The sequence below is a fragment of the Melozone crissalis genome, unplaced genomic scaffold (assembly GCF_028551555.1).
Source record: "Melozone crissalis strain CALT ecotype California unplaced genomic scaffold, PUWL_Pcris_2 ptg000013l_1, whole genome shotgun sequence".
Taxonomy (NCBI): domain Eukaryota; kingdom Metazoa; phylum Chordata; class Aves; order Passeriformes; family Passerellidae; genus Melozone; species Melozone crissalis.
Window position 1 is genome coordinate 20,692,417 of NW_026535791.1, and position 72,089 is coordinate 20,764,505.

The following is a 72,089-nucleotide window of genomic DNA, read 5'->3' on the forward strand; positions in this document are numbered from 1 at the left end:
CGCTTTATGCATTAATCTACACCATTTGCTTAATCTTCATTTCTCTGCTCTTCTTTGTCATCCTGCCTTTCAATTTTTTTTCCTATCTGACAATGAATTTCCTTATCTCATTTAAGTTCATGAGATAATCTGGAAACAGAAGTGTTTGGGTTTGGCAGCTCAAATATTCAATAATGGTGAATGACATAAGAAAAAAAAGGTAAAAGGCAAAAGTAAATCTACCCAAATTATTAGGAGTTAAAAATCCCACAAGACTTTGAGAATTCTACTTTTTTCTATAAGACTGATATTAAATGATAACAGCTGAAACACAATAATGTTATGCATATGAGACTAAATACATATACATTGATACATTTAAGTTGAAAAAAAGAACAAAACTTGAGAAATATCTAATTCTTATGGTTTATTTCCTTCTTTCAGCATAATGTTAAGACAGAGAGATCTATACTCAGGACCCCAGATTTGTGGTAATAATAACATTGCAGCATGCAACATCAGTAAAAGACAATTTTAAATTTCAGCAAGACTGATATCAAATTAACAGCAAAACCTGTATTAACCATGGCAACAAGAAATTTCCATTTTGTGAACAAGAATCAATTATTATAAGAGAAATCCATACAAGAAATATTATAAAAGGTTCTCCCTGTAGTCTTTTCATCAGACTTCAAAGGGACTTTTCTCAAACATATTAATAATGTACTATAATTCAAAGGTTGCACTTATGTTGCAATATTAGCTGTAAGAAGCAAGAGAACTGAAAGATGCACATTCTAAGAGTAGCCTTTGCTTCTTCTGAAGAGAAATAATAATTTCAGTGACAGAAGTTTCCTATGGGCTTTTAAATTTCAAAAAGGAAAAGAAACATATCCTACATTTTCTGGAACGTTCTGAAATAAGACAAAGAAATCAATACAATCTGAATGAAATAGACATGACTACACCAATGTGATTTTTGCAAAGATTGGAGATTGGATAAAGACAGCACTACTGAGTAATGAGAAGGTACTTCACTATTCATGGGTGTGAATAATAATAGAATGTCATGGCCAGGTCTACTATCTACAGTACAAAAAGAAAAGTGCTTGAAACATAGCACTCAGTTAATGCAAATTAACCAAAAAAAGTTACAGAATACTTTGAAATACATATGCATGGAATATATATATATATATATATATATATTTATAAGAATATATATCTATATAGAAAATGAACAAGTAAAAACAGAAAAGAGTTTAAAGTAGAAGAAAAAAGAAAAATTACCTCTGTGAGGTGATATATCAACAGCAGAAATAAGCAGGTGGGCTACTGACAGACAAGTGTGGATGTTTTTTCTAAAAATATATCTATTTGAATTACAAATGAACAAAGAGAAGCTTCACATTTTTTATTTTTTTGAAATATTTCCTCTGCTGGGTCTTTTTTCCTAATAGACTATACAGTGGTCACAGTTCTAAACAGTAGTCATTGGAAAATTTGAATATTGTTAGAATACTCTCATTTTTTTTTTTTTTTTTTTCTCTGAAGGATGCATGTGAAAAGTCAGGGCTATATAAAATATCACTTATTTGTCTTTATATCGGCTAAGGTACTACAACAATAGCAGCAGTATGGTCTTTCTTTAGAACCTGGTCCTGTGATACAATCTTTTACTAATTTTTGGAATTTCTTTTATACATATGAACATCCCACCACAGACAAAGTTGTCGGTAAATTGGCAATATTTGTTTTGAAGTCTCTCTCAAGCATTCCAACTCTCTAATCTAACAATAAAAACAGTTTGATGTGGGCTTTTCTTTTTGTTTGTTTGGATTTTTGAAGGGATGAGAAAGGATGGGAAGGGAAGGGATGTGTTTCAAAGGTGTATTTAATAAAAAGCTTTCTCAGACTTAAAACACAAATTACTTTATTCTCATCTTCATAGTGAAAAAACCCTAGTGCTGGTCAGGTTTGTGCAAGGCAGAGAGGAGGGGAAATGGAAACAAAAAAGAAAAAGCAGATATCAAGAAACATTTGATTGTGCAGAGACTCATGAACATACAGAATTGCCTATAAATCATAATTGTTGAGTCAAAAAACATTGAAAAAGCTGCAAAAATTAGATGGCATCTTGAGAGATAAGCAATGCTAAAAAAGATTTTGATGGTTGAGTGATCATGGGCCATTTCACCACCAATACCTTCATGTTCTGTGCTGTGGGTTTTTTCTTTCTTTTGGCTGTATAGAACAATATTTTGCTTTCCATTATAAATTATTCAGTGTATTGCAGAATAAATTAAGGATTTACAAGTTCATCTGGAAAATTCAATTACAATGATCTTTTGCCTATTTTTTTTTAAGAAAAGGAAAAAAGTGAGAGAAAAAACTTCCAGCATATTCTGCTTTCCATTATAAATTCATCAGTGTATTGCAGAATGAATTAAGGATTTAAAAATTCATCTAGAAAATTTCATTGCAATGATCTTTTGCCTTTTTTTTTAAGAAAAGGAAAAAAGTGGGAGAAAGAACCTCCAGCAAATCAGAATTTTTAAAAGTTAATTTAAGCAGAAAATTTTATTTTGTTTACTGTGGAAATAAAGTATTTTCTCCTTCTCTGCAGGAAAACAAAATTAAGTTATTTGGAAAAGCAATGGGATTTTATTTCAATACACCCATCAGTACTAATCTGTATGTTGTACAGATATATCAGTGAGAAAAGGAATCACCTTAATTGTCTAACTCATTTATGCCAATCCCAGAGAAGATAATGAGATGATTAATGTAATTAACATCAGTAGAGTTTGGCTTATGTGTTAGAAATATTAGTGGTGCTTGGAATGCTTAATAAGTACTCAATTATAATTAGTATTTCATAATCCTTACTCCTCTGTTGTTGTAAATCTTTAATGCTTTGCTAAAAATATTAGTACCATGTTCTTCTTTCATGAAAAACCTTTGAAAAGTCAAAACTAAATAGACATATTGCAGAAAGTTGAATTCCTAAAATATATTTTATAAAAAATATACTGTTGCTGCTGTATGAAATAGAACTATTTTTCTTTAAAATGATAAAAAAATACAAGGGTTTATTTCTGTTTAAATTCATTTCACATTCTATATAATTTATTCTTTAGTTTTCCTTTCAATTTTAAAGCTTTAATTAATGAAGGAGTAGTTTGCTTTATAGTCAGTGAATGTTAACTATGTTTAGCTGTTCTTTCATTCCAAACCAGATACAAGAATTTAAATTCTTAGTGAAATGCAGAAAAAATGTCAGTTGGTTTTCAGCTTTTGTAATTAGCAGTAAATTATGGGGTTTTTTTCTCACACAAACAGTTACAGTATTTACTCCTAATGACATAAACCATTTTTACTTGTTCTTCTTGTGTTAACAGCCACATCCCTACAACAGGCGACTTTCTCCTAAGCTGTAGTACAGTTCTGTGTCTTTAAAGGTTAATTTTTAGACTAAAAAGGAAATCAATGAACTCCAGCTGGGATGTAAGTCAAGTCATTTATCTTTTCCACAGCTATATTCTATTCTTAAAATTCAAGAGAACAGCAATATGCAGAGTAATTTTCATTTTTTCTGGGCAACTCAGACAGCTTTTATTTTTTTTTTTCCTTTCTAAGAAACCCATTAAAAATTCATCTTGGTGGGGAAAAAAAACCCAAAACTGTTTCAAAATGTATTTTGTGATAGTGTCTCTCTCCTTAATCAACCTGTCCAACATAAAAAGAAAACAAAGATTGCCTAAGCAACAAAAGCCACCTAACAGAATCAAAACTGTCGATGTTTTTTAGGAAGTTCAGTAAAACATGTAAGAAGCTGGGCCTAAGGTGTAGAGTTGCATGGAGGAAAGAGCTTTACTGAAAGTAGAGGAGCAAAGAGGTTTTGAAGAGAACAGGATTGCTTCTTTTGGTGACACTAAACCACTCTGGGGTCTTGATGACACCATCCAACATTAGAAGTGGATCCAAGCAGGAAAAAGAGCGTCAGTGAATGAGGCCAGGCACTGGATGCAGATCTTCCACACTGATTAATTTCATTGAATCATTTCAATTGCTTTCCCAGGAAAACAATGGGCATAGCTTGGAGAACAGTTCCCTTCAATTACAGCTTCCAAAAGGCAACAAAATGCCTTTGCAACAGGATTGACCCCTTCATCTCTGCATAGTCCTCTACCATGAATGCCAGAATGCTCCGTACCCTCGTGAATTCTTGCATATTCTGGAGTCTTGCACTAAGACACACAGCATTTGTCCTCTTCTGTAGAAGTACTGCTTAATGCATACAGTGGAATCATCACATTTCATGAAAATATTTAAAAATAGCAATTATAACTAGGTACCTCTAGTCAGAAGAGTAAGGGGACCTGACAGCGTGTATGAAGAAAAATAAATCTTTTTGTGACAGTAAGAAAGATGATCAACAACATGAACAACCACGGCTAACAAATACAGGATCATAAACGCTGCTAGGGCCCTGGCAGAGGGCCAGGGACACTCAGTATCCTGGTAATCTGGCAACAGCAGCCAAACATGCAAATGCTCTTTAATACACATAAGAGTTGCACTGCCTTCTGACTCCACCAGAGTGATTTGAGAGTATCACACCACATGGATAATGTGGATGGCATCCTGCCCATGCTGCTGCTATCGGTAAAGGGTCAGGATGCCAAGAGGCAGAATGTTGGCGATTTGTCTATGACAATGATCTTGGTCAAAGGACAATGTATCAAGAGCCAGGGTATCAGTACTGCATGAAGTGAGATGAAATCTGGATTAATGACAGAATATTGTGGATTGTGCCTCCAACTGGTTAAAAGACTTGAGTCCTACCTAGTTTAAACTTGAGTTTACCCATGCTACTTATGTCTGGAACCACAGATTAATGCCTGCCTTTGTTTTATTCAGCAATATAAAATACATAGCATAGCCTCAGGTTCAAACTTTGTCTCCATAATCAAAGTATAAACTTCAACCTCAGTCCACATAACCCAGGTACTGCCAAACTCGTCAGATTACAGCTAGGGAGTACCTATGTCTTAGTTTCCCCTTCTAGATATTTTCTATTTTATATTAATAATTAAATAGTAATTGCCTCCAAGCAAAAAATAAAGCTTCATATAGACAAGAAAAGAATTGTAACTGTTATGGGTAGAATCCTGAAAAATTAGTTTTGTCTATGGGCATGACAACTATCTCGTTGTCTTCTTTCACAGGACTCTTTTATTTAATGTAAATGGGAATTAAACTTATGAATCATATAGGTAGCTTATGAAAAAGTGCAACATCAAATGAGCTGCCTGAGCACAATACAGTGATTAACCTTGTGGTAGCTACTTGTATGCTTGAAAGTTATATTGAAAATAACATCAGAAAAAAATAAATGACAAACAGCTCCATTACAAGCTGAAGAGAATCTTTTATTCTTATTTGAACTTTGCTGACAGCGTGAGCTATAAAGAAAATAAGAAGTGTGCTATAGAAAGCATTTTTTATTCTCTTCTCATTTTTCATTAAATAGTTTGGAATAAGTTTCCATCTCACGTAGTTTGACCAAAAAAAATCATCTGGATTTAAGAATCACTTCCTTTCTTTTAGATTAAGCCAGTTCTTTTGAAAATCCATCAGAATATATCAGTCCTACCATCTGCATGAATGTAGCCAGTAATTTTTAAAATATTTTTCTCTACAAGAGGAATGAAAGGTAGCTAAGGACAAAGGCACTGAATGAATTAATTAGCAATCTATCCTAGAGAGTAGGATAGAGGTCTGTACTGGGAAAAGTAGTACATAGTAACTCAGATCTAGCTATTAACTATTAAAAAAATAGCAGAAATTGGTCCAACTGCCTCTTCTCGCTGTGTAGATTAAGGTGCAGATCTCCTTGTCACAAGGCATTATGGTTATTGTAAATTTATGGAGAAAATAATTCCCTTGATGGCCATTAGAAAACAAAACTATAACTTCAGGCTTGTGAATTTGCAGATTGCTGGAGGGTTGCAGAATGGCCTGGGAAAATATCACTGCATGTGGGTCCTATTACTCTCCTGCTTCGCAGTAATCTTCTTTCAGCTTCTGTTTAAGGCAGACTGCTAGACTGATGGGCCTCTGGGCTGACATGCTGCGTAGCTTAGTAGTTTGTATGATTGTTTGTAATTGCCTTTTTTTTTTTTAAATAATAGTAGCTGAGCTGTCTGCAGAAACAAGAAGTTTTCTGAAAACATATGACTATGGATTCTGAAGACATCAGGGCAGAATAAAGCTACATTTTTTTTTCAATTAAAGGATAACAGTTCCTTCCTCTTGAAGATTTTTCAAGTTGTCAGACTAGTCTTCTGCTTGGAAAAACTCTTCTACGTTACATTAATTGCCTACTTTACATTATGGAGGCTTTGCAAATTTTAATCTGAAAAAGGCAGATACATGGTTCATGAAATCATGAAATTCTATCAACAACAACAGCTTGTGTGACAACAGCCCGAGGGTGGCTCTTATTTTAGGGTGTATCAATTGCTGCTGTAAATGTTTCTCCCTGAGTTCATTCGCTCTTCATTCACACTCAAAAGACTGTGGATGTCTCCCCTACTTAGCCAGAGCAATGTGGAGGAAGTGTCTGTACACAGGCCAGCCCAGCATATAGGATAAAACCACACAAGTAGGACAAGAACTTTGATGAGAACAAGGGGCTTGAGGTGGTTTCAAGGCAGCTGTTCCCCTCTGGTGACTGGATCTGCCCAGCTCTGTGAAAGTGAGCACATCAGGAAGATCAGTAATAGCAATCCCATTGTTACAGTGATTGAACTGCATATTGCAATTGCTGTATCTTTTTAAGTGTAACATGTGTTTTGTTGTGTCATTGAATCACTCTCTATCACACATATTATCACACATAAATCAGAAATACTGTATAGTATCAGCGATCTTTAAAATGAGTGAATTTGATATTAAGTAGTACACCCTCCATGGGTGAAGTACTTTGTCAGAGACTATTGGATTCTGACATTGATGCTGAGGTCTGTTATTATTTTTTGCAATGAACAACATTCCTAGAAAATTACTTTTCTGGGACATGGAAATAAGTCCCAGAAAAGCAAAATAAAAGCAAAATCATATGTGTACCTGTGTGGGCTGGTGCATGTGTATGTGTGCACATACATATATACACAACTTTGTATACAATGTGTAGGAGAGAGGGGAAGGGCTAATTCTGACAGGTGTGTAAAAAGACTTTGCGTTTCTGACTTCCTCAGTGTCTCTGGGCAAAAAAAACCCCTCTAATATCTACGCTTGGTGTCTTGTTTACTGTCATTTCTATTCATAACACTTCCCTATCTAATCATGGTGTAGTAAAGAAAAGCCAATGAGTCATTATGAGATAAACAAGTCTGCAAGAGCATCATACAAGTAATAGTATTAACATTAACTTTTAATTTGGTATGTTGACATTAAGAGACTAAGTCTACTTTGTGAAACTGGAAAGCTGGCATGTTAAAATCAGTATTCCCTTGCCAATAAAACAAGGTGACAGTATGTTTCCCACACTTTGTAGAAAGTTTGAGTTTGTTGTCTTTGTTGGTTTTTTTTCTTTTCAGAATAGCAATGTAAACCTTTTTCAGATCACTATGCTCAATGACAATTTCTTTTCATAAAAATTCCCCAGCAATGTTGTTCAATTATTTTTTTATACTTAACTGCTTTTATCATCTGTTGTCTCAATTGCACAAGCAATTTGAAAGTTTTTTAATATAGTTGAATATTTGCTAATATTTACTACAGCTTTAAATTTCACGCTAATTTGAAGGCTACTTTCAGCACCATTATCCAAGGTCCTAATGGGGCATTCTCTGTGAAGGCACATCCTCTGTCCTTGTTCCCCCTGCATGATACTTTGTGGCACATTACAGGGTTGCAAAGCAAAGACTTCCATGGATATAAAGTCAGGACAATTTTGCTTGGGAGAGACACAAGGACATTTGCTAGTCCAATCCTTGCCCGGATCAGGGTCAGCTAGAGCAGGTTGCTCGGGGCTGTGACTCTTTAGATTTTGAGTATTATCAAGGATAAACTCCACAATGCCTGTGAACATTTCCTGAGTTATGACAGTGTCATACTGAAAAAATTTTTTCCTCTTATCTATATCTTACCCTGTTTTATAGAAAAAAAAAGCTCATTTTATGATTTGTTTCTATATATAGGGAAAATTTATGTTCAATTTTATCCTGCTTTTGCTAAAAAGGCTTCTATTTGTGAGGAAAAATACAAACAATACATTAGAGGAGAAATAAAGAGGTGGAATATGAACAATCAAATTAAGTAAAGCCTAAGAATAGAGAAATTTTTAGGTCTTGAACTAAAAGAAAAAATGAATCATAGGCCATGTGGCTGGATTCAAGGAATGATCTTTTGTTAACAGATTAATTCTTTGGTACAAATCATCCTCTAGCATAATTTTGTAATGATCCTTCCTCATACTGCAGTAAATATGATAGTTTATAGTGGATATTAAAAAAAATGCTTACTGGGAAGAATCAGATAGAAGAAAAATAGTAAACTGTTTCCTCAATTCTTTTTGGGTAGTTTTGGGTTGTTTTATATTTTTGGCTGGTTGAGGGCTTTTTGGTTGTTTTTTTGGTTGGTTGGTTGGTTTGGTTTTTGGTTTGGTTTTTTTTTTGGTTTTTTGGGAGGGTTTTTTTGTTTGGTTGGGGTTTTTTTTGCAATATATGCAACAATTGCAAAATTGTTTGTAAAACCTCTTTAGAGGTTTGACAAATAAGCCCAGTAAATTTCAGTAGTCCAAATGCTATGTTTCAAATGCTGTGTTTTGTTTGTTGATGATGCACATAGGCTTCAGAAAACTCAAAACCTAGTAACTTAATGCAGAGGTGATAATATTGTGCTTTTAAAAAAATTAATAATTATCCTCATCCCAAAATTTCAGCAATGAATCAGTGTAGACATGTTTTATACATGTTGTATGACAAATGTTTTTGAACTCGGTTTTAACAGTCATTCATAACTGATATATTTGTTTATAAACAAAAAATTTTGTAAATCATTACAAGTAATTTCTTTTATACGTAATTGTTTTATTTGTTGGAATAAAATAATATGTGTTAACTAATGTAGTTGAAGGAGTAAAGCTCAGACCCTTAGTTTTACCCACACCTTTTAATCCTTTTAAAGATGCAATGTTATGCAAGGGTGGAGACGCCATAAATCCACAGTGTAATCAATGGAAAAGGACAAGTATCTCTCATCCTTTCCCTGGAAGTAACTCACCAATATTTAGGCCAAAATCTAGATAACTAGACATTCTTCTCTGATTACATTGAGACTTTGTATACCTGGTGATTCACTGAAAATGAAATTTAGCCTCAGAATAAAAGATGTAACTCTAAGGGTCTACAAGCTTTGTGTGCATATATAATTAATATGCTAAATATATGGTTGCTCATAATTATAAATTATATATGAATATATAAAAAAACATTTCACCGGGATATCTATGTTTAACATATTGATTATGACAATAAAACTGTACGTTTTGTGCCTAAATAAGTAGTAGAAATAATATGCAGTAAAAGGTTTTGTTCAGCCTATCAGTATAAACCTATCTAGCAGTCTTGATTCCTTTGAGGCAAAAAATAGTATTTTTGCAAGAACAGGTGATGTTTACTTTTTTAATTGAAACATATAAAATGCAGATTTTGTTTCTCTACATCAACATTCTGCCTTATGTAACAACCCTTCAAGGGGTGGACAAAAATGTTGAAATAGCTCATATTGCAGAGGATGTTTAGAGGGATGAAAATTCTGGAATATTCCTGTGATTTCCTTTTGCTTGTACAGATATTAAACTTTCTGTCTACTCTTGAAATGAATAGAAATAATTAAAATTATATTCTTCATCTCTGAACTAAATATGCCATTTCTTTTCCATATGCATAGTACTCCAGTTATAATGACTATGGAAATACTAAAGGTAATAAGGCCTTTCTTTTCTAAGATACCATTAATAAGCTATGCTCATTCAGTTATGTATTTAAAAAGCAATTTAAACATTTTCTGACTGGAGAAAAGCGTGATTATTCACAGGATGAATTCAGACATTCAGATTCAATATTTCTACAGAGACAGAACCTCTCTACAAACAAGCTAGGCAAATCTAATTTCAATAAGTTTTGCAAATCATCTTCTACAGTAAATTCATGGCTCCTTGTACCTATTACCATCCTGATTGCTTTAGCTGATTGAGAATACATGAATATAATAATATATAAATATTTATTTGGAATATATATAAATATTAGTTTATTGGTTTGAGTCTCTGGCCATTTTACCTTTGGTATACTTATGGTTTATGTGCAGAAACTGCCTCTGCATTTTTATTATTTCAGTTCCTCATATCTAATTTTTCTATTTGCCTTTTTTTAACTTTATTTCCAACATACACAAACACCTTTATGATAAGTATTTAAATAATTCTGAGATATATTTCTGTGTGTACTACAGGTTTTAAAGTGAATATGATTATGTTGGAGACGTGACTATAATCCTCAAGTCTAATTCTGTCTCCATGGGAAGCAAAAACTGCAAAACAGAATTCTGTTTTCATATTATGCAGGAAAGACACATGGATCCTTGGTCACCAAGATTTTTGTCATTAAAATGTCGTAAAAGGGGCTTTTTATTTAGTGTGCTGTCTAAATCAGCTTTCCCATCAATTTTGCAGCCATTTGTAGTCAAAAGTAATGAGTGTCTCAGCTCATAAGTTTCAAAGTAATATATTAGAAAATCAAAGTAAGAGTGCACTGAATGGAAACTGCATTGAACTTCAGAAAGCAATATTGATAGTTTTTTTCCTGCTGAGGCAATTATGGTGAACAGCAAAACCTGGTTTTGATGCTATTAGCTGTTGACAATTTAATTATTCCAAGGGTTTTCTTAAGAAGTTTCTTCAAAGTATTAATGCGTTGCCCAACACAATATTAAATTGCTTTCTTTTTTTTTTTAACAAGGATTTAAAAATTGCTACTAGATTGCATTTAAAATGTAATATGTATGAAAGCTTTAAAACTAGAAATATATTTTCTCTGAAGGGAGCTGAAATATAATGCCAATGCAAGAGGCCCAATATTTAAATATGCATACTATATCCAGAAAATAAAGAATAGAAAGAGATAAATAGAAAAGAAAATAAAAGATTATCAGCCTTGATAAAGCTGTTGGAAAATCCTCAGTTTCTTTTTAGACTATGATGCTGGAGATGTATTAATATTCTTTTAAGAAGGATCTCTATTTTATGAATTAATTAATCAATTAATTTTAAAGTGTTACCTTGCCATGATACAGCGGTGATTATTTTCTGTTGCATTTTGGGTTTTCTTCTTTTAGTTATTTTACCTACAGCTGTCAGAAGCAGAAATACTGCATAAATCATTGCCTAGAAAAATAACCTGAACTTGCTCAGAAGTTCATTAATGAAATGAAACAAAAGGTACTGAAAAGATCTTGAGGAAATTATATTATTTGAAATTTTCATTCACGTAAGATCTGAAATACAGAAAAGCTGGAAGAATCTCCAGATAAATATTTATTGATTGCATACACTCCTGTGTTATAGACCTTGCAAAAACTTTCTCCTTAGGTACCTGAGTGTAACTATAGGAATGGTCTCAAAAGCTCACAAAAATTATTAACAGTTCTCTTTAACAGTAAAATATTATTATGTAATTATCTCTGCTGTACTCTGTTGTAAACTGGGAACCTCTATGACTCATGTCACCCCAGAACCAAAAGGTTTAAAAAATTTTATCATCAAAATTTGTCTCCTCTGAAGCTGCTTCCTCTTTTCTCTCAAACCATACCAATTTTTACTGTGCTTTCTCTTTTTTTTTTTTTTTTTTAAGCCTGCTTTTTCTAGACCAATGGCATTTGTTCATGGGATTCCTGCTTTTCAGATGTGTATGTTTATTCCTGATGTGACCTCAAAATTAGCTCAGTTGGTTAGAGTGTGGTTCTAAAGGTGACAGGAACACCAGGGTTGTGGGGTTAATCCCTGCATGAGCCATTTACTTAAGAGCTGGACTTGATGATCATTCTGGGTCCCTTCCAACTCTTAATTATTGTGATTCTAAGACTATCAGCTAAGCTAAATAGTAAATGCTGGAAGGTCATGCTTCTCTGTGCAAAGGTATGACAGCACAGTTCTTTGTGAAATTAGTAGTATCTTCCATCATGGCAAAACAGGAAATCAGTGTTGTCACTATTAAGGAAACCGGCTCAAAAAAAAAAAAAAAATACTGTAACATTATAGAATACCAGCAATCTGTGTCCCAAGTGAGATGTGGTGAAAGTGTTTAATGAAACATATATAAATGCTAGAACTATAAGAGGTATTCTGCTAGGGGTATTTGTAATTCTCCCAATTTCAGGTGCGTTGCTTTATGTAGCAGTTAATATTAAAAAGAAAACAAAAGGGATCAGAGACCTTGAGTCAGCTGTTGCTTAGGTAAAGAAACACAGAAATTCAAAAACACTTACTATGTATGCAGTTTATGCCTGATTCACAAGCCTTAGGAAAAAAAATTCCTCTCTTCACAGAGCATTGGAAACAGACTCATAGGATTCCAGAATCTGTAGATAATAACTCTTTATTCACTAAAAAAAAGAGCACTTACAAATCTAATTTCTTCTCTGATATTTTTTCCTTATGTTTTTCAGTAGTTATTAAAGGAAAGAGAATAATTTGCTTTAATGTGAATTGTTTTCAGATTGTCTGCTTAATTTCCCAAATTGTTCCAGTAAATATAAATAGTAATTTATATGTGTCTTTTGAACTGTAAGTTATAGTAAGTTTTAAATCTAAGGTCTTTTAGCTGGGGGGTTGGTTCATAGTAGCTGAATTTTCTTTTAACTTAAAAACATCACTGCCATAAATATAGACTTTTGCAGAAGGTGAAGAAAATGTGCTAATTAACCTTTCCTTACAATAAAATCTAGATTTATGAAGGCATTAGTGTCGCTATGTTGGAGCAGATCCGCCAGGGAGAGCAAGAGCTAAAATTTTGAAAACTGCAGTGGAACTCAGTATTTCAGTATTAATTTCAGGCCATACTTGCAACTGTGTTAACAGTGGCAGAGAAACGTTAAAGTATATTGGTTCTTTTCCTTAACATTCAAGTTTTTTTGGGTAGTAGTTTTTTAAAAATTCAGCTAAATGAGCCATCTCTTAGTTGAACAGTCTCAGCTATCTGACTTTCCTCACTGGAGGAAATGCTCCAGTCCCTTTATCACCTTCGTGACCCTTTGCAGGGTCATACTATCTCCAGTATGGCCATGTCCATTTCATACTGGAAAGCCCAGAACTGTGCGCAGGACTCCAGGAGTGGCTTCACTGATGCCAAATAGAGAGCAAAGACCATCTCCCTTGACCTGATCTGCCTATTGTAGTCCAGGATACCCACTTTGAAGCAAGGGTACATTGTTGTTTCATGTTCAACTTGGTGACCAGCTGGAAACCCAGGTCCTTTTCTGTCAAGCCGCACTCCCTCTGGATCGTGCACAGCATGCATTGGTGCCTTGGGTTGCTCCTCTCCAGGTTCAGGACTCTGAATTTTCCCTGTTCAACTTCCCCTTGTTGAACTTCCCCCTGTTGAATTTCATTATGTTCCTGTGGGCCACTTCTCCAACTTGTCAAGGTCACTCTGGATGGCAGCACAGCCCTCTGGCATATCAGCCGTTCCACCTTGTATTGTGCCATGAGCAAGTTTGCTGAGGGTGCACTCTGTTCTATCATACAAATCATTAACAAAGATGAATGGGATTGAGCCCTTTATTAATCCCTGGCTAGCTGCTGACTTGCAACTAGATTTTGTGTCACCAAACACCACTAGGCCCAGCCTTTCAGCCACTTTTAAATCCAGCTCAATTCTCATCCATCCCATACATCAACGTCCTGTCTATGACAATCTTATGGGAGACAGTGTCAAAATCCTTACTGATGTCAAGGTAGACAAAATCCACTGTTTTCCCTTCAGCTATCAAGTCTGTTATTTGATCATAGAAAGCTATCAGGCTGCTCAAGCATCTTGCTTTGGTGAATTCATGTTGACTATTCCCGTTACCTGTCTTCTTGTGTGTGGAAATATTTTCTAGGATTAATGGGTCATTCACCTTCCCGGGGATCACGGTAAGGTTGATGAAGTTCTTTGAGAGCTGTTTTTGAGAATAAAAGTGGTATTTGATTTCCTTCAACCTTCAGGCACCTCTCCTAATTGCCAGAACTGTTCAGAGATTGTCAAGAGTGGCCTTGCAATGACATCAGTCTAGTCCATCAGTAGTTGTGGGTGTATTCCATCAGGGATTATGGATTATATGGCCATTTTGCATAAATATTCTGTACCCTGATCTTTTTCAACCAAAGTAAAGTCTTCTAGCATTTGTCCTTGGTGTCAGGCCCCTAGGATTCCTGAAAACTCATCTTGTTAGTGAAGATTGAGGCAGAGGTAGCATTCAGTATCTCAGCCTTTCTAATGTCCTGTGTCACTTTCCATTCAGTGGCAGGCCTACATTGCTTTTAGAGTCTTCCTTTTGTCACCTATGCACTTATAGAAACATTTCTTGCTGCCTCTGACATTGCTGGCCAGATTCAATTACAAGTCTCTGGTCAGGAAAACATGTTCTGACAGTGTCTCTGTACTTTACCCAGGTTACTTGTCCTTCCTTCCATCTTCTGTAAAATTCTGTTTGTATATTTGATTTGTCCCAGGATTTTCTTGTCCAAAAGGCCTGCTGATTTTTTTTTTCCAAATTATTTTCTCTTTTAGAAGTAATAATAGTGTGGTGGTGATTACTTTGGAGTAAGGTGAACATGAATGGCTTTTCTTAGCCCCCTCTCTATTCCAGGGTCTTATCCCATGAGAATCTCTCAAGAAGATTCATGAACAGGAAGTGATCCTGCCTCTTCTGGAGAGATCTTTCATCTTCTGAAGTACAGTTATGGTCTTGATGTTTTTCTCTCACAGGATCCAGAGCTCATTACTGAAACCAATGCTGACCCTCATGCCACCAACAAATCTTTGATTTTAAGAAGCACAAATGTTTCTAGGTACTAACCATGCAGTCATCCCTTCTGTTAATTTACTGATCTACTGATGAAAATAATTATTTTGATTACCTTTGAGAAAGGAAGGGACCAGTTTTGAAATATGCTTTCTACAGACAATATCTAAATTATCAATCGAAATTGTAAACTAAGCATTAACTTTTCTGATTGACATGAGTAAACCTGTAGTTCCAAAAGATTATAGTTGGGGAAAACAGGTACATTTTGCCGCACATTTTTATTAATAATATAACAAAGTGTAACCCTGCGGCTTTATTAGTGGTTACTCTTGCAAGCACAGGCTCATAAAATTGTGTGTTTCCAATATCTATCTGTGACAGCATCAAGCCTGTGAAATTAACGTGCCATGTTAATTTCAGTGGTGTTGTTGAGCTTGCAAATTTCTTGGGAGAGAAGATAATGACATGGCTTCACACTGACTTGTAGAGTATAAGGTTGGAACCTTTGGCTTTGTAAGAGCACAGTTGCCAGTCTCAAACACTCCTCAGGCCACAGAAGGATGTTGCCATGAGATAAGCACAGCAGGGAGTGACAGGATGTTTCTAACCTGGCAGAGGTGAGATCTGGGTAGCAAATCCTGGTTAATGCATCCAGAAAACAATTCCCTCTGTGGAAATCTGTGTAAAGAATCAACTGCAAACACAAATATCACTGGTCAAACAAAGATCACCCCAAGTTATGGGGCAGGTGACATCTAAGACCAACAATGACCAAGGAAGCTCCCCCAAATATGTTTCCCTGGATACTTGAAACTTGGATGGAAGATAAGCTACAACAGCTAGGAACTCAAGATAAGATAAAGGTGATACTGTTGTTGGGGTGTTATCTCAGACCTAGGGGAAGGTTACAACGCTGGAGGAGAAGAATGGATCATTGATAATGGACACAAAGGATGCAGAATTTATCGTCCACAAGGAAATCCAACTCTGCTGAAACCAGCTCTGACTGGGTAAAAGGCAACTCCAGCAGGCAGAGATTCTGAACTTGGACTCATAACCCAGTGAACCAAGCAACCCACTGACTCAGAAGAAGAGAAATACTGAGCATGGGAATAATTAGTAATAGAAGTAAGGAAATCATTTAACCAATAGACTAAGAGAACTGTTGAGCCAATAACCATTAATTTCTTTGCTCTCTAAAATCTATGTGTAGTGAAAACCTTGGGACTCCACACCACTGAGGAGCCCAGGGGTGAAGGAAGATCCACAGGCTGGCACTGATCTCTGGATGCTCTACCTTCTAATTGATCTCTCTGTCTCTCTCAGCTCTTTTCTTTTTAACTCTCTATCTCAAATTTGTTGTTAAATAAAATCTGTATTATTGACTTTGTCAATATTTCTCATTTGCACCTTAATTCTAGCAGAGACATCTCTAAATAATTGGATCTTAACAGACATCTTAATATTTATCTGAATATTTTTCCTTGAAGAATATCACAGTGGGACAAGTCTTCACCCTACATCTGTGTAAAGATATGAAATAGCTGTAGTTTAACAAGAGCCTTTTTGTTTTCATTTAGACAAACCAATGTCCTGTTCTCCTCAGTGGGAATTTGACTGGGAGCAAAATTAGACAAAACTAAAGTTACATTAGTTAATAGATAAGTGAATACATTAGTTAAAGCATTCTAACAGAAACTCTAACAGCAGGGAATCTATAGGATAAAATACAATTGCTACTACCTGGATGGAATGTGATTGTCATGCATGGGGTCTATTCCACAGTGTTTCCCAACACACAGCCTGCACCCTCAAGCGCAAGCTGAGAGGGATGAGATGGGGAGTGGAGTGAAGACACCACAGCCAGGCTCTGTGGCAGGGAGGAGCAGCTGATAGTGCCATGTAGTGGATACAGGAGCACTGTATCCACTGAGTAAACACTCCAGATTTTATTGACTATACCTGAAGAGCAAAGTGAGAGAATTTTACTCCTGTTAGTAAAAAAAGCACGTATAAATAGAGTTATTCAAGCTACAACTAAATGTAAAAAATAGTGTAAAAGTGAGTCAAGAATAGCTAGAAATTAGAGGAGAGTTATAACTTGTGGGATCAGAAGGGCTGAACCTGTACTTCTCTCCCATAGGGACACCTAATAGTAAGAATTTTATGAGCATTAAATTATTATCTTGAGCAGAAAACATGTTTATTTGAGCTTGTTTATTCCTTGTTTATTTGAGCTTGCTTCTATATTGCTTCAAATTTGTTTTTGCAGACAGTTACTATCACCAGCAATTTTCAAACCTTATCTATCATAATTTTATGTTATCAGTGTGCTTGCTAATAAAGTGTCTTGCTCTGTAAACTGTTCGGCATTAGTCCTTCAAGAATGCTAGCAGTTGCAAGCTGTGGATAACATATTCGACAAAAGCAGGGAGATCCAGGTCTCCCTTTCTAAGCTGTAATAAAGGATTTAATTCTGATTCTCTTGGCAGATGTCCGTGAGGAAGTTAGTTGAATCACCTTCCAATACAGTGGAATCCCAATAATGGGACACTGACAGACTGGTCAGGCACAAGGCTCTCGGCTTTCCCAGGGCATTGGTAGACAAAGAAAATATAAAGGGTTCAAGGAACTTCTCCACTTTTATATGAAATTCATCTGTACTTCATGTGATATCCCTAATTCATACAGAAAATAATTTAAATTCAGGTATCAAGAAGATGCTCTATAGAAGCGTCTTCCTTCACGCAGCAATTTTCTTTGAAGTGCTTCTACTTAAAAGGAGCTGTGCTGAATGTGCATTATTTATTTTTTATGTTTACACTAGGGATTTTGGGCATGTATGTAAGTCTGTTTGCTTAAAACCTACCTGTCAAATGTGCCTCATTGTGAAGGATGTCCCTTATTTCAGACTCCAACCTGATGTTATGCTAAATTTATTCCTTTAAATTACTTATATCAGAAATGCTGAATCAGTGTATTGAAGTGATTCAAAATGTTGTGCTGAGCCTGCTTTCCCTGTAGGGACCGTGACAGTGGGCCCTGCTGCTGGGATCACATTCACTGCCAGTACCCTTCCTCATTTAGCAGACAGCATAAGAACTTTCCCACGGAAGATACATGCAGGAAAAAATACATTTCAGAGCCAAGTAACAAGAGTTAACTCCATTGTCTTGGATATTTGACAGTTCAATGAATCCTTTATTTCATTGTCCCTCCTCTCCTATTTGCCTGTGGGACAAAGCTACATAGGTTAATCTTGAAGAAATTCTAAATGCTCCTCTTAAAACAAAATTTTTTTTTTCTTCTCTGAGAAATGAATGTAGGGCTGACCAGATATGCCAACAGCACAAGTATCAGCTATTATATGTTATATTTTTAATGTAAAATTTTCTTTTAAAAGTAATTTAAAGCCCAATTAAAGATGCCAAATGCAGTCCTTTACCATCACATCTCTGTAAATAACCTTGCTGTACTGTAGATGATTTTGCACAAGGTCTCAGTTTGTTTCCATTGCCTATCATCTTTTCAATACTCAGAAACCTAAAAGACAGTAGTAAAGAAAATACTTTGTACAAAGCCCACAACACATCAAGCACAGTATATAGAGGATTAATTAAATACTTTACTGAGTGTGGGGTTTTTGTTTTGTTTAAGATGCAAGTGCAGTATCATTGCAGTATCTGATACCTGTAGCAGCCTGACCATTTTTTATAGCAGCAGCAAGATTAATGTGGTTGTATAATAGCCTAATTAAGTATAAATTTGGTTTCTCAGGTGTCTGAAAAGTCCTTGAGGTTTCTGAAACAGAAAGATTAAAGAAAGGATTATTCTTTCTGAAACAAGAACTGGAAAATATTTTTTTCACAAAGAAGAATTTTCTATTTTTTTCATTTAAGAAAGAATCAAAAATACAAACAAAATGTCTTTAACCAAGAAGCTTTTTTTCCCCTCATTTTTAATGCAGAGTATTTAAGATGTCACTGTGATTCATAGACACACTTCTTTGGAAATTTTTCCACCCTATTGCAACAATAGAATATATAAGGACTAAAGTTTTTAATATTGAATAATCATTAGCATGTGCTTAAAGTAATTTTTCTGGCTAAGCCATCATTCTCTGTGGCAGAGGATGATTTACTGCCCAGAAAATCCAGAGGCATCACTAAATTCTGGAAAAACAAGTAACAAATCATGTACTGAAGTGTAATGATTGGTAAGTAAAGATTCGTTTCATTCTCCAGAGGAAGAAAAATTTGCTAACAAGAAATATTAGTTGCCTTTTAGTTACATACACACAATTAGTTTAAAGCATGAGCTCCTAAGTCATGGAATTTTTTTAACCAAGTAGGATTTTAAAAGAAATGTGTGGGTTTTTATGATCTCATTTTTTTACATTTTGTTTCCTGTTGCTTTGTCTTCTTTTTGAGCCCAGGCTACATATGCTGGGCTAGCCATATGATTGGTTTGAGTATTTTCAGCACTGAAGAAAGAATCTTTTTCTCCCTTTCAACTTCTCTTTAAGAAAAAACACCTCAAACTGATCTTCACTTCAGTGTGATCCACTGCCAAGTAGCCACAAAGGCAGGTTTTAGACCTGTCCATCACATAAGGCAATCTCCTATTGGCTGTGTGCCTGCACATTTTCATCCTGCTTTTCTCTTCCCTACTTTCAGAAAGTTTTTTTTGTGGCTTTTTTTTTTTTTTTTTTTGCTTGTTTATTTGTTTGCTTGGTTGGTTGGTTTTTAGGAGTTTTTTTGGGGTAGGGTAAAGGGGGATGGTAGCAAATCCACAGATTTTTTTGTAGACTTTCTATATTGTGCAGTAGAAACAGCTAAAAATTTAGATTTCTTTCACCTTTTCCCCCATGCCTTCAGTAAATTCTCCATTCTGATTCTGGATTCTTTTTTTTTTTTTTTTTTAATCATTACTACACCAGGAAAACAGATTTTAGAAAACAGGAAATCATGTCCTCAATACAATACTTTTTTGATAACTTTACATTAATAGGGCTTGTTTCTTATTGATTCCATTTTCCCTGTGCCATTATTTCTATTGGCTTTTTGTCCACTATGCATGACTTCTTCCACAGAAATTCTGAAAACTATTCAGAGTCTATCTGCTCATTGTACTACATTTTTGCTCTTGAGTTTTGTTCTCAGAGCATGAAAATTTTCATTCTTCTCCTCCCTGCTTCTCCTTTCGGTGCAAATTTAGTACATGGTTTTAAAATTCATTTCACTTGTAATGACAGTAAATTACTGAAAAAAAAATTCTAACAAATCAAAAACCTTTGGTACTTATTGCTGTTGCTCACAAAAACCAGCTACTGCAATTTGAAACACACTAGCTGTTTAAACTGCACTCCAGAAGCAAGCATTTAAAATTTTCTTTCTTTTGCATGGAAGATATTAATACTTTTCCTGCAAGACCTTTTTTGTTTTTCTATAAATATTAGCAGTGTGGTTTTGAAATGAAAGAGAAACAAAAGCCTTGCAGTTTATCTGCAATGTGAGATTACCTCTGGCCACATCCAGGTTATTAAAAAAATTGTTCCCTCTTTGTCTTCAAAATGATGTACTGCTATCATGATACTTCATTGTTTCAAGGAATGTGAACAACCTGTCAGCAAGCACAATTACATAGGTTAGCTTTCCCTGTGCTTATAAAGTAAAATGTTAAGGAGAATGTTCATTTTTTTCTTGCAGAAGAACCCCTCTCTCAACAAAAAACAAACCAAAATAACACCATATCCCAAAGGAAAGCTAATTTCTTTAAAACTGTTTAGGAAAAATTATTAGAAATAGGAAACATGGAAGCAATCAAGAAGTCCATGAGCAAATAATATTCATATTTTGTATGCCTGGTTTAGGCAGCCCTTTTCTAATTTTCTGGCAGCTGGCTTCTCAAACTCTGCAGTGACATTTTGTTAACAAGCTACTCATTTGCTGTGATGAACAGGCACAATTGTGATATGCTTTTGACTAAAATATGTCTTATCCCAGTACTGGAAAACCTGTCATCTTCCCCTAACTAGATCTATGACTACCACATGGACAGTAGTTTTGCTACTGGAAATTGCCCAGATTGAAATTTTAAAGAAGATATTGCAGAGAATAATGTACAGAACTTTTATCCTCATACAGGTAACAAAAGGTGTTTGCTTTTGCATTCAGGCTTCAATTTAACTATTCCTCAGATAAATCAGCAGAAGTTGTTCTGATGGGATATAGAACAATAAAAAGTATCCAGAAGAATCTTTCCCCAAAGCTACATGTATTACACTACTCTTTTTTTAACTACACAGTAGGAGCTGCATGTGGCTCCTAAAACTGTACATTTAGAACTTAACAAAAGAGGTAAAAAGTAAAAAAGCTTTTGAAGTTTATTACTTTATCTAGACAATTCTTTCAATCAAATAATAGAAATTTAAATCCTGTTTTGTTTTGCTTTTTCATTAAAATTGTTTGTCTTTTGTCAGTTATCATCAAAACCTACATGGTTTTCAATAAGGGAAATTGACCACTCTGCAGTCTGCAGTTTTTACAGAAAAAGAACCCCAAACCCAAAACAAAACCAACAGTCTCAAAATCTTGTCTTCCTCCTAAATGTCATTTAAAAACATTCAAATGAGCATTTTGTGTTAATGGAATATAACCAACTGGGAAAATATTGCTATTTTATAAGATAATGCAAATTACTCATTTTATAACATAAGACATCCTTGACAAGTTTATTCAGAGGAATACAATTAAGATAACTCACTGTAAATAATAAACAATTTATGTGTGTTTGGTCTTTATTATGTAAATTTTGCGGTTTATGTTTCTAGAATCTGTCCCAGCCTCAGATATAGAAAACTGCCAGTTATAGGAAAATCTGAATTATCATGCACTGATTAATGTTTGTTTGTTTGATTGTTTGTTTGGGTTTGTTTTTTTTTTTTTTTGTTTTTGAATGGTTTTAGTTTTTATCTATGTTTGATTCAATTAGTTCACTTTTAAAATTAGATGATGACTGCACATAAAAATGTACCTACGTTTTCAAATATCTTAAATATAGTAATGGTTTCTCTATATTGGATTTAAAACAATAATACTTTGCTCTGTATCTTTCATGCAAAGTCAGGCACCATAAAAATATAAATTGTCAGCATAAATAGCTTTTAATTTTATGATCTTGTACAGGGGTGTATTTTCTATACTGCATTTCCTGATAGCAGTTACAAAAAATTTCTTACAGAGACACAAGCACTGTGATGTGTATATTTTTATACCTCTCCCTTCATAAAGCTATCCCTTTATTCTCAGGTGCCACTGCCTCACTCAGCATCTATGTCATTACATTTTGCCATTACCCAGGGGATTTTACTGCTGCTGCAAAATTGTAAGTTGCATCTTTATCACTACTACACCTGATAAATGTGTATACTGACAAGCCACTTTGCCACACTGCAGACGTAATTCCACTACACTCACTCTGGTAAAGACTATAACCTAAAATAAAGCTTAATCATATCAAATACCCATTAATGGTGAATGTGGGTCAGAAGGGGAACATCAAAGGTACTGACTATAGGACAGATATTTCAAAACACTGAGCAAGAATATGCTTAGATTTAATGCCCACAGTACTTTAGGTGAAGATACAAAGCTTAAGTTTTCCATTTGAAAGCCTCACTCAGAAGACATACAAAAAGATATCGTGAAGAGACTGTCATTTCCAGGTAAAGTTAGTTATGCACTTACTTTCAGTCTTTCAAATAATTGAGCCAAGCTCATGTCTGTGTGTTTGCTTGTTGTGGTTTTATTGTTTAGGGTTTCTTAATCCAGTGGTGAATCTGCCTGGATTTTCAAGTGCCTTTGTGTTAAATAAAAATTACATACAAAGAGTGAGTTAGAGGTCCAGCTCCTTTCTGTGCATGAGTTGATTAAAAACCATATTTCAATTTTCCACTTAAGTGCCCTAACCATTGTGTAAGCTACTAAGTCTATTAGGCTGGTTCCACTGTGCAGAACATAATTCAAGAATCATTGAGTCATACAAAGAAAACATGAAAAGAAGCACAGCTTTGAAGCTTTAGTTGTTACAGACCTTACCAACCTGGGTGGAAGCCTAAACCTAGTGCCAAATCATTGGACAGCTTCTGTGTTTTAACCAGTAGAATTTGTCTGTGAAGCCTATGCTTTTTCTTCTACTTTCATATCAACTGTCCTAATCCCTACATTTCTTCTTTTTTTTCATTTCTTTGTGGATTTTTTTTTTCTGGTGCTTGTGCAGTAGCTGCAGTAGAATAGCTGATAGTAACCTTCAGTATCTTATCATAACATGTATGTCCATGGCAAAACCTCTTCAGGCAGAAAAAACACAAAAACTACTGTTTGCACCATTTTCTGAATTTCTAACTGCTGATTATTTTTAATAATTAGAATAGATCAACTCATCTTTGTATATGTTTACACACACGTATGTATACTTACAATAGCTGTTAACAAAAGTATCTCATACTAATACAAATATACTTCAACCACATCAGGTTATTGACAGGACTGCTGAGCTCTAACCACTTCAGAAAAAGCCTTGTTACATGCAGAAGGACATCTCAAAAAAACAAAGGAAACTTCTAGTTAAAGTATCTCTCAATTCAACTTTTTTTTTTTTGTGCTTCACTGTTGAGTAGCAGTTGAAAAAGACTAACAGATTTATGATTTTGAATATATGCACCTATGTTTATTAGAAAATCTAATAGAAAATCTAAATTTGGTCTAAAAGCTCCAATGTGTCTGAAATTTCTGTGTTTTTTTACAGTTTTGTATTAATCCAAGATTATTATTAGTTTTGAGATGTATACATAAAATATATGTATATGTATATTTGTTATATCTGTTTCCTAATAGCCAATCATGCATGCAAATGATCAATTTTTACAATAGAAACCATTTCAGAATGTACCATATTGACTTGAACAAAAACAAAAGAATTTTGCATTAAAATACATACCCAAAGAGTTTACCTTCCATATAAAATAGTTAGCAGGTGCTATAAAGATTAAACACAAACCCCACAAATCCTTCTAATTGTACATCACTACCTTGTAGGGTTCCTATATGCGACACCACTCCTAAGTTATTAAAATCTACTGGTAGAATTTAAATATATTAGTACCATTACCACAAGCAAACAATTCAAATATGTTTTGTGCATTAAAAGATCATAGCTAGTGCTGTTTATATGAATTGTTTATGGAGCAGAGCAGAGGAATGCATGAGGCATATGCAGCTTTAGAGGAGAAAAGGTCATAAAGGATTTATGAAGGTAGATATGTTTGGTTTGGGTAGGAATTAAACACTGTGGAGTACCATACTGAAAAATGATCCCTGATTGAACAGAGGATTGATGCTCTATGGCAATTTATATAAGGACCTGGAAGACTGGGTTTTGTGATGTTTCCTAATTCATGTCTTACAAGAACTTCTTTAGCAGTAATTCTTAGATGTCTGCATAATAAACTTTTCAAATCCAGAAGTACATTTCTGCAAATTTTCTTACAGTAACAGGTATTTAACATATGTAATAGAACTGGGCCCTGTAGACACCCACTCCACAACAACATACAGGATTGAGAAGGTAGTGTGGTACCACTACAAGTTAAAAAACTTTTGTTGATACCTATCTGTGCCTGGTTTCCCCATGCTGTCAGATGATCCATGCTTTTAGGCAAGTGTTGCAAAAACTCATTCTTAGCATCTACTGTGTTGATGGGGAAATGTCAACTAAGTGATACATAAATTCCACAGAAGTGTAATGTCTAGTATTTCAGCTATGGCAAGTGCAAAATAAGCTGAAAGTGGTTATCAAATAAAATTTAAGAAGTCTAGAAAGTTTACTGAAGCTAATTACATATGGAAATTACAGCTAGATTCCAGAATCTAGACCTAGATTCTTAAATACATGTGTTCAGTGCTGCTTAATTATGGGAATGTATAATTGTGTAATCAATCAGCTTTTGACCTTAAACTTTTGTACACATTTAAAGATGTGTTTTTACAAAATGGCAAATGTTTATGCCTATCCTTAGCATAGGATGCAAAAGTTTTGTCTTTTTTCTGTTAAACTGTGTTTGCTTGTTGTAAAAGAGGCCAGGACATTTTCCTCTGCCCCCACAGGTGTGTGAAAGGCTGATTCACATTTGTGGGCATAGATTTACTTCCATCTCAGAGCCGGGTGGCCTTGATCATGTTATTTACAGCAAGTTTGTAGTTTCCCAGACCATGTCTGATCTCTTTGGTGAGCATGATAGCTGGTGTGGGAAAACCACTCTGAAAAGGATGCAGGCAGTCAGACAGGAGTGTGCCAGTGTTCAAGGCCATGACTTGGCGTTTAGGTTTACTGGAATAGATGCAGTCTGAGAAGAACAATCCTGTAAGTCTCCTATTCTCAAAGAATAATTTTTAATACTCTTTGGGACCTTATTGCCTACAAAATACTGTTGTTTAAGGAAAACAGTTTGGAGTCTCTTTGGAGAGAGTAGTTTAACAGTCACCCAAAAGTCAGAATATTCATCCAAATATCTGAATACAGAGCCTGAGTTTTCTTATCAGCACCTCTTTTTGTATCAATTTTACATGAAACAGCCTTTGCATGAGTTAGGGTCTGGGACTTATTCTTCTTGGACCAGCATTTCACTTTCCTGAAAAGTTACAAATCTCCATAGATTCAGGGTGTTAGTTTCACCTGCATTTTTTTTGATCCCTGTACAATAATTCTGCTTGATAAGGCCATTCTTAGGCAGATTTTTATTTTTTGAAAATTTTCCATGAAAATAAGATTGGCTTTATAGACAAAAAGTGAAATACTAATAAAAATATTTGGATAAAAATTTGAACATGTATTTAACAAAACATGTATTTCCCCAAAATCCAGACAACAATAGTTAAAAGGTATTTTTGAGATCATTGAAAATTGAATAAAAATTTGGTATCAAAAAATTATTATTTCTGATTTTCCCCTTTCTTTTATGGGTGATAAGCCTGAAGAATATTTAAAAAAAAAAAAAGCAATTCAAGCAAGACTCAGAAAGCTTTAGAATGAAGCATTTCAACTTCTTGCAATACTTTGCATTTATTATTCAATCATGGTCATGAAGTTGAAAAACATTCAGGTTAAGTTCCATGTTTATGGATCTGCTACTGCCATGGATCTACTACGGATCTACTACTGAAGTGAATGTTAATCCTCAGAAAACCAAGTTCTATTATGAGTTACAATACTTATTGGAAATTGCTTTCTTAAAATCTGCAGAGTCGTAGACAAATCTTTAGTGACACTTTATGCTGCAGAAAATTCAGGACTATGGCAACCGCCAGGACTTGCATGAATACCATCATCCCTGGTGTTTCACCAGATATTTCTTGAGAACCTCCTGAATTTCTAAGAGTTCATTAGTGCCACACCCGGATCCTTTCTTTTTTGACCTATGTTGTCATGCAGATATGCTTTTAAGGACACTTTTGAAGGAGAGGTTTTGTTTTCCTTCTCTTCATCCTCCTATAAATTAAGTGATCTATTGAAAAAGTACACCTGAAAATGTCTATTCTTTCCATGTATCTTATGGTCATGTATCTTCAGTCTCTTTTCATTGACTCTGAAATGGAATTAATCAACATAGTTTGTCTTGGACTACATATCAAATTTAAAGACAGCAAATGTTTGCCAAGATAAATCTCATTCTGAGTCAATGATAAATGGAGCACCTTAGCCATCATATTTCTTAGTAAAAAGTGTGAACATTGATTTAATATGTGCCCATAGCCTGTAGAAAGTTATATAGTTTTTATTCATAAATAATTTTTCATGTGAAATACAGCACATCCTATAGTGGAGTAAAAGGGGGAAAATAATTGGTATAATTGCAATTTTTTCTGCTTCTTATTAGGATTTGGAATATTACAAAGGATACAATTTAGATCTAAAAGAATTACCTATACTTACACTTGAATTATTCAAAGAAGTCAGAGAAAAGAGTCATCATAAATCTTGATTAATAACAAAAATTCAAACATCAAAAATCTCCAAAATTACAGTATTTTCTAATAGATTAAAAAATCCTCACTTGAAGATAAAATTACATATTTCAGTATATGTGTATTTCTTATATATATAAAGATTCTTTAAAGAGTTATATTATAGATGTACCAATACATCTATACTGTAACTCTCAAAGAACATAGTGGAACTGAGTATTTGTATTTATCAAAGACTTTTGATAACAATAATTTGACAATTTTGGTCAAAATTAATTAGCTTTTTAAATGTTGAGAATATATATTCTGTTCACCTAGTCATTTATTTAATTGTTCATTTTCAAAACTCTTGACTCCACTGTATTGTCATAGGAATTTTAATTGCTCTATTTTCTTGATACAGAGTGAAAAAGAAAAGAATTAATTTTTAGAAATCTGAAAGATATGACCAGTTTTCACAACCCCTTTGCTATTTTTCTGAGTAAAAAACCCAACCCCACATTTTAGTGGGTTTCACTAAAATTCAGCATGATCATTTGCTGTCTTACTTCCATTGTACAGTCATTGTATACCCCTATGTGTATTGCAAAAGTTCACAATACTTAGTGCAATATAGCACCACTCCTGCTAATTAAATATTGTAAATTTGCAGGAAAGCAAATGCTTAGTGAAGCCCTTTAGCTTTGCAATAAATGGGGGGGGGGAACCGATTCTCTGATTGATTCAGGTAATATGAATAAATTATTAATCCTTATGGCAGCAAAGAAAATTAATCTTTTGAGCACAATAAAATTAAAAGGTTTTGGCTTGCCTGATCTCAACAAAGTAAGATGAATTTTTAATACAGTAAATTAATTAGGCACATAATGAGGAATAGAACGCATAATAACTTTAATTCTGATAAATAGCAAAATAGTTCAGATCCTCAAAGAAATAAATACCATCCATCACAAACACACCTTAAATTCTGTTTGTTAGGGAATATTAATGGTAAAAGAGCTTGCACAGAGGAGTTAGATAAATTCTATTTGCTGATTTTGTTCAGCGCAATTACATTATGTGCTGACCCTCATCAGTAACTTTTTGTGAAAATGATTTTAGGACATTATTCATTTCTGAAGGTGGTAATGTAGCATAAAGGATTTGTATTATCATTAAACATACTGTCTACGCCAGGTGTTGCATGTTATTTGCTTCTGCCCTGAAGATCATTTAACAGCTTATAAATCTTTATGGCTCCATGATGTTTTGCTACAATAATTTGCACCTTTAAATAGCTTCTGAATTATGCATTCTAAAAATAAGTAAAAACCAACATTTTTGTTATTAAAGAACATATATCTTCTTTTTACAATAGTCTTAGTTACAAATGTCAAGCAATACTAGTATGGGAAAAAATAAAGTTGATTAGGAATGCAAAACCAATTTTTTCCTAACTTATGACAGTATAAAGGTATTTCAAGGCAGATTAAGTAGTTAATCAGTTTAAGACATGTTCTTTTATGAGGACTCTCCAGGAACTTTAAATAATTATATAACTGCATAACTCTATTTCAGTAGAACGTCATGGATGCTATCTATATAAGTGTGCTTTGAAATCTAGGAACTAAATATTTATAAATAAATTCTAATATAATATGCCTTCTATAGCATAAAATGGATTTTGAATTTAAAGAGTAACTGATTTGATAAATTTGTCATGACTTCTTGTTGCTCTGTGTATCTTTATTTTAATGGATAGGTTTATGCACCAGAGGAGGCCACTGGAAAGTCAGGGGCTTGTCTTTTTTAGTGTACACAGTCTGAACCACCACAGGAGAGGGAAACTTTGGAAAAAACTGGGCTCGTGTTTTCAAAGAGCATTTCAAACTGGAATGCTTACAGAACAGCAGAAACAACAGGGATTTTATTTCAGGAAGGAAGCTTCCTCAGGGAAGCATGGAGAGAACAGGTAATCATCAGAATTCAGAAAAAAGATTCCCTATGAATGAGGAACAGAATTTTACTTTGCTACTTCTTCCTCAGCACTGGTCAGCTTGTACCTCCTTTTTATTACTTGCAATGTCTTATGTTTCTGATGTTGCTGTCTTGGTGGTCACTTGGTGGTCTGGGTGATTCATGTGCCTTCTTTGAACTGTCTTTTCAGCTCCAGCTGAAATTCATGGGAGAGTCCCCACTGACTTAATTTTGTACATCTGAGCCCTCCCTTTTCAACAGAAGGTAATGTCAAAATCTATCATGTTTCAGTTGCAATTTTTGAAATTTCTTACAGATACAGTGTTAGTATGCCTATGCAGATTATGCCCATATATTGTATATGATGGCTAATAGATATTTATTAGTAAAATAATTTGAAAATAGATGGTGAAACATAGATTGACTTTTAGCTTAGTTAATATAAGGTAATTATCATAAACTCCACTGTAAAACTTACATTATTTTCTCCTGCTCTTATTCACTAAGTCATTGTTTTATCTATATTGTCAGTGTTATCTATTTTCTTTACAAAAAATATTCTATACACTCACAGTAGTAATATTGATTCTCTCATCTGTAATTTAAAGTTTGTATTTTTTTAGATTAAGCTTTCACAATATTCTGACAGGCTAATTCTTTATCTTTCTTTAAAAATTAGAGACTATATACTGCATAGAAATTATTTTCTTTAATAATTAAAAAAAGCAACAAAGGCAAAAAGTCTGTGCCCTCAGTACCTTTAGAATAACTTATTTATATAATAAAATATGTATGTATTCTAAATAGGAGATATATATTCTACATAGGAGATGGTCAAAGATGATGATATTAACGTAGGTCTAAAATTCCTGAAAAATAATTTAGATGGTGTTTAAGAAATTTAAGAATTACCAACTTGATCTTCATAACAAATGTGATACATATCACTCCAGACTATGTGCAGAATGGAGTTTATTAGAAAATAAATTTATCTATATTTAAAACTATGAAGGTAGGGCTGCAGATACATTTTATAAGAGATAACAGAGGCTATTCCTTGTATAGTGTTCTGCATAGTGCTTTATAGGAAGTGAATATAAGCTGTTGGTCATCGTTCATTATTGACAAAAAACTCCTAAGGAAACAGTATTAAAAATATTTAATGTTAAAATAATGAAACAAAAAAAGCCTATTGAAAGTCTTATCATGTAGTGTTTAATCCTGTTAGTCTTAGTAATAAAAAATGCACAAAACAGAAAAATAACTTCAAGCCATTAGAAAAGATCTGTTCTGTAAATCCTGTTCTGTAAATAAATTCTCTGACAACAACCTACTACAGAAGTGGTTTATATCTTTCATATGCCATCTCTCTCATATGGTATCTGTCTATCTGTTCATATTCTAATTATAGTAAAGGGTAAATCTAGTACACACAAAAAAAGTTTTTGCTCGATTTTCTCTTTTTGAACTAAAAACTAATACAGAACTCTAATTTTTTAACAATTATACTCTAAATTAGATATAATTTGTGATTATACATTTCCATAGATCTGAAGTCAAGCATTTAGTACTGACAGCTATCTTGTTTAGTTTTATCCTTAGAGTCTGGGCGATCAGGCCTGAGAACTCATCAGCCAGAAAGTTGTAACTAAGGTGTGACTTTTCCTTGCTTGCTCTCGCCTGATGGTTTTATGCTGTTGCACTCTTCTCTGTTACATATTGAATAGATGTGATCAGGCCCTAAGCCAAGACAGGTGATTTCCAATAAACAGCAACAAAGTTGGTGAAAGATCTAGAGAATAAATATTGTGAGGAAATGATGAGAAAACTGGGATTCTGTAGCCTGCAGAAAAGGAGAATCATGGAAACTCTTATTGCTGTGAAACACCTACCTCAGGTTGTGGAAGGTGAGTGTTGGTCTCTTTTCCAAAGTGACAAGCAATAGGATGAGAGGAAATGGCCTCAAGTTGTGTCAGGAAAGGCTTAGCTTGAATGTTAGGAAAAAATTTTGTCACTAAAATGGTGGTCAAGCACTGGACAAGGCTCTCCAGGGAGTGATGGAAACACCGTTCATGGTGTGATGAATCCAATGACTGGTGTGAGGGTATCTATGCCTACAGGCTGTTCAGAAGGTGCAGACAAGGAAGGAAGGGCAGAGACATGCTGTCTACATCAAGACATGGATAGGGTAATGTGGGATCTCAGTCTCTCAGAACTGGGGTGCAGGGTGAACAAGACCCCCCCTGGGGGGCTCGGGAGTCCTGGAATGCTGCCAGAAATGTCTGGTGGCTGGACTTTGATCCCACATGGGAGATGACATCAGTATGAGGACGGGAGGATTTCACTGGGGTGAATGGTGAAGGGACAAGTTAATTGGAGTGTGAGATACAGGGTTTAAGATCCCTCTACAGGGGGGTCTAGAGAGGCAAGATGGAGGGATTGGGGCGTGCCCTTCTCCTTCTTCTTCTTCCTCTAAGCCTCCATCTTCTGTGGTGATGTTGGCACTCCGGGATTGGACCTTACTAGGGGAACACTGGTTAATAAGGGTAGAGGGTATTGGAGAAAAATGATAAATATTGTATACGTAACTCCGGGTATAAAGATAGGTGACCGCCCCAGGGGCTTTCAGTGTGTGCCCATGGCTGACTGCTGAGCAGAACTCTGTCAGGCCAAGAGAAAATCTTTTAGATAAGCAATTAATAAACACCGAGACCGAGAACAAATCTGAAGCTTCCTCTCGTCCTTTCGAACCCGGGGGCCCAAGGCCATCTTTGGGCTTTTCCCCAGACCATCTAAACTGCCGGGAAATCCAAGAGGGTAAAGGGCTCTCTGAAAAACAGCCATAAGCAGGTTGAGAGCTTGTGGGTGAGAATCAGAGACTTGGGCAGCAAAGGGAGCCTTGTGACTGGTGTCCACTACAAGCTGCCTGTTGCTGAAGCCTCCTTTCTCCAGCTCCAGGAGGTAACATGCTTGCAGATACTTGTCCTGCTGGGGGACTTCAATCAGCCTGGCACCTGCTGAAAATGTAGCATAGCTAATCTTGGAATGCATGGAGGGTAACATCCTACACCAGCTTACAGACAGCCCTACAGGAAGGGATGTGATACCATACCTGATGATGCCCCACACAACTGAGCTAATTGGTGATGACAGCACTGGAGGCAGCCTGGGCTGACCATAACCCACACTGGTGGAGTTTACAGTCCTGAGGAATGTGGGTCAGGCATAGGACAAACTCAGGACCTTGAATTTCAGGAGAGAAAACTTCCACATGTTCTATTTTCTAGACTGTTTCTCAGACAAATACGGGCAGCTATTGGGACAGATTTTTATATTAGTTGTACATACTCTTTGGAGCTATTTGAACAAATAGAATTAGATGCTATAATAAAAATGCTCCCTTTTCCTTGACAATCTGAATTACGCTGGTAATTCATTACCAATTGCACTGCCTGCAATCAGAAAACAACACAAAATAACTCTGTCTAGTGATTAGTGTCTAAAAGTCTCATGCAGGATGCAAATTAAAATGACTAGATGAATTACCTCTGGGATTACAAAACAGACTTGACAAAGCTACCAATTTGGATTTTCCGTGGTACTTCTGCTTTCATAATTTCATTTAATCTTTTTTGTCCATTTTTATTTCCGTGTTGATGAGGTCTTAAGGATCATTCAGCCGCATAGTTAGCTTTTCCTGGAGAGAAAAAGGGCTAAAATGTCTTCACTCTCTCTTTTCTAACAAGTTACCTCTTCAGCCTTGCTTATTAAACTCAACAGATTAAATCTTGCATACCTCTAGGCTGTACTGTCTGACTACATCAGGATACCGATCCTCCCTTTCAACACATACTTGCCTCTCCACTTGCTGCAGCTGCCTATATCAACAACCCACTTCTAAAGACTTAGTCACTGCAAATCCACAGGACTCGTGAAAAAGGGTTGTAAACCATGGCACCTCTACTGCAGCAGGACTAGAGAGTGCTCCTACATCCTTCTCAGGCATTGACCTTTCCCACTTAATAAGTAAAACCATATGTGTGGTGGAATAGATCCCTCACATTTTCTTAAGCATTTCAATACATATTTTAGGACTTGATTAACATATTTTTCAATTTAGTGAAACTCCAGAAATCTGAAGAAAACACCACCTAAATAAGGGACTGAAATCGGACACATAGTTTCTCATTAATAGTTGTTTCCTATGTCTGACTTTGGCTTTTTTTCCCTGAGTTAAAAATCCTAAAGTTATCCATATACTCTAATGAAGGAACATTCTCTACTGGATCTTCAGTGTTTCAGGTTGGAAATGGTGGGGATGATCTATAAGTTTTAAAATTTAGTCAGTCTGAATAGCAACTCAGTCAATAAAATGCACTGCTATTATCCATGTAAGTTTAAATTCGTAATGTGTTACGAAGTATTAAAGACCACTTGTCTTTATGCACAATAAGAAAAAAAAATCTTCTATGTTAGGAATAATGTTTTTTCTTAAGTATTATCAGGAAGATTCTAACTATCATGAAAATAAATTTGCTTCCTAGGAAGCTGAAGGCCTATTTTACCACACAGAAGTCATTTAATGCTAAAGAGAATTCACACTCAAAGTTCTACTGATTTTCTGCACAATTTTCTTTGCTAGTGTTGCCTTTGCAATTAAAAATAATGATGGACTGATACAAAATATATGCAAAAGTAACAAGAAAATGAGGTATCAAATTACTATTGCTGCAATGGGAGAATAAACTAAGTTGGTAAAGCTCTATTTGAAAATTATTCAAAATTATTCAGTAATCAACAGTCTTTTACACTGAGCACAAGTTGCCAGTGACTGAAAATGATAAATGATATTTATTTCTGTTATTCAGTTAATGATAATGTGCTATTCACATATGAATAACTTTATCTAACCATTATATCTTCCAAGTTCTTTGTATTTTTTGTATTGTTTAACTATCATTTAGTAATGGACAGTTCCTGAATAGCATGCAAGAGTCTGAATTTAATTTTTCTCCCAAATTCAAAAAATGCAGAAGGTCTTTCACTTTTTTTTTTTTTTGTTCAAAGAGTGATATATAATTTAAGACATTATATCCATATATTTCAGTTTAAATCCTCTAGTGAAAATATTACAGATATACAGTAAAGCATTCTCCTTTTTTATGCCCTTTAAGGTATACATATTTTAGCTGCTGCTAGATGACAATGAAACATATCTTGAAGGACAAAAGTATGCTGTGTGACCCAAACTTCTACAGATGTAAGTCAGAGGAATCCTCAGAATTCAAATTATCTGTGTACAGGACCATTTAATCTACAGATGTGACATATCATTTTTACAATAAGTAATTGATACAGCTACAGTTTTGCTTGACCTGTATGATATTTGAAATATTTACATGCAATTTAATAATAAATCTGAATAAGCTTTTTATCTACCCGCAATTCTACTTCCTGTTTATTTAATTATATCACTTCCTCTAATCTTAGCTATCTAGCAATCCTTTGACTTCATAAAGAATCTCAATTTATTTTCTATGTAAATTCCAGACCCTCACTGAAACCAATGGTTACAATATTTTAATATTTTAATGTTCAAACATTGTCTTTCTAAAGATAATTTCTCTCTGATTTTCAATCATATGGACTCACATATACATTTTTTATTTTCTTTCTAAATGCTATTCATTCTTTGTGTGTATCTAAGAATGATGACTCCTTCCTTCTCCATTTTCAATTTTGAAATATTTGTCTTTTCCTCTGAAATTTTACCATTGTGTATATTTTCTTTCCTTCATCCCCCTCCAGTTCACCTCCAGCACACACACACACTGAGAAATAAAACATATTAGCAGTTTTTAGGCTTTTTTTCTAATTTATAAACTCTGACAAAACAAATTTTTATTTGTGGAGAAAGTAGAAAGCCTATGAAGTTTATAGGTTGCCTATGATCTTTCAGAAAAATACCTAGATTTTATTTGCTTAGCACCTCCTCTTTTATTTTTTTCCTCTTAGGGCCACAATATGAAGTAGAACAAAGACCTCAAAAAGGCTAATCAGATATTATAAAATAACAGTTTTATATGTCTTCACTCAATTTAATTTTAACCACCTAAAAATTAAGCCTGTAAGAATTTGTCTGTACTACCAAATTAAAGATGATCTGCTAATCCCCAGACCTAAAATCAAAAGTCAAATGTTTGGAATCCATGATACTTAAAGCCAGTATTCCTTGTGTCAGATTTGCATGAAGATGGAAAAATGGAACAATCAAAACCAGAGTCAGGAAATTGCTAAAGAGTTAACAATATGAAAAAGAGGTAAAAATAGGAAAAATAAGTGTTTAGTATTGGAATGTACTCCCTGTCCTGCTTTTGTTCCGCAGCTTGAATGTACCTTCTGTCTACATCTATTACCTAAATGCCTTCTGCTACTTAGGTAGAGATACATATTTCTGTTGGCTTTTGAGTTTTGGCAGGGTTGTATTTGAAATAAAAAAGAAAACCTAGGCTTGATTTGAAGACTCGGGAGATACCACCCTTCCTGGCTGGCTGGAGGAGAGTCTGCTGTGGTTCTCAGACATGTGTCCTGCCAGCAGTGAGGCTGAGTGTGCATTCCCAAAAAGCCTGCCCCAACAAATTCACACATTATGGAGCCAGAAGCACACAAGAAAAGGTGGACAGAACATTTACAGGCATACACACAAACATACACAGCATACAAATAAACATGAGTAACAGAAATTGAGATAACCCTATTTCTCCTTAGGGCTATCCACTAGTAAGTTTGCATATCGGAATGTATGCATGCCACCATCACATCACATGCCCAGCCACATTCACTCATCTTTTCATCCTTCAAACACTGACTTTCAGATCATCCAGTTTCCATGCCCAGAGCTTGGGTGTTTCACCTGGTCTCCAGCTTACAGGCTATATCTTTCCAGATGCTGGCCTCCGTCATCTTTCCTGTTAATCCTGAAGTTTAATAGTGAACCACTTACTGTGCCCCCAACACAAACAGAATAGAAAGCAGTTAGGAATAGAGTCTGATAAGAGGATAGGATGGATTGTGACAATTGTTACACTAGAATATTCATTAAATCATCTTCAGTAAAAAACTTTGTTAAGTGTAAGTATTTAACTGACATACTATTCTGTGTCTTTGCAATGGTGACCAGTGTTCATTTGCAATTTCTTGTTTTACACAGTGATTGTACAGTTTTAAGATATCCACTGACTTAATATTTGGTATGGGAATAGTAATGAAGTCCTTGATTCTCTCTAATTAAGATTAATTTCTGTATGACAAAAAGAAAAATCATTGTAAGAATAACCTTCAATTTTCTATGTGTGAGTGATTACACTGCAAATACTCTTACGTAGCTGACTTTTCCCTTCTGATTAAATGAGGTTCACTGCCTTATGGATAAGGTGCAGTGCTCATCTGAATCTCAGGGACTTTTAAACATTACTTCTAATATGGATGAACTTAGTCTTGCAAAACTGAATGATGTTATATACAGCTTGACAACATTCACACTTTGAGTGGGTTGACCCTGCCTGGATGTCAGGCACCAAAGTCACTCTCCCATTTGCCTTCACAACTAGACAGGGAAGAGAAAATATAAAGAGTTCATGGGTTGAGATAATGTCCCAAAAACATATCACTCACCAAATACCACTGTGGACAAAACAAGCTTGAATTGGGAATATTAATTGAGTTTATTACTAATAAAATCAGAGCAGGACATTGCTTCAGCTTCTCCCAGCTGTTGCAAATGAGTGTTTTGAGATCACTGAAAGAATCACCAGGAAAGGTATCAGTAAAAGCAGATTTAGTATGAGTGACAGCACCACTGACTGCTGTGGGCCAGAAGAGCTCAAAGGTTTTTGAGACTGCTGGAGAGACATTTGGGACTGCTGTTCATAGACCATAGTAGGGTGGGCTTTGGTCATAATCATGTATCTTCTTGGCCACACTTTGGATCAACAACTCTTTTGAAAAGTGTGAGCACAACAATGTTATTCTATTCAGGCAAACAAAAAGAAAAAAAAAAAAAGAAAAAAAATAGAAGAGGTTCCAAGGCTGTTCATATTAAAAAAAAAAAAAAAAAAAAAAAAAAAAAGTAAAAAAAGCAGGAGCTCATTAGACAGCACCAGCTCCTGGGTGCAGCTGTTGTTTCAAATAAACTCAAGAGGAGCTCAGCCCAGATGCTGTTCATCAAGTGCCAAGGTCTAATGAGCAGTTCTCAGATCATAGTGTGAAAGGCCTGAAAAAGGGGAGTGGGGGGAGGATACACCACCACACCTCCTTCCTAGCTCTGTCTTCTTTCCCCAGAGGTGCAGGGAGACATGCAACAGGGGCTACAGCTGCTGCACTACACAGAGTTTCTCTGCTGCTCAGCGAGAAGAGTTCTTCCCCTGCTACAGGATAGATTCCCCATGGGGTCATAAATTCTGACAGAAAAGCTGCTCCAGCGTGAGCTACTCTCACCACAGGTCTGCAGATCCCTGCCAGAAATCTGCTGTGACATGTGTCTCCTATGAGTTCACAGCCTCCTCTCCTGTTCTAGTGCTGGTCCCTCCATGGGCTGCAGGTGGATCTCTGCATCCCCATGTTCCTCCATGGGCTGCAGGGGCACAGCTGCCTCACCATGGGCTGCACCACAGCCTGCAGGGCAATCTCAGCTCCAGCACCCGGAGCACCTCTTTCCCCCACCCCTTCACTGCCCATGGTGTCTGCAGAGTTGTTCCTTTCACACATTCTCACTCCACTTTTCTCTGAGAGCAATTACTTGTGCACAATAAATTCTTTTTCTTCTTCTTAAATATTTTATCATAGAGGTGTTTTCATAATTTCTGATTGTCTCCAGCTTTGGCCAGCAGCACATCCACGTTGGAGCTGGCTAGCATTGGTTCTGCTGGACATGGAGGAAAGTATTAGCACCTTCTGTAGAGCAAAACCTGGCCATGCAAACCCGATGCATACTCCATGTCTGTCACTAGTTAACATATCTTAAAACGTAAAGAGGCACAGGAGACAGATGCTTTTACCTACCCGTTCTGTCAGTTAATTCTAAATAATATTATCAAGGTTGCTTTCGAGACCATGTGCCAAATTTCTCTAAATGCCTGCTTCAAAGGGCAACTCATGTCCTTTAAAAATCAAGGAATGGAAAGCTTTGCAACTTGTAACTCTAAGGTAAGCTAAATGATACAAAAGACAACACCTGGATTAAACACAAACATGACAATCTTTAGATACATTGAATAGAAATAGAATCAAGGGGAAAAATAGCCTGGTGGTTAAAGTCCTTTTCTGTTGATCATTATAAATGTAACTCTCAGAAAATAGGCACTATTTAAATGTTGAAGCTCACCTGTAAAATCAATATCAAAAATAACAGCAACAACAGAAGATCAACACTTTTAAAAAATGCTATGATTCTTTCTTAAGTATTAGTTGAGGAGCTTTCTGTTTGTATGTGTACATAAATATTAAAAAAATCCCATCTCTTCCAGGAGAGATAATGAAAGTGGTCCACTAACAATGACTGACATCTTATCACACTGAATAATTTAATGTGTTTTCTAAGAAATCTTTTCTCTTGCATTTCATTATTTTAGATACAGCTCATTCTGGATTTCCTGTGCTGTTGGTGGTTGTCATTTTTGCAGACTTACTTTAAGTTCCCTATAAGTGCTTCTCAAATACTCTTTCTTCATCAGACAATACTTCACCTCACCCACTATGAAATCTTATGATTCAGTCATGCTGAAATATAATAAAATCTCTCTTCATTCCCTTCCTACTCTCTATTTTATCATAACAAGCCCAACTGGCTTCAACATATGTAAGCCTTTTCACTCCAGGATATGGTGTCAGTGACTGACAAAAAGGCTTCAAAGAGTAAAAGAACAGTTTCTCACTTCAACTTAAATAGCAACAACTGAAACGAAAAAAATACTGCGTGAAATGATAAAAAAAATCCACTTATGCACATAGCCTCTGGATACTTGCCTTTTACATTTTTTTTCCTCATCTGAGTTAATCACATTTCTGTTTGGAAAAGAAAAAAACAACCCACACTGTTTTTCTGTGACAGTGTCTCATCGACTCTGTCTTTTCTCTCTGTCACATATAGACTTAATTAATTCACATTTATATACATATTAGTTTCTGTACTTCATCTTTCCTAATTCAGAAATGCTGAGGTTCTGCAGTTTCCTTTGAAACTAGTTTTAGTCTTTAGAAAAAAATCCTGTTTTCCAGATTAAACAGAGAGGTATATTCAAATTAGCCATTTTTCCATGGATCTATCAAAGACTTTTAATAAGATATCCTTGCTTATGTCGGTTGCTGTTTCATTTTGTGTTAATCTTGACCTAACAGGTTCTGTTTGATTTAATTCTATGCAGTCAGAATAATATTATTACTTTTAAAAAAGACATATAAAATATAAATCTTCTCATTTCTTTTATGAAGGAAAATATTTTGTGCATTTTTCCCCCTTTTAACTGGTTTACTACACTGGAAGGAAGGAAAATTTAGCTTGCACTTACTACTTTGAATACTATTTTCTCCCACTTTTGGAGGTATACTTTCTGGTCAAACTGTTATTTCCATATCCTTCTTACCTACTTACTCATTATATTTATTTGAAGCTGAAAGTTAACCTGTCCTGATCTGAACTGAAATATAAAATGTATTGTGATATTTGATTTTTTTCTGAATTTTATATCCAAATTTTGTTAATTTCATCCATTTTTGTGCCTTACAGATGCAGAATTAGTCACTTAGTTAATATTACTTCACCATGGTTACATAATTATACTTTGCAAAGGGTACTTATAATGGTATTGTACATACAATTTTGTCAGGAAAGCTCCTAATTTTTTTGGCCAGGAATAAAGTCTTGAATTTTCCTTAAGACATATTTAAAATAATCTTAAAATTACCTTCTATCTTTTATTTGTCATTTCTTAAAGGGAAAATAATTCTTATTTATAACTTATTCTGTAGAAAACCAAGGTACATTCCTTACACTTTCATCTGACAGAAAGAAACTTCCATTGCCAAGGTCAAACTGTAGTAAATTGAAAATATGTTATGAACCTTGAAAACCAGAATATTATTAAAATTCAAGTAACCTTCCAAAATGCAGGGGTATTATCACTCATCTCTATTATAAAACATTTTTGATTAACAGGTTAAAGCAAGATGAAATGAGAAGTTCAGAGGTGTAATCATGTAATTACACTATGGTAGATGAGGTTCTGAAAGATTATGACTTTGTTTCACACATTTAGGTAGCTTATGTGTTGCAGAATGCTTCACACTGCTGCAATTTGTGGTCCATATTAAAGATCTTTGTGGGCTATTTCAGAGAGAAACAGCATAAAGCATAATTTGTCCAAACTCAGAATTCTGGACTACTTAATTAAAGATGCTGAGTGCAGAGAAATTTTGTTCACTTAATTATTCCTTTTTCTTAGCTACATATTCAGAAATTAGATATGCCCCAAATTAGTTATTTTAGGCTCCAAAATTTTGATCAATGTTCAGACTTCTACATTTAATACTTTAACCCACTAGCCTTTAGATTTTGTTTAGCAAAGTATGTGGCTGACACAGTAATGAGATACTTCCTTATATCACTTTATTCTGTTCACCTACACTCAGATGAACAAAAGAAGGAAAATACCTAATGTTTTTCTAATTATTTTTCTCCTTCATATAGGTGCTAAAAATAATAATTTAAAATTTTAAAACTTTAAAAATGTTGTTAAGGGTAACAAAATAAAGGAAAAGTCAAAGCCTTGTTTTAACTTGTGAAAGTACATATACATACTCCAAGAATTACTAATTATACTAATTCAATACTGGATCACAGGATCACGGGGCTATGACAATGCACATGTCAACACACCAGTAGTCAAGGAAGAACTGGTCTCTGGCTCTTGCAAGAACTCAACTCACATAAATTTGTGTCCCTTAACAGAATTCCCCCTAGGATTTAAGACAAGTGACTGATATTGTTGCAAGGTCTCTGCCTATAATATTTGAAACATCCTGCAGATGGAGGGACGTTCTCATAACTGAAAAAGAACAAATGTCATCTACAATAAGAGCCCAAAAGAAGATCTGGGAAGCTACAGCCCATTAGTTTTACTTGATTCTCTGAAAAAGTATTGTAAGGAGCCTTCCTGAAAACTATTCCAAATCAAATTATTCAGGTGATAATGAAAAGGGAAGACTGTTTAACTGAAGGAGAATTATCTCTAATTAGCCTGATTTGTCAGGAGAGTATGCATGTTGTTTACCTGGACTTCAGCAAAATGTTCAACACTGCTTCCCACAGCCATGTCCTGGACAAATTGGCAAGGTACACATTGGATGACTGGACAGTGATGTGGGTGATAGATTGCCAAAGTACAAGGTTCTGCAGCTGGGAGGTCATAACCAAGGAGCCCAATGCAGGCTGGATCTGTGTGCCTGGGGAGCAGCCTTGCTGAGAGAGACCTGGGGCTCCTGGTGAACCAGGTGAACACGAGTCAGCAAGTGTGATGCTGCAGCAACAAAAGGCAAGTCAGATCATGGGCTGTACCTACAAGGGTATTACTGGCAGAGGGAGAGAGACTCAGTGCTTGTCTGCCCACACCTAAATTACCATCTCCAGTTCTGGTGCCCCCAGTTCAAGAAAGATGGAGACAGCCTTCAGAGGGTCCAAAGGAGGGCTGAGAAGATTAACAAAAGGCTGGAGAACACTCTGGCAAGGAACGACTGAAGGAACTACAGCATTTCACCTCAAAGAAGAGAAACTTCAAGGGGAACCAGTACTCAAAGCTTTCCCATGAAGAGGATGGAGGCTCTCTTTTCACAAAGAGACACACAGAGAGGACAATGGGTGAAGGGTATAAGTTGCACTTGGAGAGGTTTCAGATTGATAAGAAGCTTATAGTAAGAAGACAATAATTCACTTGGCCTTCCAAGAGATATGTCAGAGTGTCCATCACTCTAAGTTTTCAAAATGCAACTGGATAGGGAGCTAGATGATCTCATGTTGGCTCCTTCTCCAGCAAAATATTGTACAGACGGTTTCTTGAGGTCCCTTTCAGCCTGAACTGTTCTATGATTCTGTGATTCAATGAGGTAGAAACCAAAGGAACCCAGAGATTCTAGAAGACAAATTGTTTCACTTAAGTGCTTATTTCTTACAATTAATCACATTGAAGACACCTAGAGCCACTCCTCAGTTTGAGGGGTTTGGGGCTTTGTTGTGTTTTTTTTTGTTTGGGTTTTTTTTTTTTGGTTTTTTTTTTTTTTGGTTTTTTTTTTAGTTTTTTTGTTTTGGTTTGGTTTTTGTTGCTATTTTGGTTGGGGTTTTTTGTTTTTGGTTTGTTTTTGTTGTTGTTGTTGTTGTTGTTGTTTTGGGGTTTTTTTTTGTTTTTTTTTGTTTAATTTCAGGAGATATCTACTCTTGTGGTATTAAACTCCTTTACACTTTTTATTTAGTGGACAAATAGGATAATCCTAAAGGAACTTCTTAAGCTGACCACGTGTTTCCTTTTGAAAGGCCAGATTGCTGTCAAGGTTTCATTAACATATGTCATCTGGAAACCCACGCCAAGACATCTAATGTCATTGAAAGGCCTCAGCCTCACCCAGCTGCTGCTTTGAGGAGTATCGTCCTACCACATGTCCCGTGTCTCTGGGCCGCTCTTGTGCCTGTGTCTGATGCCTTAGGGCTCCCCAGGTTTACTTGGGGAAAAAAGTAAAAGGTGTGCTGCTTTTTTGTGGGCAGATGGAGTCAGCCTGTGCTCTCCTTCAGGAGAAACCGTAGGCATGTGTGTTTGCTCACTTCTCAGGCTGACTATCACCCACACGAATCTATGCCCCAAACAACCTGAGGTTTATTAAGTCATTTATTTATGTATGTATTTTTTCCTATCTCTAGGCTTTTGACTGGTAAAATTTCCATAGCCTTGTTTCAATTTTACATGAATAAAAATAGATATGCAAATTTAATATATAGTATATGTTGTATGAGTAGTACCTGAAGCTCATCATTACTAAGGAATACTTATTAATTACTTCCATTCATATCTTTAGCCTAAAAACCAATAAATATGCTATGGTGATAGTGATGGCTTATATAATTACTTGAAGAAGATAATATAATATTGAATAGAATAAGAAAGATGATTAAGTTTCTTTAAAAATGCTCTTTTTTTTTTCTTCTGGGTTTACTCTATTTTATATTTTCTTCTTTTTTTTCATGATGAAACAAAGGAAAAATCTGAGATGGTGTATTGAGCAGGTGCTGTGAAAAATGAAATCAAAATATATAATGTTATTTAATAAATATGAAACCGTGTTACTTTGAGATTTGCCAGATGTTCCTGATATATTTAATTTAACAAATTCTATTATACTGATTGCCTGTGGTATTAAGCTTTGGAGAATCACAATATTTACCATAGTCCAGTCCCTTAGGTGAATGTTTAAAGGAGAATCAAAGGGGAAGAGAAAATATTAGATCCAATATGACATACAGAACAATAATAAAAAAATAATCAGCAGTAAGATCAAGAAGATGAAGGAAAAAAGATCATAGAATAAGGTAATGAGTGAACAGAAGTTTCAAGGATGTCTTTGGTGACAGTAGAAAAGGTATATTGCTTAAAAACTATCTAATGGGAGCCATGCATCTGTGCATCTGTGCACAAGCACATGCTTGCTGGGGCAAGAATAATATCCCATAGTTCTGATTTTCATCCTTTTTATGACTTTGAATACAATTTAAAGATTACTGGTACAATGAATACATTATTGCCTTAATCATTTTGTCCTTTGTATTGATGCAATATTGCTAATGTCTGAAATTTTAAATATGCCTGAAATTACAGTATGAAATTTAATTGAATGCATCTTGCAATAGTACTGTTATTTACTGTTACAATAGCTAATTGCACACTAAATACTGTATCAAGGTACTCGAAAAAAGGCACAATATTTTTTTTTCCCAAAGTATTTATGCAAAGAGTTTCAAGTATAATAGGGAACTATCGAGTTATGAATGCAGATAACAATAAGGGCTTTCGCAACAGACCTAGGTCAAACCACTTTCATGCAAGTTTTATCAAGTCAATAGCTAACAAGCAACCAGAAATAAGTTTCATTCAAAATCTATTGCAATTTGTGTTACATCAGTGTTAGTAATGTTCATTCTCTCCATCTAATCAGGTATTTAGCAACAATTCCAGGCATCTCCCTTTTGTAATGACAGGTAGGACCTATGACAGACTGTGCTGCGCATATACAGCTTATCTCCTGAACTGTTCCTTTAAAACATCTTACATGTATTAGTCCTACTTTTTGTCTTATTCTTCAATTTAATACTAATTTAAACCACACTTGGAAATGTTCGGTGACATTTACATTATTGCTCTCAGTTTCTTGAAACAGAAAGTTACCTTTCAATAGGATTCATAGAGCAATGATCCAGAATCAAATATTCACATTAAAGTTTAAAGGAGTTAAGAGCAAATTATATGTTCTTTTTGGTACTTTATTTTAAAGGAAAAAATCTTCTGCTGATCAGAAATGACATAAAATGCAGTACGCCAATAATTTTTAGGATATATATTTAGCATGGAAGAAATAAATACAGAAGAAGAATTTTAAAAACCCAAACAGACACCTTCATAAAACTAATCTATTTATCTTACTTTGATGACACTTTAGAAGTGTCTTGTGTTCATGTTTTTAACTGTTTTTGTTGCATAAATAGTTGTAATAAATACCTTCCAAAATCCTGCATCTGCTTACATCTTAGTAAAATTAAAAAATGTTATTTAAACATATATTAGGTAAAGTATTTTTGTATACATTAACATTGTACTCTTGCTAAAAAATGCATTCTTTCTCCAGAAATAAAGTGGACAGAACAGTCTAAAGGCAATTAGTGAAAGGTTAAAAATGCTACAATGTGACTATTTATTTGGTTATTTATTCTGCATAGCTCAAAATTCAGGTCAGAAGCAGCTGAACACAAGCTCCTGGTGTGGAAAATCAAGTCAGGTCTGAATGCAATTAGTAATTCAATTGAATGCATTGGACTTTTTTCATTTCAACTACCCTCTTATTCCTGATGGAAAGTTCTTTTCTTGACACAGATGAATTTTCCTTCAAATATCTTTGAAATATAGGACTATTATGTAAATCCAAAGCAATAAAGAATGACAGAAGATGCTAGGAAAACATTTAGCGCAAAGCCAGCTATGGAAATATATGTGAAAATGTATAGATGAGTGATTTATGTTTTAATTGGGAGAGGAAAAAAAGAACTTCTAGGAAAATCTTAGATATTCATCACTTCATGTAATATTTCTAATATCAGCTGGCAAGAGTGATATTGATTTCTGCCACTAAAATCACAACTGCAACTGCAAATCACTGCATAAGTAATAAGACAAATGTATTTTGGTGTACATTTTGAAAGTCTTGCAAAGTATAAAAAAATGTTGTGATAAAAAAAGAAAGCAGTCAACTGAACTTTTTTCCTCAAATACATCACTGTGTGCATCTTTCAATAATACACAAGGGAAATCTCCAGAGGGCAGGTGATGAAAGTTTGTCTTGATTAGTTTCTTTTAATGCATATGTAACAACTTCAGAAAACCAATAAAGGTTAAATATATGTATATTGCTAGAACTTTGAAGAAATTCAGTCAGATGTTTTTCAGCATTTCTTCATGAAGAGACAGCGAGAAAATATTTAATTTTCAAATTTTTGTTTTTCTCCTTGAAATTTGAAAGAAAACAATAAAACTATTCAAACAAGTAAATTCCAATTATTTTCTGAATATACAGGAGACAGTTTTGAGAATGCAGTATTAGCTTACATTCTTATTTCTCCCATCACAGACAATTATTGTAATGCTTATAAAAGATCTGAGGATAGAAAGTGCTCTGGAATACATTTACTCCTTATTTAAAAAGTTAAAACTGTAAAACCTAAAGAAAAAACTGTTCATCAATAAACGTTTTCAAAATGCTTCTATTATTTGGATTCTTTTTCTGAAATGCTGCCTTCTTGCATATATTTTTTGTTTTCAATGTCTGTTTCTTTTATCTTATATTTTACTTCAGCTTTTACTTCTAAATTCAAGAGAACTTGTTTGACACTAACTATGAAGCAGCAATGTTATTCAGATGTGGTCAGTTCATCAAGGAAGAGGCATTCCAAGGCAGAACAAGAACTCCTCTGAAGGGACAGTGACCCATGAATAATACCTTGCTTGAGCTGGTACACCTCTGAAATTCCTGCAGCCTGTGGAGAACCAATCCTGGAGAACAGGAATAATGTGAAAAGGAAGAAGATGAAAAAAGAAATTATGTCCTGACCCCAACCCACTGTGCTTCAGATACTGAGAGAGTTGTTTGCTGTGAAGCAGAACCTGGGAATGAAGCTAAGCCTGGAAAAGTGGCAAATAATTGTGTTTTATTGTTTGTCTTCTTTGTTTCCCAATACTCAAATCACTAATTATTTACAGTAATTGTCAATAAATTAAATTATTTTTCTCTTTTGCCCATAACAGCAATGCGTTCTAAGTGCTAAATGTTCTCTCTGTTTTATGTCCAGACATGCTTTTTCATGTCAGTCTCCTGTTGAGGAGGACAAGCAGGAGAATGGCTGAATTCAGTGGAAATTTGTGCCTGCTATGAGTGAGACTGAACTGATGAGGGAAGTAAGGTAAAGTTAAAATCTGTTCCCCAAAAACCCACATAAACGTCATCAGGAAAAAGACTAAAAGTCAAAGAAAACGCAAATCGGGATTTCACTGTGTAAAAGCAAGAAGGATGTGGCTTACAAAAATTAATAAGAGCATAAGAACACAAGACCTTTGGATATGGAGCACAAAAAAAAAAAAAAAAAGATACTGAGATACAGAGGTGAAAAAACAGGACAGGGTAGGATCATTCTCTGAATCTTTTCTTTTAGTGGGATTATTCATGTTTTCCATATCAGTGACCTTTAATAAGCATTAAGTTATGTTTGTATTTTACAGAAGGTAAAGATGAGGAGCAGGCTCCAGCCCAGTACATATCACTTTATTGTTACTGATAAGAGGCCAGAGACATTACACTGGCTGACACCACAAGGTCTCAGGATTTGCCTGAGCTTGTAGTGGACTGAGCTGGTTCCAGCCTGTAGCAGTTCTCATGTACTGTACGTGGTATGATGGTATGGATGTGGCTGTGTATTTTTTGTATCATATTCTGTCTCTGGTTAATAACAGTGCATCGACAGCCCAAGGCTGATTCTGGAGGAGACTATTTTGTGCCTTTAGATGGATCCCATGGGAAGGAAGATTATTGTTGCAGGAATCATTTAAAAAGAAAAGCAAGCTGACTATAGGACTAGGAAAGAAATTCTACTACTGTGGGCATAAAATTCCTCCCAGCAAGGAAATGGCAGTGCTGCTCACTCAGAAATTCCTGCATCTATCTCACTTCTTGAGGAGGACCAAAAGTGCTGACTTTAGGACTAAAACAGACTGGGAGATTAAAGGTATTACTCAAGAAAAGAGGAAGATACTGAGGAAGTTCTAACAGTAATTTTTGCCTTTTCTTATTAGGCATTTTCTATACTAATAAGACAAATGTCGACAATTAGAGAATTCTAGAGCATTAAAACATTAATTTGACCATCCAATTAAACGTTTGTGTAGTGAATACCCTTTTACCCATAATCTTTTTTCAAGATTCTTAAAGTAACAAAATCCACCAGTAGATTGTTTAGGGTATATAAAATCTCTGTCAAACCAAGAAACATACAAACCAACCCTCTAGAAGTAGGGTTATTTTACTAGGAGATCATACCAAGTTTTCTATAAACCATTACATGTGTGTATGTATATATATATGTATATATATATACGTATATATATATATATGTGTGTGTGTGTGTGTGTGTGTGTGTAAAACCTGGATTGTTTCCTCTAAGGGAAAAAAATTAACTCTTCCATATTGTTGTTATGACTAGTTCACATTGTAAACACAGAAAAGCTGCTAAAAGTGTCTTTATTTTATTAATTTTTGAAATGTAAAATTGATTATTATTAATCCTATTGATTATGTGCACATATTTACAGCTCTATTTTATGAACTGAACTGCATTAAAGTTACATAAAATAGTTTTCTAGTAATGGTTTTGTCAGTAATTGAATGTCTGGAGCTGTCCATTGGAAATTATTGCTGATTATTGAAAGCAGACTGTTGAATTTTACTCTCCCAGTGGATTTCTGAGCCTGTGAAATTTGTTTCTCTTTCATGAAAAAATCAAGATTATTTGGAAATTCCAAAATCTGTTTTTATTTCTTAATGGCTAGGACATTTGGGTTTTAAATATACGGTCTGTGTAAAATATTTCATCCTTCTGCAAAGAATCTGTTCATTGAGATGAAACTAAAGGTTTGGTAAAAATTTTGAGACTGAATTTTCTGAAGCTGTCATAGCCAAATTATTATATAATTATGCTTGATCTTGTATTTATGTATGAAGTGTGTAATTCAAGATGCAAAATTTTTTTCAAGTGCAAGAATCACAAAACTTTTTTTCCTCTTCTTATCACATTTTTTTTCTTTATTCTGGCTTATTTCTGAAATATTTAGATAGGGGACTTAAATCATATAATATCCTTTAGGCTTAATTAGGTTATCTGAGAGTCAGATTGTTAAATGTTTTGCTATCTGAAAATAAATGAGCTAACAGTCACAACTATAGGCAACTGTTCAACAAAAAACAGAAGACCTGGTTATGATCTGGAAGATTTGAAAGAGGATGGGGGATAAATGGCCTCATAAAGTTTACCATATGCATTGAGCAGCTGTTGAAATCGTTAAGAACATTTCAAGCGTACTCAAACTAAAAAAGACACATTTTTAAAGGAAGTAGCTTTCCTATCAAGTTCTAGTTTAAACATTAATATTTTTAAACTTTGTTATTAATAATATCTCCTCTGAAAAGAAAAGGGAAAAAGGTTTCGGAGACTTTTTGGCTATGTTCAAGATCTTGCTCCACACTCATGAATTCAGTGAGATTTTCAACATATGAAGGCATTCCTGTTCTTCACTGGTGTTTTTCTAGCATCAGTGACTATATATTTTATCTCTGTTCTTTTCCCATGTATTTTATTTAGATTATACCATTTAGCATCTGCTGTGCCTGGTACATACTGCATTAGTCAGTTTCTTGACTACAGTTAGATGACTGTGTCGATATATGACTCGTAGCTGATATTTCAAATTTGGATAATTTTAATTCTTCATAATTTTAAATTATAGTTTATGACATCCAAGACCCCATTTTAAATGCTGGTGTTACAAGTATTTTCCATAGAGTGTTCTTGCCTCATTCCATTTCCTTCTTTCTCTTTCAGTGACAATGTCACAGGTTTTCTCCTTCAAATTTAATCTCTTTTGTCTTTTGGGCAAAGATAAAACAATCTTTATTGGTGATCAATTACTAATCACAGAATAAAATCTAAAGGGTTGACTTTACAATAGGAACGCTGCCAGCTTTTATTGCTTGTGTCTAAAGCAAACCTAAGGAAACAAGGAATAAAAGGCACATTCTGTTACAAGTCCAAAAGAGCAAGCACATAATGAATAGATCGATAGAATGATCAATAGACTCAGAAAAGGATGAAGTAGAGGGTAAGTTAGTCTCATGATTAGTAAGCAGATGACAGCTCATAACAGCATCTCTAAACTAAACACGGTCAGTTTTCAGTATAGTTTTAAAGGAACAAATCTGACAGCTGAATGAACATAAATACGAAAAGAACAAAAGTAATGGCTTAAGTGGCAGAGGACATGGGATGAAAATATTTAAAGTTGACTAAACCCACAGATGATACTTTGGATTATAATAATCTTTTATATGGTTGAGGAGAAGTACAGTGGAGAATATTTAATCTGAATTTATCATGTTAAAAATTGTAGGCTTATTTGTAGTGCGATAAAACTGGTCATTCTAGAAAACTAAGCATACTCAGCAGATCAAATATGAAAAAGTAGCTCCACAAATTCAATAGAATTCCAGCTAATTTTGGGGGGAAAACCTGCCACTTTTAAACACTTATTTTCCTTATGCATATCTTGCACATCATTATAGATTGAATTCCTGACATCTATTGTTTTGGTTTGGTTTTTATTAATATACATTTAATACTAAATGTACTTGTTCATACATCATGCAAGTATTTTCAGAGTGATTTGGCCATTATTGATAGGATTTTAAACTCATGCTGAACTGTATTCCTTCATTTAAAAAATATTTTTTTCTTTTGTGTTATCATAGATCTCTAACTCTTGGAGAATCTCTTTATTCCTAATCATAAAAGGGAAAAGAATTCGTTTTACATACAGTGAAACTAATACAGCAGAAAAAAATTTATATGATGTTTTTCTCTTAATATTTTACATGGATCATGGTGGAATAGCACCACACAGCCTATATTCAATGCAGCAGTTTTTTAATGAAAGAGCATAATACATCAGAAAGAAATATTTCTCTCAACTGTACAGCTGCTTTCTTTCTATTCCAAAGAGAACTTTCATTTGTATTGCTTGTCCCCCAAACATAGTGCTCTCATGGCTCACATCTCTGTACACAATGTGTTAATTCTGCAGATGTGGGACTCTCATAAACCAGTACTCTCCCTGTTGTGTCCAGCTGTATGAATTTGCCTTCTCTCTGGCTTCTTTGCTCTGCCATCATTCTGCTTCTATTGTTTGCTCTCTGTTTTTCTGGCCTTTGCTCTTTCTTATTTGCCTGAAGAGAAAGGTTGGTCAACACTGCAGGTAATTTTAGATTCATTTTTTGAAACCTCAGACCCCATATTCCCAAACTGGCATTACAATTATCTCAAGTCAGCAGTATGTGGCAGAATGTGTAGCTTGCAATATACCTTTTTCAGTGCCTATAGGCAGACAAATTTCCAGTGCTTGGTGTGTGCCCCTGTCAATAACTGCAGGCAGGCAGAGTCAGAATGTATGTGCTGATTTTGGCTGGGGGAGAGTTAATTTTCTTCACAGTGTCTGGTATAGCGCTGTGTTTTGGATTTGTGCTGAACACAAGGTTGATAATACAGACATATATTTGTTATTGCTGAGCAGGGCTTACACAGAGCCAAGGCCTTTTCAGCTTTCCCTGCTGCCACACCTGCAAAGGGTGGGCTGGGGGTGCATGGGATGTTGGGAGAAGACACAGCTAGGACAGGTGATCCCAGATGACCAAAGGGATAATCCAGACCATGTGACATCTTTTTCAATATATAAAATGGGGAAAGAAGGAAGCAGGACAGAAGTTTGGAGTTATGATATTTGTCTTGCCAAGTCACCATAACCTATGATGGGTCTCTGCTTTCCTGGAGGTGGCTGAACAGCTTCCTGCCCATGGGAAATGGTGAATTAATTCCTTGCTTTGCTTTGCTTGTGTGCTGCTTTTGCTTTTCCTACTAAACTGTCTTTATCTCAACCAATGAGTTTTCTGACTTTTACCCTTCAGGTTCTCTCCCCAGTCCCCTCCCACTACTGTGAGAGTGAGCAAGTGGCTGCATGGAGCTTGGTTGATGGCTGGGGTTAAACCATGATAATATGTTATATTTTTTCTTTGTGTATTCATGTTGATCTTTAAACTTTATATTTAACTTAGGGTTTAGTTAGCTGTGGTTCTGCCAAATGTTGTGTTTCTCTTTTTGAACAAGACTGTCAGAAATTTGCATATTTTCGATGGGACCAAACAGTAAGAAACATTGCTCTCTAAGGCGTGTCATGGTATTTGAATTCTCTCAGAAAACAATAAAAAAAAATACACAATAAAAATCAACTCTCTACAGCCTCCAAATTTAGGGAGAGATTCCCAGTAAAACTGAATATAGTATGGAATGGAGACAAGTTATGTTGAAGTAGTAGATTATTGTTGGAGTAGTGTAGAACGGAGACAAGCAATGTAAATGTTTCCAATCTGTTTTGAGACCTGCAGATGTACCAAAGAAAACCAAACCGAGAACATGAGCAAAACCAGGGAAATACAGGATAAGCTTTCCACAACAAAATAGAGAAATGTTGTGAGGGATAATTTCTATTTCTTGACTGGAACTGTGTGAAGGTTTTGAAGACAAAATTTCTGCACATGCTGATTCTTATCAGACATCGTTTGTTCTGCTGCTTTTACCAATGGAAGTGGTCACACAAAAGAATGTGCAGAACTCACCACGGCTCCCTTCCAGCTGTTTCTAGTCACGACCATGTTCCATACTGTTCCACAGTGATGCCTTGCTCTATGCTGTCATGGCAGCTCGTACTTCATAAGAGGTTTATTTCTTCAACACCAACTTCATTAAAAAAGAACCTGTGAAACAATTTTAACTATAGGAGAGCTTAAACTCACTTTCACCATATGTTATTACACTGTCTAACTATGTACCTATGAAAAGGCCACAGTATCTTGAGCAAATATTTGGTTTTAAAAGGATATGCTTTTAGTAAGTTTCATTGGAAACATTTTGTGACTCAGTTTTCCTATTTTAGGTTTCAGTATGCTGTGATTTGACAGTCATGTACATATAAATAGTGAATGCAGTACCTACCACAAGTAGATAAATCTTCCTGTTGAGGCTCTTAACTCATCCTGCCCTGTCAACCCACCTGTATGCAAAAATAAGGTGCCTAATTTAGGAATTTCTGTTCATTACACAGCTGAAATCAAGTTGCAAACTAGAAACCTAAATTAAGCAAAGTAGACCCTTTAGCAGAATTCACAATCCAATACCCCAATTAATGTTCTCAAGTTATGCTTTTTTCTTTAGGAATCTCCTAAAGATTAAATTACTGATCTGTCTGAACATGAACCAGCAGTGGGTCCAGGTGGCCAAGAAGGCCAGTGGCATTTGTATCAGCGCTGGTGTGGCCAGCAGGATTAAGGCAGTGATTGTCGCCCTGCATTCAGCATTGGCGAGGCCACACCTCGAGTCCTGTGTCCATTTCTGGGCCTTTCGCTTCAAGAAAGCCATTGAGGGGCTGGAGCATCCTGAGAAGAAGGGCACTGGAGCTGCTTAAAGGTCTAGAGAGTGGGTCCTATGAGGAGCAGCTGAAGGAGCTGGGGGTGTTTAGCCTGGAGGAGACACAGGGGAGACCTTTTTTCTCTCTACAGCTCCCTAAAGGAAGGAAGGATGTAGTGAGGCGGGGATTGACCTCTTCTCCCAGGCAACCAGCAACAGGGTGAGAGGGACAGGCCGCAAGCTGCACCGGGGGAAATTCAGGTTGGACACCAGGAAGAATATATTCACTGAAAGGGGATTCTCAGGGAAGTGGTGAAGCCTCCATTCCTGGAAATGTTCTAGAAACAATGGGATATGGGACTTAGCTCTGTGGTTTAATTGACATGGCGGTGTTCAGATAAAGGCTGGGCGTTATGATCTTGGAGGCTTTTTTCAACTTTAATGGTTCTATGATTCTATGTCTTTACAATTTTGGCTAGCCACACAGATTAAAATTATAGATTAACCTTTTCAGTTTATTGACACATTTTTAGTTTTTTTCAAAGAGAGTTAAAATACATTCAAAATTTCATGACATGTTGAAACTATTACAGTGTGTAATTTTGCATCTGAGCAGCTAGATTCAATGTAAAAATCACCTCTTTCCTCCAATCACTTAGTTACTGTTTTTAAATCTACAGAGAGATAACTTTAAATGAAAGCATTAAAAGTGTTGTTTTTCTATTTTGAAAGAATCTAGCTTAGATCTAGTTCAGGCAATATAGGCAATATCTTAAATAATCTGATATTTTTTTATATTCCAATGTTGAATATTACTTTGTACATATGCAAAATCAGTAGCCTATGCTTGAACATACATATATAACTGTATCAATGTGAGTGAGCATATATTTATGTTTATATTTACATTGATATGGTAGAAATTATAGTACTTCCAGAAGCTTTAAAGTCTGTTTCCACCACCTGCCCTTTTCAAAAATGTGCCTGCTCCTTGTAGTAGAATAAACCCAGCATTAGCAACAGCAATATTCACACTTGCCTTCATTGCTAAACTAGCTTTTTAATCAGGTCTTAAATGTATACAGACCTTTAGTTTTTCATGGGATGCCTATAAAGTGATTTCCTCTGATTATATCATATCCTTGTAGCAGTTTGGCAGGATGGCATTGAATTTGTATGTGATTGTTAAATTGCTTAAGCAGCCATTGTTCTTATTTTTCTTCCATTATAGTTTTTCATGCATTTTTCCTAAAAAAGTTTATTTTTTCAAGCAAGGAAATACTGTAGTCCTTCAAGAAACTACTGATTTAGTACAGATAGGCATTTCATGCAGGACAATGTGTCAACAACATGATCTAACTATATAATTTAATACAAGGTACCTAGTATAAAGATACCAGTGTTTTAAAAGTCTCCCAGAGAAAAAAAAGAACACCAAAAAACCAGACAAGAACAAACCCAGCATATTTAATTTATGGATATAGAAATAGTACTTTCTAAATTTTCCTGGAAATAATGCAGTTGATTCCTTTGATTCATTTTAGCTTTCATGACAAATTTATTAATATTATGCACAGATCAGAATTAATCATAGCCTTGAAATATTTGTTTGTATAAATATATACAAAATTGGAGTTTCAGAACTACTGGATATCACTAACTAGAAAAACACCAAATTATGGATATTCTGGTAAAATTGCAAATAGTTTTGACAACACAATTTTTACACATGAAGTATGAATGTGTTTGTCTAAATGATCAATTTTTTTTCCAGATACAGCTATCACAGATGCAGCACAGTAGCTTTTGCTTGCTACATATCATCTTAACATTTGAAAGTCCCACTACCCCTTGCTCTCAGAAAATTTACTCCACTCCAGCCAAAACCAGCAGAGTTTGCCAATGTCATTCACTCTTTTTAATCTATTGTGCAAATAAGAACATAAAGAAGCTTAAATTGCCAATTATTTTGTTTATTTGTGTTTTCCCTTAAGCACTTTAAACCAAACATGCTTCTGAGAGTAATTACTAAGTTACATGTACTTTCTTAGTCCTGAAAGATAACTAAGCTGAATGATTCCCTTTATGTGGATAAATTTCAGCTAATGGAACTCCAGCTAAAGGACTCATTATAATAAGAATTAAGCCACAATATCCTTCTAACAAAAAATAACTAATCACCAAGTAAACAAAAAAAACTCACCAAGAGCAAGAAGAAATCCAGACTAAAGAAAGAATTATATCATTAATGCCTTGCAATAAAAATGGCTGTGCACTCATTCTGTTTCCTGTGTTTACTACCATCTGATTTCAGAGCAGCTATCAGAAAAGTTCACATCAATGCCAGAAATTTGTATTCAACATCAAGGGCACTCTCAGAAACTGCAGATATGATACCCAGCAGAAAAACAGACTGAGACATGAATCTATAGAGATAGATCTGCAAAAAACCCCAGCAATGACTATTCAAAAGTGCAAACAAAAGCTGAGTTGACAATTACTATTTTGCAAACAAAGCTTCCTTGCAAAGGGGAGTCAATCCATAGGGTAAAAATGGCAGACAGGAAGAATTCTCTTTCTCTCTCTCTCTCTCTCTCTCTCTTTCTTTCTTTCTATCTCTCTCTATTTCTCTCCCTCTCCCTTTCTTTCTCTCTCTTTCCTTTTCTCTTTCTCTCTCTCATTTCTCTTTCTTTCTCTTTCACACTTTCTTTCACTCTCTCTTTCTCTCATTCTTACATTCTTTCTCATTCTTTTTTCTTTCTTTCCTTCTCTCCTTTCTTTCTTTTTTTTCTCTCTCTTTCTCTCTTTTTTCTTTCTCGCTCTCTCTCCCTTTCTTAATCTCTCTTTCCTTCTCTCTTTTTCTCTCTTTCTTTCCTTATCTCCTTTTTCTTTCTCTCTCTCTCATTTTCTCTTTTTTTCTTTCTCTTTTTTCTCTTTCTTTCTCTTTCTCTCTTTCTTTCTCTTTCTATCCCTCTTTTTTCTCTTTCTTTCTTTCTCTCTCTCTATCTCATTTTCTCTCTTTCTCTCTCTCTATCTCTTTCTCTCTCTCTCTCTTTTTCTTTCTCTCTCTCTCTCTTTCTCTATTTATTTCTATTTCTCTCTCTTTCTTTCTCTCTCTCTTTCTTTCGTGTACAGCATCCATTTCTAACATATATTTTTAAATTTATACACTTACATTTATATGAATTTATTTTACTCTATTATCTACTTCCCAAAATTTATATGACACTAAAATAAAAACCTATTAATCTTGTTTGCAAATTCATGATTCTATTCATTTGAAGAAATAACAATGACACTATTTTCATGCAATTTATAGAATAGAAAAATTTTCCTAAGTTATTTCTGAGATCTATTATTGATTCTAAAATTTCTGTCTAATGCATTGTATAGGAAGGACTCTGAATCCCTTTGATGTCATTAACTAATGGCAAAAATATTATAGCAGAATTCAGATTAAATACTACTTACATCAAACCAAAGAATTTATTCTAAAACGAGTAGAATTCAAGATTGTAAATACAAAATGTGATAGGAAAAAATAATATCCAATATTTTAGCTTCTAGTCTAATATAAGGCAATAATTTTTTTTCTCCTAATTCTTGAATAAAGGACCTGGCAAATATTCAAACCTGTGCATTGGAAAGTCATGATCTCTTGCCTCTTTTCCTCACTAAACTCAATATTGATTTTTCATTTACAAAACAGCTTCAAAAGATGGAATAGGTTCAAAAACTCAAAACCTACCTACCAATACTATTCAAGAAGAATATTCAGAGAACTGTTTCATCCTGGGAGAAATGTGGAACAAATCATTTCAGAGAAAAAAACCTGAATGTGGTCTTTTTATAGCTGAGTCAATATCTTCATAAGAGCATATTTAAAGGCTTTCCAGAGTTTTACCTATGATGTAAAGAACGTGGGTAACTAACCAGAGACAGTAGTACTATTTTCTACCTCTTTGGTAGGAATGAAATCTATTTATGAGTTAGTAATTCTGCTTTCAGTTACAAAACTGTAAAAAGAGAAGGAATTTCTTGCAATTTTAGCTATTGCCTCGATACAATTACTTTTCTTGGCCTCTAGTAAAACTTTTGGCATTAAGGTTGTTTAAAAAAATACATTTCTCAAAGTGTATACTTTGATCCATGTAGGTAGATTAGATGGCTATTTTCATTTTAAAAAACAATAGCTTGATCAGCAGTTTAATCAGATCAGTTTGATCTCTGTATGATCCCATGTTAATACAAACATAATTGATGACAAAATTGAGAAAAGAAATAGAAGGGGAGGGGAAAAGGAAATATGTGGATTTCATCCTTAATATCTTACATGCAAGAAGTGAGGTATAAGATTATTCAATTTGGGTTTTATTCATGTAAAATGTTTCTAATTACTGTGTCTTTATTAATCACAGAAGAAGTTAAAGAAGTTGAGTGACACAGAATAATATTAGAGTTGTTTTTCTCCTCAAAATACTTTCAATTAAATGTTATCTTCTAATGGACAAGGAGCTATCATTTAATATATCTAAGGAGTAAATGCAGATACTTCTGTGTAACATCCATAGAGCATAGCCCTTAATATTAAAACCCATAAAAATGTTACTGATTCTAAGTTCACTGAAGAGAACATTATATTCTTGCTGAATTTTGTTAGTATAAAGCATTCAATAAATCTACAATATTTCTCACTTTTGAACTATTGCTTATTGAAAACAATTTTCTTGAAAAAAATATGTTAAGATCAATATTTAGTCTTTCATAGACTAATCACTGCCACTGAGCACATTACATTGATATTTAGTGATGTAACCTAAAGACTGAAATTAAATTCTATTCTGACAGTTGTTGAAAATACTTAAATCAGTCATTGTTCATTCCTCTTATTTATAAGTCATGGGATGCCCTACACCACTTGGGTATTCCTCAAAATAATACAAAAATATTGGAGGTTTCCTAGGAGGCTCTCTTCTCTTCCTTCCCCTTCCTCCGCTTAAATGAAAAATCCAGGGGTTTTTGCCTGTTTTCCTTTGTATTCCTTTGTACTGAAAGTTTGATAATTCAATCTGATAATGGAAACGTAAGCCATGAGAAATTCATGGTACCAATCTCAATTGTTTTATAATGTTGAATAAAATAAATATACATAGATTTCTACCGGTAGAAGAATATTGCTGATGATCACCGATGTTAATACAATATTAATGTATCATTAAATGTCTTGTTAAAGTGAGTGTGGATAATTAGCATGCACAGGCCTAAAAGATCAAATCAGTGTTGGTAAACAGCTCATGCCTTTTAAAAACCCCCCTCCAGAAATGGATGGTGCGTGAAGAAGAGGACCTGTTTGTGCTAATACTTTATGCATTATGCACATTGCTCAGAAGTGCCAATCAGAGTGAATGTTGTGGTACTCCTCTCCGGAATATTATGTGATACTGTGGATATTTCACACAAGGAGAGTATCAAGGCCATCAAACTGGAAAGAAATGAAATAGTAACACGTTCTCAGCCAAGCTGCTGTCCAGCTTGGCTGCTCACTGCTGGATCTCTTCTCCATGAGAAATGTCCTTGCTTTAGCTCTTTTCACTGATCAACATCTCTAAAAACCAGCTATCCAAGTGAGCTACAAATTTTTGACCTATCTCCTGCTCTTCATAGCACTCTTGTACAATCAAAAGCATCTGGTCTAATCTTTTGCCCTAAAAGGATTCAAACATGACTTGGCAGAATGAAAGAAATCAATTATCTGTAGAAGGATTGGTTACACATCCTGGAAATCTGTAATTGCCTAAATGAATTGAGTAAAGAAGAAAATGACACACATTAACTCACAGATGGTTTTTGAATTAACAAAATTTTAGAATATTAAAAAGTTACCCTAAATTAAAAAAAAAAAGTACTATTGATGAACCTCCATTTTTATAGAGTTAAAGCTCTCTAGGAAGAAGAGCACTTTATCTCATTTTAAAACCGAGGAAAGGGGAGCTGGAGACCCAAGACAAAAAGTGATATAATTGGGTGAGATTCTAAAAAGTAAAATTGTTCATGAGATAATGTAACACATTTGGTATTTGTGTTATTTTTTCAAGATAAATAGATCTAAAATCTATGTGAATATTCCTCTGCCCTTGTACTCCATACATTCTGTGTTTGGTTCATTTTACATGTGTTTAGCAGTAGTTAAATAGGGTATTAAAAATGCTCAGTTACCTCCCCTCCTTCCCTGCCCTCTAAACTATAAATTGAGCTTTGAATAAATAATTCAGATAACTTCTATAAAGCCTTGTTAGTTTGCTTATGGTCTGACTTAGGCTTTAGTCATTAATGTTAGTGTACCTTCAGCACCCTCAGCTGTGCTTTAAGTTTATCAGAAGACACTGTTGATGGAATGCAGTTTTATGGTAGCTATAATACTACTCCATTAAAAGAAGGTTTATTCTGACTAACTTCAGCATCTGACTTTCTCATACATAGTTGGCATCCTGGGTGAAATTTGTTTAATCTCAGGAATGTCACATCAGGATGGCAATTTATCTCAGTCCAAATGAATACCCTAAGTAGGTCAGATGAAGTAGCCTCTGGAAAGTGCTATAAAAATTCTATGTTCATAGCTAAGATCATATATATATATATATATATATATATATATATGGATATCTATATTTTAAAGCTAGTTGTCTTTTAGAGATTTGAGGATTGTCGATAAAACTTTCACCTCTACTTTCCTTTCAATAGATATTTAAAATGAGAAGTGTTTTCACTTGAAAGTCTTCAAAAATACTCATTTCATTGACTACACAGGGAATGCAAGCACTTCCTTTTAGAAGATGCATCTATTCTACCTTATATATATATAAGTTGTGACTCAATAATACAATTTTTCCTCTGTGCATGTTTTTGCATATTTTTCATTTGTGTACCTGAATTGAAAATGACTGACTTCCAGCATTTGCTTGTACATTTAACAAGTTGTAAGAAGAAAAAACTACAACAAAACACAAAATTTTCACTAAGTACAAAAGCCCTACTTAATCAATATTTTAATTACTTTTCAAAAGCCAAATAAATAAGAGTAAGTGAATTAAACAGTGTGAATTCCTATGACTAAATTTTAAAGCTGTGGTATTTCTGTTCTCCTAATACCTATGGCATGTAGAACAACCAGCTAGCAGCCTATTCTTTTTCATTAAGGCAAAGAAGAGGCAGGGCTGGAAAGTATATTTTCAGGCACAGAAATAGTTTCAAGAATACTAAAAGATACCATGACCTCTTGAACCTGGAAAAAGAATGTGCAATAGCAGTAGCATAATACTAAGAAGACTTTTTTCAGAGATTATTGCGTTCAGGGATAACTCCAATATGTTTGATTAAATAATTGAATTAAATTGCAGTCTTTTCTCCTCTTATAATCTTGAAACTCCTGCTCTGAAATGTAGCTGTTTTCCTTCCCTAATACTTTCCAATATTCTCTTAAATGGTACCTAATGATTGGTCTAAGTTAAAAGAAACTGAGCACATATATGAGCACAGTTTGTAAAAGTGTGGAGGCAGCCAGTGAGGGGCTCCACCACGATAACTTTGGCATTCCTTTTCTGGTCCAGCTGTCCCTGAAGCCATAGGCTCTGTGGGTGTCTGAATCCTAAGCCTAGCCTTAGCCCTGACCCTAACCCAAATGCATTCTTGATGCTGCATCTGAGGTCCCAATCAGCATGGCCCAGATTGGAAAAGCATTGAGGCAGTCATGTTATTGCCATGTCATCTCACCAAGACCCTCCCTAACACTCATCTCCACAAGAGTCTGATTTTTGTGATTTTCTTTATCCCTGGAATAAAATCAATCTCCTTTAGTCAGACCCTTCAATTAAAATCTTAATTTTACTCTGCTGAGTGGCAATGTTCTGCTTTATTAGTGACTATCAGTGTCTATCCGCACTTGCTGGTACATGTCATTCTTTGTGATATTTTAAATTATCTTCTTGATACAATGCTGGATAGGTAACTGAGGGTCAGGTCAAGCTGTATGCTGTTGTGGCAGACCAGTGTAGTTTAAGAATTCAGTCTCATTTTTCACTTTCAACTTAGTGAGCATTTTTCCAGTCTAATTTCAGTTCTTTTAATAATTGTACGAATCAAAAGGTAGTTAAATATTTCAACTCAACCAGATAACAGAAGCGGAATAAGCCCTCATTTAGTTGCCATTGCAATTCATATTTCAAAATAAACTTCATAATATAAATGAGAATTGCTTACAGTGTCTCTTATTCAATAACTGTTGCTGCCTAATTAATCTTTAATTAAAATTCTGTATTACAAAGTGACTTATTGTAAACAAGCAGAAATTTCAGACGTTTGGGTTTTTTATACTACCTAAAATATTTTCTTGGATTTACACCTTAACTTAGAAACTTCTTTATGTGTCAGAAGACAAAGGAAGACTTTTGGAAACTGAAATTTATTTAATATCAAGACAATTATATGAACTGTTGAAAAAGTGTCTTTTAATATAATTTTCTTCTTTTTATATCGAGATAGTTTTTTTTATCAAGAGCACTGTATACAGATTATGCTCAGAGAGGACTTCAGAAGAGAGAAGAAATATAAACCCAATTTTGTCACAAGATATTTTCTTACACTCCCACATTTTATGATGTCTATTTTGAACAATACTAACATTATGCTGGCTAATAATTTTGTAATATTTTGACATTAATGTATGTGCTCCTCCTTCTTTTGGGAACACTGGTAATTCTTTCCATCCACCAAGAAGAGGCACTGGTCTGTTTTCTAGACAAAGTAATAATTGCAGCAATTTGAGGAATTACCACTTTGACCAACACCTAGGAACAGAACTTGGTCTTTTCTATTGCATGGATCAGGCCTACTAAAAACTTTTCCTTTTTCCAAAAGGAAAGTATATCTTATTTTTCATTATATCAGTGGCAATATGCTTGGTTTTTGTTTTTTATTGTCTTTTTTTTTTCATATTAGTGCTATTTCTGGTAGTAACAAAGGCCTCTGATTCAAAAAATGAAGATCCTGTTGTACTCCTTCAGCAACTATTTTACCCAAGTAAGGGGGAAAAAGCTTGAATAAAACCACTTGAATAGTTCTTTTCACAGGGATAATTTTAGATTGGTGTCAAAAGAAAACTCACCTATTATCATAGATTTACAGTGTTTACAAATAAAGTATAATTAAAAATTAACCAATATCATCAACGCTCCATTACTATTTTTTTATAAGCTATTTACATAGGCAAAATTTAGATATTCATAATAGTTTCATAATATATTTCATGCTGCAGACATGTTAAACAACCATTAATACCTGATAGAAAATGCTGTCAGAGTTATGTGAAATGAGCTGGAAAATAACTGTCAGGTGATCTTTGTTTGCTGTTTATTATCCAAAGAGTGCATATATTTTGTAATTCTTGAACATGGGATAGGAGCTTCACAATCAAAAAGAATTATTCATATTTATTTTCAGCTATTCATATGGAATTTCACACAGTTTAGTGAACTATATTTTTTGGTTTTTTAGATTTTTTTAACCACTGAAGGGTTATGAACTGTGGATGTTTTTTTTATGAATGCGCCTCATAATATTCATGTAATATTTTTTACAATTGTGTATATATAAAAATTGACTTCCAGCACCAAGACCTTAAAAGATGTCTCTCAAGTCTTCTTGACTTGCTTTCGGTTCACTGTTGCTCTCAGTAATAACTAGCTCTATTTTAACATGTAGCAAGGAAGCTGACTGTCAATCCCTGTGTAAAGAAACTTGGTATTTCAGGAAAAAAAAACCAAAAAGCGAAACACAAAATCTGTGTGGTAAATTACAAAAGAAACATCATAAGCATTATATTTTTACAGGTATATTAGTAAAAATTTTGTTACAAAACTAGTATTGATTTTAACTGGAAGTACACCAACATTTGTGGATGTTTCCTGAGACACTCGCATATATTTATATTAAAGAACAGCTTGCTTAGGCATAGCAGAAATGGGCCATTTCTTCATCCAACATTGATCAACTTAAAAATCATTACCTTAAAATCGGGCATCTAATTCAGACTACTCATCTAGGTCTGCATCTGTAGACAACGTGCAGATTCTGATGTTTAGTTTCCTTTAAAAAAAAAGTCTGTAATATTTTAAAGGATCTAATTAAGTCACTTTAAACTCTGACTATTGTCAATATGGATTTCTTTTCCTGATCACAGTTTGCTTTTCTTAGTCTTAAGCAAACTGTTTTGTCTGGGCCTAGACTTACACCTCTGCCTGCTAAACACTTTGGGTCCCAAACACCACTAGACTAAACCCCTTCTTTGTCTCTATTAATATGATGAAAAGAATTAGTTACAGAATTGAATAATGAGAAATTTTGCTGTGTAGCACTGCAGTTATTTCCTCATAAAGAAACAAACTTTGAGGAGCAAAAAAAGAAGGAACTTCACAAAATTAGCTAGCAGTGCTCTCACTTCATGAAGAGAAAGAGAAAAGATAGTCATTAAACACATGAAAAATAAATCCTACTCTAGTATGGATTAATCTTTGACAGATATAGCTATTTCTTTTCTTCTCCTTAGTAATAGTAGGTCAAATTTTTTTGCTAAAATTAAAAAATATTGTAGTAATCACGAGATTGTTAAAGCATGTTGGATTTTTAAATTTATTATTCTCTTAATTGTGCCAAAATTCATATCTAATCTTCTATTAAATCCAAATATTTATACTTTGATCTACAGGTATGCACATAAAAGTTCTGTTGTAACAACAATGAAGAGAGTTGTCTGGTGAGAGTTGCTAGAAAATATTTGCTAAAAGAGGTCGTTCTGCTATGTGTAATGTATCTATCAAATAATCTCCCTGAATATTGTTGTGAATACATAATTTAAGACCTGAAGAGAAATTATTTCATGCATTATTAATGCATATAACGGTATTTTCAGTCAGCCTGCATTAATTTCAACATTCTGTATTATGATATATGTATATGCGTGTGTGCATACATTTTTTCAGCATCCAATATTTCTTCTTTCAGTAATATTAAAAACCACATACAAAATCCTGCATTCAGAATCGGGCTCAAAACAGTGTGGTTTCGTTCAAAATCAGAGCTTGTTTCTAAATACAACAAAAATTATAGATGAAAAGGATATGTAAATAAAATTTATGTTTTGTTCCTGGAGAATGAAATAGAAAAACACTGTCAAACTTGCTTAGTCACTTGAAGATACTATAGACCCCAAAACTGAAGATTGTGAGCATGCATGTATTTACAGCTGCAAATGTCTAGATAAAATACAACAAAATGCAAAATAGACTTAATATATTCAGTATGCTTAGAACAAGCTGTACTTTGCATTTCATAACTCTGTGCTTTGTTGTTTCAGTTGCTTCACTTAAAATCAAAGGCTTCTGAGTAAATTTTCAAGGAGAACATCTTCTAGGAGATAAGAAGACCTGGACTGAAATTTCTGCAGTGGCATTCTTCACATCCCAGGGGATTACCACAGTCACCAAACCACCAGATATTTTTGTTTAAAACTCTATGTTTCATATCTGCCACTAAAAGCAGGCACTGTGCAGCTGGGAGGTAGAGACACAGCACCAGAGGTAGAACAGGCTAGAGAAAAGCTGATTGCATTCAATATTGCCACCAGAAACTGTTGCCTGTATAACATAGGGGTAGCTAAGTAAGATTGAATTAAAATTTATTTGTCTCACATGGGGACATCAGTAAACCAAACCAGCACATTTAGCAGTTCATAATTCTGTAACACAAGATATATAACCTCAGCAGTATATAAAATGTTACTGCAAAGGAGACTTGCAGAATAGGTCCACAAGCAGGGTTCAGGAGAGTATATGCAAGCAGTAAATTCTAGGAAGGAATGTAGAGTAAGAAGAGTACTTGGCAAAATGCTAAGAGCTACAGGTACTACAAGATCAAATTTGATGCCCTTAACAGGTAAGATCACCTCATTTCTGCTGAAGAGAGATCTGTGGAAGGCAAAACATCAGTGAATAGAAACTCCAGATGGGCTAGAATTAATAATCCTGCTTTATTTCCAGCTTCCCTTGTCAAAGAGTTGTCAGACAGGATGATCTTGATGCCAGAGACCTAAGAGCTGTATGTATCAATTCTGACTATACAGCACCAGCTACATGTTGCTGCTGGTTTAAGTTCTAATTCTTAAAGACCTTTTGATATATGTAGTAATAATAATTGGCAAAGTTTATTGCTGATTAACAGCAACACAACAAACTATTATTCTGAGGTTAAAAACTGGCCACATCCCTCCCTCATTTCTATTCAGAGTGATTTCTAATTTCCTTGCTGAATGTTTGCATACATTATATATAAATATATACATATATAATGTAGCTACATACATAAAATGCATACACAGTTGTTAGTGCCAATCTTTGCAACATATATTCAATTTTAAGAATTTCCTTATCATTTTAGAAGCCAAGCTAGGTGGAACCCAAGATCTAGGAGAGCCCTTTCTGGATATAGTTCTAAAGTTGCAATGCATGAGTGCAGACATCACTTCCAGATGTTTCCTCCATATATTTCTATTCAACACTTTGTGAACTAGCACCTAGAAACAATACCAAGGTCTTGTAAAGTAACTATATTTGTATGGCTTTCTCTGTTCCATGTGGCTGGAGGTGATCACCTAAACCCATCTCAGGAAAGACAGGGATGCTACTCTAGCACCACAGTACATACCACAACCCACAGAGTGTCACCAAACAACTTCAGAAGGCTTTAAGCATTCACCCATGCCAAGTAACACCACACCTTAGCAGAAGACTTCAGGCATTAGCCCTGCTTGTTCTTTAGCCCAGCCTTTCATACCCCTCATGTTCACACATCGCACCTGTGTGCCTTCTGTTCCCTTTGGTTACTGGTTAATGCACCTGGGCACTCCCTGGCCCATTGCCTCCAATGCTGCTCACCTGCCCTGCACAGCTGCAGCCCATTGGGGATGAGGCTCTGCAGCAGCCCCACTCCCAATCACCACAAACTGTGTGCCTATAATATAGTGCTGGTTTAGGTATCCAGGTACACTTCAGATTGAAATCTCAGGTCTTCAGGTGTGTTGTGTCCCTCAAAATTCTGTGTTGGGTAAAGGAAATTCACTGTTAATATGGGGGATTAACTGTTCATTCAGTTAATCTTATAGCAGTGTTTTAGTCCAAATTATATAATCAATGTAGAACAACCACAACAATGCCAATCTAGTACATTTTTTTACAGAAATATCTTCTTTGTACCCACTCCCTCTTTCTGATGTTTTATTCACCTTCTCAGTGTGTCCTTGTGTACTTTCTCAGAGGACAAAGACAAGCTGCTAGCATTCAAAGCCTTTCCAGGGAGGAATAAGATGGTTGTGGTAAATGAGCTTTTTGTTATCAACAGAGGCTTCTGCTTGTTGCTTTTTGCATGATTTTTTGCTTGGTTGTTTGATTTTATTTTTTGTTTTTGCATCATTCTGTTGATCTCTTGTGCTCTCAGCTCAGGTCTGAAAGTTATCTATCACCTTCTGCAACTTATCTAACCTACTGGCCTTCTCTTATTGCACCTTAGAGTGCCCAATCTTTACCAAATTAGTTATTCCTGGACCTTCAGCTACAATAACTTTATGTTTTGGCTCAAATAAAAGTTCTGCAGTTAAGCATGGAAATTTACTGGCCTTTTAGCATACCTTGCAGCATCTTTTAACCTTTCCACCCTGTGTTTGGTTTAACCAAATGTCCAGATATGTTTTGAGAAATCACACTGACAAAACCACTGGTTTTCAGAATCTCTAAATCACTTCTCTTCCTGGGATTATTTTAGTTTAAATAATAATTGAACCCTGAACAAGTATGTCTCTATTGCAATCTTACATGTTCTTTAAAGAAAAAAAATTTCAACTCGATAGATATGATTTGATCATAGTTATGATTTAAACCTGGTAATGGTATGAACATCAGAACTATCTCATCTAAAAATGCATAATTGGTTTTCCTTTGGAAGTTTCATTTCCTGAAATACTGTGATCAGTTTCTACCAAGACAAATGCAGATCTTTGTATGTTTTTTACATGAACTTTGTGTGCTTTTTACAGAAGTGGTGAAGGACGTAGTCCAGACAGTGCTGAAGACTTCCAGGTAATAATTACCAATATGAAATCTACACTGTCTTTTACAAGCTATTTTATTTACATTGGTTTTTTTTTTATATTTTAGGACTCTTATGTGCAATGTAGCAAGTTGCTAATTCATTGTTTTGATAAAATATTTGTTCTTATTTTGCAAAATATATTGATAAATCCCTGCCTATGAGGAAAAAATGGAGCTGAAATGCACACTGAAATGTACATTTCTCTGTTTCTGTAAGGAAAAACAGCCTAAACAGACATTAACAATGATCAAATAACCTGAACTCATGTTTGTTACTTAGTCTTGAGAAAAATTTTAGTAGATTGTATCCTGAGCTAAGGGAAAGCTGAGAAAAGCTTAACATTGTAAGAATTAAATTTTCTTTTTGTTGTACTATCTCTGTTGCATTCAGGGAAAAAAGATATCATAAAGTCTTTACAATAGGTAGTACTACATCAGAAAAAATACTCATACCACAGTGAATTCCTTCTAATTGGAACAGGTTAGCTAATTTATTGAAGAAATGACAAATAAACAAATTTTTAAAATATTTCTTCTAGTTAGTAGAAGCATAAAAAATTATCTCCTCAAGTTTTTTTCCCCACATAATTAAAATTTGTCTATTTTTAAAAAATATATTTTCCAATTTGTCTGGTAAAATAAAAATTATTTTCTCTATCCTAATTATATATGTTGATAACACATTGAAAGAGCTGATTCATGAAGAATTAATAGTGACACTTTTGCACTTTTATTACTACAGAAAAAAATGTTCTCTGTTGTCTTTTGCAATGAATTAAGAAATATAATCACATAGAGTACTACATTTTTTCTTATTATCCTTAGAGGGAGTAGTTTACACTTGTAATCTTATAATTTCTACAGCATGGCTGTAACTATATATGTAATATTCAAGTGAATTTTACTGAAGTGGAAGAATATATTTGAGTAATCTCATTTTCTCTGCTATATACTTGTAGGATTACATACATAACATTCCATGACTACACTTGGTGATAAGACTCATAATATTGAAACTTGCAAGCTTTTTCTTTTAATGAGGTTTGAATTAGACAAAAGATTCAAAGTTGCTCAGCTATTTCTTAACTTGAAATAACTAAAATATTTCAAGAAAATTTATTGCTGTTGCACTCTGATACCCATTTTATAAATAATTAAATAATTAAAATAATTAAATAATTAAATAATTAAAAAATAATTAAAATTTAATTTCTATTATCAGTCATTAGATTGTGGGGAGCCAGAAGTTCACAATGAATATTAATTGCTTTTCTTTTTCTAGGATTGCGTTTAAATCTCCCATGCATTGCTGTAATGAGAACTTAGAAAACAACAACATAAAACAAACATACAAACTCCACCAGTAACAACAAAAATACTGCCAGACCCTAAAGTGATACGTCCCATTTCAAATAGTTCAGCAATTTCACAGATATAGAGATTGCTTACCCAAATGTAATGTTTAGTCTTCATAATTTTTTTCTCTTTTCTGCTGGCCCAATAGTAGTAAATTAATAAAGATTTCAATCAATGCACTACTGTGCATCTTTACAATCAACAAATTTATTGAAGAGTGAAAGTTTAAAATGTCTTTCAGAAAGCTGTCCAGAACATCCTTTATCTAAAACTCATGAAAGGCCCTGCTTTTTTTTGATCTAGGATAGAATTTAGGTTTGTCAGATCATTGCTTATATAATGTCCTTCATCTTTTACACTGTTAGTTTTTTGCTTCACAAGACCTTACATGTACTCAGTTCTCAAAAGGAAGAAGAAGAACATCTGAGTTGAGGTCCTCCCCTATGCAAGGACATAAATCCAATTAGTGATTGGGAAAGATTGCTGGAAATACTGGTAAAGAGATCTCTGTAATAATAACTATTGAAAGGCAGTACTGTATGACAAGGGTGTCAGAAAACATTAATTGTAGGGGTTTTTTTCACCTTGAGTAGCATATTTAGCAAAACTCTGAATCATAATATGGGGAGTGGATTAACTACTGTCTAGAAACCTTTCGGATGTATTTAGTAAGATGACAAAAATATGCTTTACATAATAAAAAAATAGAAGCAATATGTCCTGTTTCTATTTCACTGGTTTATTGACAAAGAAATTTTCAGAACTCCAGAGAAAACTGATGTAATTCCATGTAGTTTGGTAATTTTTCATTAATAAGCTACTTACAGAACGTGAAGCAGGTAACTAGGAATGATTACAGATATAGGTGTCCTATAACAGCTGTTGTACTGCAAATTTGCATTATTTTTCCTTCTTTTTCTTTAGTCAGTTGGAGATTTATTATATTTTTTCCCAGGAAATATGCTTGTTTTCATTAATTGAAACATAAGACTTGGATTTCTATCCTTCTAGCTTTATTTCAAAGTAGAAAAAATATAAGAGTCTTCATTCTTGTGGGAACTTATAATGATCCTCAAAATGAAGCAGAATAATTTCTTTTCAATTTAAAAGACTTTTGATAATCTTCCAGTAGGAGCTAATCATACTATTGATAGAATCAGTCAACAGTAATTCATAAGGGAAAATTTGTCTTTGTTCTTTGAAATTCTTTTCACTTCAGATAAGTTCAGATAACAATGTTTGAAAACTGCCATGGTTTCACTGCAAATATTGTTTAAAGAATGAAGATGTTATTAAGTTACCTGCATCACCTGATTACTAAGGAAAAAACCCAAACAAGCCCAAAACACAAACCCCAGATTACAGACTTACAGGAAAATAGAAGGTCGGTGTGTAGTCAAGATTGTGAACACAGTCTGTTGGAACAAGACAAAATTACAACTGCAATTTAAATGCTTGAAGTAAGAAGTACCTATAAACTCTACTGAGATTTTCTGTATTTCCTTTTATTTCTGACAATATATTTCAGAAGACTAAAAAATGATGAAGGCTAATTCTTTTGTAGCGTGCCTGTATTCCTCTGGATAAAGTAATTATTTGTAACTGCCCATCCCTTTAGTGACATTGCTATGATGCTTGCTAACTTCACTGCAGGCTTTCAGCTGTGTAATGTCCCACTCTTACTCACTTTACAGTGGGCAAAGCCTGAATCTCACAGCAGTGCTGCAGCTGACAGTGCCTCAATCAGCGATGGCTGTCACACATTACACATGATCTAGAGCATTCATCAAGAGATGTTTGTCTTGTGGAAGGAGCAGAGGGTCATCTCTGGCTCAGGCATTTTGATCTAGTAGCTGTATGTCTGTTATTCTCAGGAGCCCTGTTTCTGAGAACAAACTGAAATAATTCAGTGTAAAAACTGGTCAAAATTTAAACCACTTGTAGAATTGAAATATCAGATGTATTGTAGGCTTAAGAATTATGATATCTGAACTGTTTTGTTTTACGGCTTCCTAAGCTCCAATGTAGATGCCTATGGCCTCTGTAGAAGAACAAGATTTTTTTAAAGCAAGGTGTTAAATACAGGCATATTAATATCTATTGAAATGAAATATCTAACGAATATCTAATGAAAATATCAAATTATGTTGTATCCTAAAGGTACTGTTTCAGGCAAAGTATCATTTTCTTTAAAGCAATTCACTGCATGACCATAATGGCATGTCCATGGGGCTTTCATGAACAGACTGATTAAATTCTGAAGAAATTCGGGTATCTCTGCATGATTCCAGACCAGTTATTATTTCAGAAAAAGGGAATATTAGGTAAATTATATGGATTTTTGACTTTCAAAATTTATATAGGACTTTGTGGATAGAAAGAGTGATAGTGAGAATATAAATGGGACTCTCATATATAACAGTGATTATCAAGCTCAATAAAGTGCAATTTTAACAAGTAGTAGTGGTGCTGGCCATTAAATATTAATGACAAGGTGTTAAACTGGTATCCCAATTTTTGAGTCCAATTCACATTGTATATAGAAGTCATGTTTTATTATTGTGAATTTTTACAAAAAGGAGACACTAAAACTATGCACTCTGAATAGAAAAGTAACTGAAATCATAGCTGGTAATTTCACTTTATTTTGAATTTGGAAAATTAGTGGAGCAGTACTGAAAAAAAAGTAACTTTCTTTTGGATGTAAAAATTTTTATAGGCATCTTTCCTAGAAACTAAGATTTGAAAGTTTTGACCTTAGTCTTTATCTGTCTTCAATGGAATTTATATCACACAGTAGCTTCTGGCTATATTTAATCTTTTTAGGGAATTGCTTCTGACTGAAAATCTAATGAGATTATGTTAGGTTGTGATTTTTTTTAAGCACTATGCAAAGTTATCCTTAACTAACAGTGAAGAATTCCAAAGGTTACTTCTTTTTATTCATTTTAAATCATTATGGTGGACTGACAATACAAAACATCAGAGGGATTTTTTTTTTAATTATAGAACTGAACTTTGGTGTCTTGTATTTGTAGGAGTATAATCCTACATTCACTTGTATCCTGAAACTTGCAGATTTTTCCTGAACTCTTTACTCAGTTTGGACTGGTGAGGCCGCATCTTGAATCCCATGCTTGGTCTTCACCATGAAAAAGACATTGAGGTGCTGGATGTCATTCAAAGAAGAGCAACAAAGCTGGTGAAATTTCTGGAGCACAAGTCTTATGAGGAGCAGCTAAGGCAGCTGTGGTTGTTTAGCCTGGAGAAAAGGAGGCTCAGGGACCTTATGACTCTCTTCAACCACCCAAAAAGAGGCTGTGGTGATGTGGGGGTGTGTTTCTTTTTCCCAAATAGAAAGCAACAGGACAGGGAGAAATTACCCCAAGATGCTTCAGAAGAGCTTTAGATCATACATGAGAAGTT